We start from the raw sequence: 72,089 nt of genomic DNA, 5'->3' as shown, positions 1-72,089 counted from the left end.
GATGAAGCAGAACACGGTCACAGTTTCAACTAACTCTACATCTTCGATTCTCAGCCAGCATTGGTCAGCACGGTCGTTCCGATTGGGCAATTCGAAAGGCACTGGGAATATGTAAGGTTTGACCTGTTTCTCGTTCCCTTCACTGCACAGAACATCTGATAGAAATATCGCAGCGAACACAATTCCGAAATACATTTTAAATGTGCCGCTGCGGCGACGTCATGATGGAAACTAATCGAATGTCGTGACAGCTATGTCGCAGCTGCAAAAACTGTTGCAGAACGCCAGTTTCGCCTTCACAGGTGATTACAGGTTGAAAAAATATTATTAGGTTGTTATTTACAACTCATTGTTGCGAGTTTGCGGTGCGTAACACGTGACACGGAGCGGTCGTTATAGTAGCTACTGGAAGCGCAATAAATATTTGCTTCAATGTAATTGCAATTCTACATTTAAACTCGCGCTGTCACTGTCATTTCGAATGTGTATAGAGGTGGTCGTACACTTATAGCTGTAGTACTATTTCGCCTCGCGAACGAAACTGACTCTAGTGTTTGATACTTTTTCACTGTGCATCATAATGAATCTGAGTGCAGATTTGGAAATTAATTCACAATTGACTTAATAAATAAAATTGTGAGTCAAATGAACTACATGTACCTTTGGTGTGCAAAGGAATTAGAACTTATTACGATCTGGCAGTAGAGCAAGTGGACTTGAAGTTTGACTGATTAAATGAATGTCATCAAATATTTTTTACTCTTTATTTAATTTGGGGAAATTTCTCCAATTTGTATATGCCAGTACCGCTATAACTTAAGGTGGTAGCTCAAGGTCCATTTTCATACATTTTGTTTCGGCTTTAATCTGGGTAACTAAACAAGTATTGGCAAGTAAAGAATTTAAATTCACGTCTAGTTAGTGATTAGTTCTCGCAGTTGAAGAAAAACGTAAAAATAATTAATAATCATGGATATTTCTGCCTTTAAAATTTCGTCATATTAAATTTTAAAGGCCGAAATATCCATGATTATTAATTATTTTTACGTTTTTCTTTCNACTGCGAGAACTAATCACTAACTAGACGTGAATTTAAATTCTTTACTTGCCAATACTTGTTTAGTTACCCAGATTAAAGCCGAAACAAAATGTATGAAAATGGACCTTGAGCTACCACCTTAATCTAAAAGTACCTACATACTTAAATTTTTATTCGGAACATCGCAAAGAAGCCATTTGAAATAATAAGGAATGGAGTTTGAAATTACAATTTAACCGTTCCAAGACGGTTATCTAGGCAATGTCTAGACTCTAGATATAAATGGACCGCGTAGCTTCCGTTCATCGTGTAAGTTGTTGATGAAGGCTATGTACTTTGATTCTTATTCCGCTACATACAAGGCATATACCGGAATTATGCTTTATAGTTATCATGTTAAGATTTATACGCAATTAGACAGACAACATAGTTCTCTATTGCACATAACGTCAACTTGAATGAATGATTCATGCAATGATTTTCCTCTATCCGTACATACGAAGGTGGTAATTTTTATTGGCAGTCTGATGTATGAATTTTTGAATTTTCTTGTTATAATCCTACTTCTTACTAATATCTTAAATAAGTCCGTAAACATGTTTGGATATTTCTTAGAAATACAAAAACAGCTCAAAGGATAAAATAATGATTTTTGGCACGCGGATACAAAATGTCTTCGAATACATATAGGCTTCTTTTTCGGTAATTTGCTTTTATAGAAAATAATATAAATATTTAATCTTAATTTTTAAACAGATTGCGCTGGTATCCTATACGTCGTATGCATTATTACAATGATACAGGGACTTTTCTAGCGGGAAAGGCTTTACGCGGCGAAGTCATTTTTTTTACCTGACTATACGTTTGTTAGCCTGGCTGGGCCGGCTTATTCAAATACACCGGACTTTCTGGAGAGCGCTTGAGACACTCATAACCCTTGAAAAATTTCGACCGTACTGAGAGCAACCCACTAACGGGTTCCAAACCTCGGCTCAGGACGGTCACTGGGAGAGTGAGACATCAACGACTAGTGTCCAATCATGTATTAATTTAAATTATAAATAAATGTTGTCATAGATATGCCAATAGATGGTGTTGAATGAAAACTATAAACAATGGAATAGCGATGTCAAGATACGCTTACGAATATACTTCAGTTTACGATATTTCTCAGCGATATGTAAGTTTTATTATTATTATAATTAGTCCATTGAAATGTTACATTTTTAGGCCTTACCTTGCGTTTTTTAGAGGACGCAATTTTATTTTTTTAAAGTGTAGGGGGGGTCAGTCTAAAGCTAAAACCAAGTTTGTGGGGTCGCCACCCTTGTCCCACGGCCGCCATCTTAAGAATAGGGGTTGAAATGGTTTTTACGATGTATCTCTTAAACTATTTATCTAACAAAAAAAAATTATAAACATTTTTTGTTGCAAATTAAATTCTCTACAACTTTGGTGTAGTAACTTTTGTCGTAGAACTATAAATAAAAAAGTTATGAGCGAAAATGTTAAGAAATTCAATGTTAAGCAATGTCCATTGCAACGTCATCAAAACGTGTGTTTATAAGGTTCATAATACTTTTTTTGTACTCTCATTAATACCCAAATACCCAAGGGACCATTAGGGAACAAAAGAACATCTGCCTGCTATTATTATTATTTCTAACCTCTGTTATTGTAAGAATAGCTGATAATATTATGTTGAAGTTGTCGTTCAACTTATATCTTTTAGTTGTGCTACATATTTCTGTACGTGCGGATGTATTTTATTCTGTTTTTAATTGTGAAGACGATTTCGAATGATTTTAGACACGATTTTAACTTTAGTGAAAACTACTTTTTTTATTAGCATTTTGACTTTTAAAAGACTTTTAAAAGTCAAAATGCTAATAAATAACTTACTTAATACAACTTCAACACAATATTATCAGCTATTCTTACAATAAGAGAGGTTAGAAATAATAATAATTATAGCAGGCAGATGTTCTTTTGTTCCCTAATAGTCCCTTGGGTATTTGGGTATTAATGAGAGTACAAAAAAGTATTATGAACCTTATAAACACACGTTCTGATGACGTTGCAATGGACATTGCTTAACATTGAATTTCTTAACATTTTCGCTTATAACTTTTTATTTATAGTTCTACGACAAAAGTTACAAGACCAAAGTTGTAGAGAATTTAATTTGCAACAAAAATGTTTATACATTTTTTGTCAGATAAATAGTTTAAGAGATACATCGTAAAAACCATTTCAACCCTTATTTTCAAGATGGCGGCCGTGGGACAAGGGTGGCGACCCCACAAACTTGGTTTTAGCTTTAGACTGACCCCCTTTACACTTCAAAAAAATAAAATTGCATCCTCTAAAAAACGCAACCCCAAATGTAACTTTTCAATGGACTAAATACATTGCCGGATCTTTTGGGGATGTTGAACAACTAGTAACGTCTTGTTACGAGATAATAGACACGACGAACACTAGCACGTTTAAGAATTACGGCTATTGCTTGATGTCGTTAGCGGTAGGTACTAGGTACCCGCATTGTCTATTTATGTGCCAAACAACAGTGTGGTTTCAAAGTTGTTTCAGTTTTAAGGACATTGTAGCTAACGTCATTACAATATTCTGTTATTCGACCATTGCTAAGTATTATGAATCTTACCCCCTTATTCATAAACGTTTTTTATCTAACGACCGAGTAAGGCTGTGATAACAAGTCTGTTTCTCAGTGCTGACGGCATGACAGTCTTCGCAGTGAGTAGACGTAGGGCCGTTGTGATTGGCTAATATTGAAATACAACAATAATAACCAATCACAACGGCCCTATGTCTATTTCTCAGTGCCGTTGGGCACTGAGAAACAGGCTTGTTATCACAGCTTTACTCCGTCCTTAGATAAAAAACGTTTATGAATAAGGCGGTTAATGTTTTGTCATGAGATAACAAGCGCTGTACAATACCAGCCAGTACTTGGTAATTTAAAATTCTAAATGATATAATTAATGTTTGTGAGCAGACATGTCGATTACCGTCAGGTTGTTCATCGTGACATTCAGTAGACCAAAAAAATGGAAGTTGTGATGTAAGGTAATGGAACCATGGATGGGTCAGTTAATTTAAAAATCTTAATATAATCGTTTCATGAAGAAATATAAAGAAGAAGTTTTGAAAACTACAACAAAAAGAACTAACAAAAAATCGTAGAATGTTTTTGCATTACAAAACAAAAAATCTAAAAATGGCTGGTGGGCCATATTAGGAACCGGGCTATCTTCACAGAACCTTATTTATTTTTAACTAACTTGAATAAACTTATACGTCTGTGGTATTTATCGAGAAGTAAGTCTTGCTATACTGAATGAAATTTGCCGTCAGAGGAAACAAGAAAAACGTTATGTGTATTGCTATAATGGACGCACATTGTTCATGAGTGGCTTTTTACAATCGTTAATGAGTAATGCTCAGAATAAATGTAAATCAGGGAAATAGTTTTAAGAAACATTATTACGAAATTGTCTATCGCATCATTCAAATAAAGAAAAATGTTTTTTAATTGTTTATTTGTTTATTATCGGCACACATTTTTAATAATATTTCGTTAGGTACATTTATTTTTAACCGACTTCAAATAGGAGGAGGTTAAATTCTACGCGTATTTTGTTTTTAATGTTTATTATCTCACAACTCAATCATTTATGAATCCATTTGGAAAAATATTTTTTTATTTGAAAGAATATTTTCCAGATTGGTCCTATAGAAATATTATTAAAATCGGTTTAGTAGTTTGGTTTTTGAACCGAAATAACTGGAATAAGTAAGTACCTATGGCGTCAAACTAAATTGAAAATTTTGTTTTCCCATCACTATTTCACATTTTTTTAGAAATACTGTAATAAGAATAAGAGGTTAAAATAAAACTACTTATTTTGCGCATTTGATCGCGGATTGGCGATGTCTAATATTCGCGTAAACAAGAAATCATTAAGAATAAGAGGCATAATCTACGCTGCACTGTCAACGAATATTTACTTTGTAATAAAACATTGTGCTCTGGTACTAAGATTTGTGCTATACCAACCCTGCCCTCTCTGACTAGTGGAATAATCGGGGTTAGTAATGTGTGACGATGTTCACTAACCGAAACGACCTTGTGGTTTTGCGTTATAGACTTTGGCAAAAATGGGGGGTGTCCTAAATGCTCTAGCTAATGGTTAGTACAAGCGGAGGCGATGGGTCCATATGACCTGGCTTCCCTTTCCTAACTATGTAAAATCTATCATAAAAACGAATTGCAGGTCTAATTAATGCATATTAGTACCTATATTTGTTTATTTATATTATGTTATGTCGGGTTCCCATTCGAAAAACTTCATCATTCATCATTCGCCATTGGTTCATAGACTACAGGTAGCCAGTAATGGTCTAAATTTTACACTCTAAAAGAATGTTAGTGATAATGTGGAATACCTATTTAAAACACACAATTTTATTTCCCTAGAGCTACGGATTCTGTTATAGTATTTTTTTAATTTTAATCCAATATTAATGTATTATGTACACAAAATTGAAATTCTCTATGTACAGACTTCATATTTGGTATTTTTTATTGGTTATGGTTAACAGACGATATATCTGTTGGCAGCATAAATAAACATTGTAGTGGACAGGTAAGAGTAAAGTTTTGACGTTTAATCTATTATTTATTGAGGTTAATCAGCAATATCGAATGATTGAGCCCATGTTTAACACGTAAAAGGGTTAACCAAATGAAAAGGTTATAAAGAAAACCGGTTAACCTTTCAAATCGTTTAATAGGTCCTTGCTAGGCTCCGGTCTCCTCTACTACAAGGTTTAGGCTAAGCATAAACATATATAGAAGAGGAGCCGAGTGCTTCATATCTATTCCAGAATTGTTCAATGCCCACCCACAGAATTGTGAGGCCTTCTACTACTGTTATCTCTAAAACAACCAAATTTCGACTGACAGGCCTCCCCTTGTTACGCCTATAGGCTTAAGTTTACCATGCTGATCTAGTATGGAATGGCAGACTTCACAGATTGCTCACAATATTTTCCTTCATCGTCAAAACGAGCGATAAACGATAAAATGTCCTAACATAAAATTCATACCTTTTATATGCCAAAAAGTAAATTTGCTAATTATATTTTACAGGCGTATGCACTATGCACCTCACAAGATCTTTACTAGTATTTTTTTCTGAAAAGCCTTTTATAATATAATAATGTAGGTACTAGGTGCTGCTCTAGGCCCACGTGAAATACCTTTCTGGGCATAAAAATCAAATTGTTTACTTTTCCGGTACATGTAATAATATTTACAAAGTAACCTATAATATTGTCCCCGTTCAACTAAATCACTGTTGGCATCCATATCGCATTTTATATGACGCCAGTATAGGTTATTTGAAAAAATTGGATTAAAAATGAATATGAACTATAGGCTGCAGGTTTCGTTCCCGGCCAGACGATTTCTTATTTCGATATATAAGTATTTTGTAAATCCATGTTAGTAAAATTTACATATTTTAGCTGCTTAGCAAATAACTTATTGGTACACTTTTTTTATTATGTTATATCGTTGCGTAACTTTTACCTTTTATGCAGCCTCAGGAAACGGAAGCTCTAAAAATAATAAAATGTTCCCCGTTTCTGCAACATATTTTCTTGACGCACCGCTACTATTGGTCATAGCGTGCAATATTATATAGCTTAACAAATGTGTATGTGCCTTCTTCCCACAATAATAGATTTTTCTTTAATTCGAACCAGTAGTTCCCGAGATTAGAGCATTCAAAAAAGCAAACTTTTCAGCTTTATATATCTAATAGTATATTATTCACAAGGAAATAAATATATTTATTTCATTTAATACGTTCATGGTATCTATTTGACGTCATAAACGATCCAATACGTCAAATAACAAACGTAACTCAATTAATGATGACATCAGTGCATCCCAAGATATCAAATAGGCGTGATTACATTAATACAAAAATGTTACCGTTGATTGTTTTAGTAATCTTAATGATGAACTGTGCTAACATGTAATCGGTCGGTCAGTAGTAGACGACAAGTTTGAAGTTCAAAAGATAACATAATATTACCGATAATAATTTCATTGATAAAATTGTGCATATTTGATTTAATGTTTTCTTTTGCTCTACTAGTTTACGCGCTATCTACACCTATTTTTGTTTTTTTTTTATATAAGTTCTAAATGGGTTTACGATTTTTTTTAATTCTGCCGAAAAAAGCAGTTTAAAAGTACGTTTGTTTCAGATTGAAAAACATTGCGAGAGAATATATAGTTTCTGAGCATAGTAAAATGAATAACACCTCAGGGTAAAAAACGGAATGTGCTACAGAGGCGACGGGTGAAGTTTTCCGAAATAAAACCTTCGTTCGATTCGGTTCGATTATATGTTGGTATAAATACTAATAATGTAATATGCATAAATGCGGTCTGCAATCCTTCTAATAATAAGTATTTAGATTTTAATTAAATTACGAAAGTGATGCCGGCAGAAATTGGGTTATATGGACCCTCCGCCATTGACGTATTTGCATAACTTTATATTTTAATGTTTTATACGATATTGAAGCGGCGATAGCCTAGTTGGTTGTGGAACGGACTGCCGAGACGAATGTCCGCAGGTTCAAATCCCAAGGGCACACACCTCTAACTTTTCTAAAAAAATATGTGTGTATTCTTTGTGAATTATCGCTTGCTTTATCGGTGAAGGAAAACATCGTGAGGAAACCTATACACCTCAGAAATTCCATATTAGAAATTTTCGAGGGTGTGTGAAGTCTACCAACCCACACTTCGTGGTGGACTAAGGCCTAATCCCTCTCAGTAGTAGAGGAGGCCCGTGCCCAACAGTGGGACAGTATATAATACAGGGCTGATATTATTATACGATATTGGTATTACTTTAATATACTCTTTTTATCAGCGAGCGACGAGCGACGTGTCTGGTCATTATTTAGTTGCATAGAACAAAATAATAATAAAACTTTTTGAGCGCTCTATCGTTATGTTTGACAATAGACTATAATGTATTGTAGGTAATTTTAGGCTGCAAAGCAGTTATTTTTAGGCTTCAGTCAATAACTCTGCTGATCACTAAAGCTAGAAAGCTGTGCCAGCGTCAGCAGTTTTTACAAACTCCGGGGATCAGTCAAACCGGTTTCATTGTCCTAAAGACAAAGTCAGCCACAGCGCGGCGCATCTAAATCACTATGTGTTATTATATTTCAAGTGGACAAAATGGCCATTTATTATTGTGACTACTTAAAACTCAATGTCAAAATCATGAGGTTTAATCATTACGTGGTAGACTAATAAATATAACGCCTTCCGCTTTTCCACAAAATATTAGGCAGAGGGGGTAAATAACGTAAGCACTCACTCTCAAGGGACCTTTCGAGTCTCGACTTCAGACAAAAATTACACCGCAAGACGTTCTGATGACCCTATTATCACTCGTACTATCATAATAATAGAAATGCATGCTGAATACTGACATTTATAGACAGGCCATTGATTTAATTATTTACTGACATGGAAAACATATTGTGCCCGATTCTGAACAACTACAAAATACTGATAACGGCTGCTGTAATCGTAATTCCAATTATAATTAATTAAACAAACTTCATATTTTCCTCACCTCTAGCCTCAACTTATCTCAGACCCGTCGCGCTGGACATTGGGCAGAGCGAGACCGCTACACGTTATTCCCAGCTTGTGCGTGATCGTGTGATGACGCATTACACGCGCAGACACGTCGGTATAAATAAAATGAATTAAGGCGCATAGGATCAAACGAGTTTGCGCTTTCGTGTGTTAACGTCATACAAAATGGCCAACAGATCTCTGCTGTTGTGCCTCTTAATTATTGTGAGTGCGTGCGTGATTGATATAGAATGCCGTAGAGGCGGTAGTAGCAGCAGTCGAAGTTCCGGGAGAAGTTCATCTTCTAGAGGTTGGGGATCGAGCAGCCACGGATCGTCATGGGGAAGTCACCGTTCAAGCTCAAGTTCGCATAGTTACCCATCGTCATCGTCCAGTTGGTCCAGTTTTGGCTCCCACCGTTCCTCATCATCTGGATCAGGAATTAGCTCTCATAGTTACCCCTCCTCTTCATCTGGCCTCTCAGGATTTGGATCAAGTTCTTTCGGTCGCGGATCCAGTTCAAGCAGCTATCCATCATCAAGCTCAGGACTATCAGGATTTGGATCCAGTCATTCTTCATCATCAAGTTCCTTCGGTCGCGGATCCAGTTCAAGCAGTTATCCTTCATCAAGCTCAGGGCTTTCAGGATCTGGATCAAGTTATCCATCATATTCAAGTTCCTTTGGTCGCGGATCTAGTTCAAGCAGCTACCCTTCTTCTAGCTCAGGACTCTCAGGATCTGGAACAAGTTACCCGTCATCTTCAAGTTCCTTTGGTCGCGGATCCAGTTCAAGCAGCTACCCTTCTTCTAGCTCAGGACTCTCAGGATCTGGTACAAGTTACCCATCATCTTCAAGTTCCTTTGGTCGCGGATCCAGTTCAAGCAGCTACCCTTCTTCTAGCTCAGGACTCTCAGGATCTGGTACAAGTTACCCATCATCTTCAAGTTCCTTTGGTCGCGGATCTAGTTCAAGCAGCTATCCTTCATCAAGCTCAGGACTTTCAGGATCTGGATCAAGTTATCCATCATTTTCAAGTTCCTTTGGTCACGGATCCAGTTCAAGCAGCTATCCATCTTCAAATTCTGGATTATCAGGATTAGGAAGCAAACCAAGTTATCCTTCCTCTTCCACAGGTTTATCTGGAACTGGAAACTTGAATCCACCATCAACATGGGGGGTTTCTCAGGCAAATATAAATAGCCACAACTATCCAACATCTTCGTCGGGTATTTGGGGTACCTACTCCCGAAAACCTTCTTCGTCTGGCACTCACTCGTACCCTTCGTCCGCTACAGGAATATCTGGATCTGGGACGTCAAGACCACATACTCCATCTTCATCTTGGTCAAATGTAAATCAGAAGCCATCCTATGAGACACATTATCACCCGACTTATACGCATCATTCGTACAATCACGGGCCCAGCTACGTACCTATGTATTATAGTTCTCCTCAATACGTGTATGTTAACGAATATCGTCATTCAGATAGTCGTTATAGTGATGTTCTAAGTGGTTTAGCTTTGTACAATTTGGGTCGATCACACAATCACCATAATGAGTATTATTATCACGACGATTACTACAGGAGGAGGTATTACTCCCACAACTCAGGCACGGATTCTTCATCCATACCACAGAACGGGCAAAGTGAAGAAGCTGTTTGTTCTTTAAAGATTAAAGAAAACGGTCAAGCGACATCGTTAAAAGTACCTTGCGAGATTGTATCGACCTTCACCGAAGGAAGTCGCAAAACCGATATTGTCAATACAACTGTGTGCACGACAAACACAACTGTGATTAAAGTGCCTCTTAATAGTTCTTTATCCAGTCCCACTACCGAAACACCAAGAAACGCTACAGGAAACCTGAATTCCACTGTGTTAACGATAAACGCGACTAGAGCTAGTAATTTAACAGCGAATAGTACAGAAAGTTTGTCAATAAATTCGACGATAGCTCCAGTCAACCTAACAGTGACTGCAAATAATACATCACCTACAACAGAAGCGACAAGTGTGCCTACAACTAATGATTCAGTGTTAAATACAACACAGAAGCCAATATTAAGTTCATCAGAAAAACCAAATGTAAACTCATCGATAGGAAATACAACAGTCATTCCTACTGTCACCTTGAAACCGAATATTAGTGTCAATGGAACACAAAACACATCGAGCAACATAACAACCAAATATAACACCACTACAGTTAACATAACTGTGTGTAGTTCTACCTCTAAGGCAGTTGATCCCCTTGAAGAAAGAGGATCGAAAGTAAATTCCACAAAGATACGTTCTTGTGTAATAGAAATTCGTACCAAAGATTACCTATTGACGAATAACGTAGACTGTGAAGTTCTTATGTCATATGCAAAAATGCCGGAACCTAAGAAAGAGAGTGATAAGATACTGCCTCCTCGAGATAAGTTGAAAAAATGGTTGGCCAGTCCGCCATGGTGGATGTCAATGTTTATCGCTGTTTAAATATTATTATAACACTATTTTTTAAATATGTTAGTAATAACTGGGGTTGAAGGCCTGTGTAGGCCTGTGTAAAAATTATATGTATTGTAAGTTTTTTCAAGATTCGACGGCTGGAGCAGTCGGTGCTGCGTGATATTGATAGCATTTATTTGGTTTATTTTCATGTTTAAAGCCACTTCATACTGCCAATATAAATAAAACATAGTAAGATATGTAATAAGAGTTCAGTATGTAATAGGTCACAAAAATGATAACATCATTTTGTTTTTATGAAGCTTATCTTACGAGTATGGACTGATTTATTATACCTACTTCGACAATAATAATTGTGTTTGGTAAACAGTGAACCACAAGTCAGTGTAGAAATAAGTTAATAAGAACGTAATTAATTTTGTAATTTATGCTAATTTGTTTATTATGACAATGTATCTTAGTACTTATACCTAAGTACTTAGAATAAGTTATTCTAAATCTACCATGAGTACGGATAATATAACATTTCGGTACGTCGCAGATGGTTATTAATTTGACTTATTCAAAGAGTTATTTATGGCATAAATGTTATATTTATTGTATTTTGTAGTATACATTATATTACTTAATGCTAAACGATTGTATTTTTGTTACTAATTGTGAAGTGATAAAATTGAATGTATAATAACTAATGGGTCTATTAATTATACTATGATTAAGATATTAAATCACTTTTGTGATCGATCAATCGAGAGGACACGGCTTAGATATCATCACGAAATTACAAAAACGGGGAAAATGTATGTTTTGTGAACTTCCATTGCGTGTGCTGCGTAAACGGTTTAAGTTATGCAATAATTATGTATGCCAGAATTGTTCCTTTAAAAATATATAAATAAATAATATATTATAAAACAAAGACCCCAGCCATGTCTGTCTGCCTGATTGAACGCGATAAACTCAAAAATGTCCAACGGATTTCGATAAAATTTGATATGGTGATAGTTTGGGACCCTGGCAAGGACATAGGCTACTTTCTATCCCGGGAAAATATATAGCCGGATTTTTGTCCCGGAATCTATACTTTTATATAAAGCTAAGGAATTTGTTATTTGAACGCGTTAATCTCAGGAACTATACGTTTGAATTTAAAAAATATTTTAGTGTTGGATAACTAATTTACCGGGGAAGGCTATTAGGTGTATAACATCATGCTATGACCAATAGGAGCGTAGCAGTAAAGAAGAATGTGGCAAAAACTGGGTAAATTCATTCCTTTTGAAAGCTTCTGTTGCGTGCGCTGTGTAAACAGTTACAGTTATGCAAAAATGATGTAAGACGGAATTGTTTCTCTTAAAAAGATCTACAAAAATATATTATAAAACAAAGCCCCCGCTGCATCTGTCTGTCTGCCTGAACGCGTTAAACTCAAAAACTACCCAAAGGATTTAGATGAAATTTGGTATGGAGATAGTTGGAGGCCCTGGGAAGAACGGAAAACTTTAGCCCGAAAAACTTTATCACGCAGGCGGAGCTGCGGGTAAAGGCTAGTAAACTTCTATAAGGCAAAATTTGCGCAAAACAAATAACTTTAACAGAATTTAAACAATGCAATATGCCTGTCGGGTAAGGTAAAGTAGATTTTTTTACTATTAAGCTGCTATTAGTAGAAACCAACCAGAGTCCGCATCATAAAAAAAACTATTTAATGAAGACGAAGGCATCATAATATAGATCATATATGTACATTACTTTACTGGTAGGTAATCTATAGCAGTACCACAAACTGTTATAAAAAGAGTAATATTATATTTCTCTTTTATAACCTCTTTCGATGATCAAAAATGAAGGAAAAATATCTACGTAAAAATACTGTCTAAGTACACTAAATAATACATACTAAATGAAAAGATAGCACTGTATGGTGTGCAGTACACTGTATCTATGGGTAAGATCACTGATGTAAGGTAGGTATCATGCCAGCTTTCTTGTAAGCCTGTAGCTAGTTACGTTTCTTTCTTACTATTTCGATCGCCTCGATGACTAAGTACTAGGGCATGCGATCCGATAATTGATAATTTATCGGTTTTATTGGTCACTCAGTTATAATTAAAACCTTAAAAAAAGTTTAATTCTACTTTAAAGTATTATTCGTCCCCTTGCTTTGAGCAGTATATAACATAAATTACAGGTTTAGCTATAGAAAGCGAAAAAAAAAACAAGTTTATTATTTTATTTGAAAAACCGATAATTACCGGTTTTTATCGGAAAATAAAAACGATATTTTTTTTATCGATTATCGAAATATTCCGGTAATTGCTTGCCCTACTATGTACTCACTGCTCTGTGAAGTGATTAGTAGGTATACCGGTAGGTATATATACGGTAACACTTACAAACGCGTCACTGAGCGACGAGGGCTAGTCGAGATTGATTGCTGATTTCACTCACTCAGTTGAGTGCGCAAGAGTGCAGTCAGTGGTTGTGCTGTGGTCTGTGGATTATAATTTTTGTATATACAATGTTGTTCCGTTGGCATGTAGTGCTTTGTGCGTTAGTTTTACTTTCTATTCTTGATGTGAAATCAGTTAATGGTAAGAGAAGTTTTGGAGGCAGTCATAGCTATCCGAGATCGGGTGGTCTCTCAGGCGGGGGCAGTCATAGCAATCCGAGATCGGGTGGTCTCTCAGGCGGGGGCAGTCAAAGCAATCCGAGATCGGGTGGTCTCTCAGGCGGGGGCAGTCATAGCAATCCGAGATCGGGTGGTCTCTCAGGCGGGGGCAGTCATAGCAATGCGAGATCGGGTGGTCTCTCAGGCGGGGGCAGTCATAGCAATCCGACATCGGGTGGTCTCTCAGGCGGGGGCAGTCATAGCTATACGATATCGGGTGGTCTTTCAGGCGGGGGCAGTCATAGCTATCCGATATCGGGTGGTCTCTCAGGCGGGGTCAGTCATAGCTATCCAAAATCGGGAGGCAGTCACTCCCACCTTTCACCTGGTACAAATGATGGATATCCGGTATCTGGTGGATCATCTGGCAACGGTCATGGGTCGGCAAATAAGCATTCTTCAGGCGGTACTCATACCACAAATAATTATAACAATTATCACTACAGTCCACCGCAACAGATTAGATACACTCCAGTCGGGGGTGGAGCTCCTAGGACCTACCCTGTGTACCGAGGCACGCCGCCGACCTACGTGTATCAAATCAGGGACTCAGGAAGCAAATACGGTACATTATTAACTGGTCTCGCTCTGTTTAATCTCGGACGTCGTGCGTACGCGACCAGCCGCGGTGGTAGCCACAGAGGCAGCTCTGGACACTATCAACCGCAACTTGGTGAGGTATGCATGTTTGGCATCAAAAAAGGCAATGATTACGAAGAGACCAAAATAAATTGTCAATTGATATCTAGTTTTATATTGCAAGAGGAGGCAAAAGCACAGAATAACGCGACTAATACAAGCATCATCACAACAACAGTCACAAATATAACCACAGTTAACATGACAAATGGTGTGCCTAAATCAGCTGCAACAACACAAACCCCTGCAATTGGTAATCCTATTTACATGAAGTTGCCTAATGTTACATTGGTGCCTTTTAATGCTACTGTTGTAAATCCAACTGCAAATGTAACTGCCCCAGAAGCTAGTTCTAACAATATTATATCATCATCAGTAACTGTTACAACCACTACAACAAACACGACTGTAACAAATGCCTTGGATGTGAAAGGAAAGCCAGTAGTTGTAACGCCTGGCATGCAATGTTTTGTAATGAGAACCACACCTGTATCTCGAATGAAAAAATCCATACCTTGTGGTCTCCTACAGACTTATGCAGAGAAGTCAATAACAAAGAGTGCAGCTGGTCAAAATGCACCAGCATTTATGATGTTGGCAACTGCAGTCGCATTAAGTTTATTGTATTGAAGTACATAGCCTAACTTATAGTTTTGACGTCTTTTAAGCTCAGTCTTGAATTGTGTGTATAATGTGTTTACTGTTGGTATTAGCTAGTGGTGAATCCAGGATTTTGATTTTGCAAATTCTTGAATTAAAAATATTGTCATAATAAAAAATAGAATTGGAAAATGCTGTACTCCCTTAAAGGAAGAAAGTAGCATAAAATCAAGTTTCATTGAGATGTATCAGGAGTGAACCTACATGATTTTCGTGGGGAACTTGAGTCCCTTAGATAAACAACCATCCTCCACGTGGATCCGCCATGTTCATTAGCAGTTGAGTCAGATGTACTTATTAGTATTTATATAATATAAGACTTGATATAATTTTTAATAATTTTTTTTCCAAGAGTTTGCAGTTTTTTAGTTTAAACTCCTAATTGTCAATGTTATTTTAAATATAAAAGATAAAGAGTTCATGGTAAACAAAATATTTCCATCTGTGTTAAATATAAATAAATCAAGTGCAGCTTATGATAACCATATTATAAAAGATTTATATACATGTAATAAATTAACACATTTGTGTAATTCTTTATTAGTAATAGATAGTATGCCTGATTTTCCTGGTCACGATTCATTAAAACGATAACGCATAACTTTGCAAACTATTTGTTTTTTCAATAACAAAACATGAAAAACTGAGATTTGAGTCAAGTCTTCCCTCCCTCAGGAATGTTACGGTTTAAATAAAATGCAGTAAAAGGGGGTTTGGGGGGAGTTAACCATACTTTATTTTGGAAAGGAAAAAATTCAAAATATTACTTACCTTACATATACAGGATGGATTTTTAAGATGGGGCCGTAAGGGTAGTTACGTTAACTACGTAACTTCAAGAAAAAAATCATATGATACTTATCCATAATTTTTAAGACTTTCATGTATGAATCTGTATGTCATCAATGTCAATGTCATCTGTCACAGACAGTAAGAAAAGATAAAAAATATATATTTATATATTCAAAACTAAATATGTATGTTACTTATTGAACTATTTAATGATCCTGTTTAACGTTCCACGACTAGGCATCCCAGTGCCTACTTGCACTTAGTACTTTACAATAATTTATTGGAATTATAAACAGCTACCTATGGACGTCAGCCAATGTAGATCTAAAAAATATATATTTCTTGAGTTATATATGAAATGTATTCTTATGCAGTTACTTTTATTGTAAGCTGTACTTGATTTAGTCATTACTAAATTCTATATTAATAAATTTGTTATATTTATTAACAATTGCGGACGACGGATAATGTAGATGTACACAAAACTTAATCTAGTTTATGCAAATTTTAGGCAAATCTAGTTTATACTAATTGTTAATTTTTTTTTGATAATAATAATAATAAAAACAAGTACTTACTTATTTTTAAAAAATATTTATAATATTTGTATAAAAAGACATGATTGAAAAAGGAAAATATTTTTAGCTTTAAAAATATATTAAAACCGGAAGAATTATGACACTTCCATGTCTCTCTGTCTTGGTCTTACGAAATTGTTATGAAGCTTCCGCGCACTGATAAGCACTCAGAGTCAACGGCAGCATGAGGCCAACCACCAACTATGTCGTCGATGATGACCCATCCATAGGGGCCCTGTCATTTGCCTTTTACTAGAGGTAGATACTGTGGTGGAATACGTCCCTAATCTCCAGGCCGGTATTCAATCTAAACTATCTAACTGTAAACTGTTTCGAGCCACTCGTCGCCTTGTAGCAACAGCTGTTATTATGATGATGCTTGTACAGTGTGCAGTTCAAAGCAATTCGAAAGCTTTTTTTTTTTTTGAGAGAGACGAGCTTGCCATTCGCCTGGTGGAAAGTGATACGACCGCCCATAAACAGTAGAAACACCAACACCTTGAATTAGAAAATATTTTTTGGTAGGTATTCTTTTGCGCTCACCATCCTGAGATATGAGATGTTAAGTCGTTAATGTTCGCTTGATAGTAAGCTATAGGACCACCCATAAACAGTTGAAACACCATCCAACACCTTGTATCAAGTATTTCACTACGCTCGCCATCCTGAGACATGAGGGGTTAAGTCTTATTATGTCCAGTAGTTACACTGGCTACAATGTCCTTCAAAACGCTGCTGCTTGGCGGTAGAAATAGACATTGCGGTGGTACCTACCCAGGCGGACTCTTACATATGAGAGACCTACTACCAGTAATTAAACACAATAATAAATAAAGCGATTAGAGTGCGTTCGGCTAATTTCGGACGGTTTTTCGGTGTGTTGCGAGGAGTCTCGAAAATATTTTTTTTTCTCATAAAATATTTAAGCGATACCAACATTTTATACATGAAACTGGTTATTATTAATGCTACTTTATGTGATAATTTAATCATCTTCCAATTCTCTCTGTGTAAGCTTTAAAATAGATGATAATATCTGTATAGAAATTTAAAACCCTTAGAAAAGATCGGACCTTCGCGGGGTAAGTTCGGACTTCGTTCTAATAACGCTTCTAATGCTAGTATGATAACTAGCATTAGAAGCGTTCAAATCAAACAGAAGTCTCAAAAATGTTAAGAAGAGCGAAATCCACCTTTTTTGTTTCAATGCACATAGCGCACCCGTTCTTGGTCGTAGCATCAACTGTGGTATATAGGGTAGGGCAAAAAGAGAGCGTAGTCGCCTACATAGCTTAAACTAAAAAATAACCATAGATTCGTGGTATTTTTTCGTTATACGATCTTACCCCGTATCCGATTTTACCCGAACGCACCTTACATTATTATTCTCATTAGTCTATGTTCAGCAGTGATGTGATACTTTATGTGGCTGATGATGATGATGATGATATACTAGTTTTTTGCTTTATAGATCATACATTAAAAGTTCAGAATATATTTACCTTGAGTGGTTTTCCTTATCTTTATTGCTAGTGGAAATCCATCAAGGTGCTATTTTGCATTATATCGCATCTGTATGCATATCGTCGTTGCGTATTTAAATGTATGTTGAATTACTATGAAACAATAGGGTATTACACACCTTTTTGAAAAGTGTCTCAAATTAATGATAATAAATAAATTTGTCTATTTCGATAAATTAGAAATAGTGAACGCGTATTGAAATTTTTTTTTACGTAGGTAAATCGTCAGTTGACTATCTCCCGCCTTGGGATGGGCGGGAGGGCGTGTCAGACTTTTACTGACTAAAAACCTACGGTGTTCCCATCCTTTGCCTATGTGCCTAGGTCCAAGATCCGGTGGCATTGATTGACACTTCAAGTAGTTTACTGACTTAATGACGTCATGTCATGGCGGCACTCGTTTCGCATATTTGTAAAACAGATAAAAAAGTTAAAACTTTGAACGGAATTTAAAAATATATTTTATAATTTTATGAACTGAAACTACTCTTTTCCGAATGCTTTTTGATTGAACTATCTTATTTATGTATTTTTGGCTTTTTTCTCTTACACTAAAATACCTTATTACGTAGAATAATTAAGAATAAAATACTAAACAGTCTCTTCGATCTTCTAATATCACAGCATTTTAGACTTTGTGGCAATCAACACCAGATGCTTTTATTCGTGCTTCTGTTCATACTTCTTATTCAAACGTAGAAGTATTTATATTAAATCAACAATAAAAAAATAGTGTGTGTTAGCTCTTAAATTCTCTACTACAACGAATAATAATCACATCATTTAAGATCTCGGTTATTAGGAACATTATTTGTAAGGTAAATTATGATAAAACTTACTTACTCGGTACATTTCATAATTATGTCATACGTTTTTTTTTTTTATTTTTATGTGTTTTTGTTTTTCTCTTTTATTATGCACCTGCCTCCATCCTCTACACCGCCCAAGGTTGACTGGGAGAGAATGCCCATAGCATTAAGTCCGCCAATATGCCATGTATACAAAGTGTAAATATAGTTTTTGGGTATGACACTCTTCAGCTGCTGTAGGTGATCATACTTCATTCAAAAGTGAGATCATCTTTATGAGCAAAGTTTTTGAAAACTGTATGATCAGGAGTCCTGGTAAGGTTACTCGGTACTTTTTTTTGCCTCTTTCGTGATTGTTGCGTATTGTGAGGGTAGAAATATTGCTTGATTTTTTTATTTTCTTTCGGTCATCGAGTGCACTGAATCGACTTCCATCTGAGTGTGGCCTTTTTTCAAGTATTTTTATACTATGATTTTGACCATGGCTAAACACAACAACACATTCGACATAATACTATTGTTATATTGAGCTGTGCAGCCATTTATGAACAATGTGCTACATCCTTGGGATCATTTTACAGTAATTTATACGTACTTAAATAATCTACAAGAAATGATGCGCATGTAGTAGCTTTTAAGTTGTATGCTATCTCGTCGAACCAGTGACACGTTACTTCATAGGTTTCCAGATTGTAAATTGTAAAATTATGAACGGCAAGTTTTGTCTTACAATAAAGTGCACTAGCGCTTAGTGAAGAACATAATCTGACTGCCTGAAGATCTGCTGTTAATGCATATCCTGTACCTTTTTGTGCTGCTTCTTTGTCAAGGGCTTTTCAGTTCTAGTTAAGTCGTTTAGCTCAATATGTTTGATATATTGCTCATCTGGCAATATACCTGCTTTGTGAGCTCAGCACTGATCATCATCATGCGTCTTTCTTTGGTTGAAATAGGCCGATGTTCTTTTCGAAGAAAACACTATCAAATATCTCCCTAGAGGCTACAGGTTAATTTTGTGAATCTGAGTATTCTAGATATAGATGGTACTTGTGATTTTGTCTGTATGATGGGTTCTAAATATAACTTTGAATTAGATTGTCTACAGCAATGAGATGGTAGTTTCGGCGGCGCCGTCAAATATTTTCTGACTGATTCTTTTTTGTTTTTGTGGTTACTATAGCACTTGGTTCAGATTCCTTGCTACTAGTAGTCTTCTCGCCTAGCTCATATCGCACTGTCCATTCTTTTATGCCAAATGTTTGCTTAAAACTATTTCTTTTATCATTTACATTTAAATAGTAAACTTTGGTGTCACTGCGTCTCGAATTTGAGTTCTTAGTTTTTCTAGTTGTAGGTATCTTATACAAGATTGCATATCACTGAAACATCTTTTCATACATATTGGACCAGTTATTCTTCCGGGTTTAGGACCATTTTGAACAAATTAAATACCATCTTTTTAAATCCAACGTATTCCTTGGCTATCATCCTTTGCAGCTTATTTATCTTTCTTTTCCAGTTATTAGGATTCCCTTTACGCTTTCTACTATTTTTCATCACCTTGTCTTCTATTTGCCTTCCGAGAAACCAAAAGAGAAATAAAAGGATTTTGCTCTAATTCCCCTGACAAAGGAACAGAATCTATTTCTTGTTGCTGGTTTCGTGAAGAACGTATATTTTCATAATATGGTTTATAAAATATTTTCTTATTTTTTGTATAAAATTTAGTAAAATGCAACACCGCGTAAATGATATACGTAACAATTATAATGTAATATTAATACTGCACGTATTACAGGTTATTATTACTTACAATCTTAAAAATCCTAAAGAATTAAACTTAATTATTGTATTCAAGCATAAAAATATTACTGAAGCACAATACACTATAAAAACGAACTTACATGGTTGCTATTCATTCAAAAATTATTTAGGAGTACGCCCCAACGCGGTATTTACAAACTGCTCTTCCGCGGTATTGCAACCACAACGACCATATCATGTCTGGCTGAATGCAATAAGTTTCTATGTCGTATTGTTATTTCCTATGATATTAATATGATGTGTTTTGAAAATTTTAAACGATGCAGAATGATGATCGATAAAATTTTTATTTTGATCAAAAACATCTTACACTCCCTCGTAACATTAGGTTACTCATGCGCTAATTATAATTTAATGATATTATGATTACTTTTAATATAGCGGCTTTATATTTTTAGTTGACTTAAAAACAGGTTTTGTGGTCTATGTTTGTAAACGTGTGAATTTCTCAGCGAATGTAACATGTGCAATTTCTGTTGTAACATAGCCTTTCTTATATTCCAGTGATAATATCGGTGTGCTGGGTGGCCGGGGCTGGCGTGGGCCTTCTCCCTCTCTTCGGATGGTACGCCAACGTGGACTCCACTCGCGGCTGCTACTTCGTCGAAGTCATGGACTACAACTACCTCTTGTTCTTGTATTTTGCCACCATCGTGACCCCGAGCGTGTTGCTGGCTGCGTTCTATGCTCACATTTACCGTGTCGTTGTGAAACAGGTAAATGATATCGGCTTACTCAATTGCCTTCAATTGACACTGTTTCCTTTTTAGTAGGCGAAACCTACGGGAATTTCGCTTTATTATAAAGTATTGCTTGGATTACACTTGACACTAAATAAAATACTTTATTTATCACGTAGGCGAACAAAGTTGCACTTATGATACGTCAAAACAAAGAATAAGAATAATTATTATTTCTAAACAACTATTAAAATTACTTATATAACTATGGAACTTTTTAAATTAGGGATAAAATTTATACAAAAGACAAGGTACAAACCGAAGTAACCAGCTCGGGCTAATAGTAAATATATTATACAAGAATAATGATTGCGGATAATTTTAATCCCCAAGAAAGTTTTTAATTATTATAACAATAATCTAGCAATGGTTCTGATCCAATGCTACTTACGCATATGCAGGTATTATTTATTTATTTTTATTTTATTTTTTACATCAGACTGCTATTATAATTCTCCATATCACATTATTATATTTGTTAATAATTTCATAAAACTAAGTTAAGTTATTATTGGTCAATTCATATAAACTAGATATCATTTTACTATTGACGTAAGTACCTACTAGCTAGATATCTAATAATCTGTTTTCTTACATAACAAAGATTTTTTTTATCTATCACGTTAGAATCCATCCACGTACCTACAGTCCAGATACCTAATATACAAAAATTTTCTTCATATAATCATGAAAATACGATACTACTAAAATTAAATCAATCCGGTTCGTCCCAATATGCCTTAATTTAACCTGGATAGGGCTTGAATATTGCCATATTCATATATTATGTTCATCTATTACAGTTAAGCGAAGTGATGACAGTTGGAGGCAGTCGTGGACGGCTGACGGGCGGCGGTACCATGCTGCGCGTGCTAGGAGCTGCTCAGAAACGGGAGGTCAAAGCGACGCAGAACCTCGCCATCATAGTCTTCTTCTTCATTTTATGCTGGATGCCGCTCTACACCATCAACGCCATCAAGGCATTTATGCCTGAACTAGATATCCCTAATCCACTCACTTACTTCTGCATCATTTTCTCACATTTAAATTCGGCTATCAATCCATTACTGTACGCTTACCACTTAAAAGACTTTAGAGCAGCCTTGAAAGGATTGTTGTGCTCGTTAATAGGCAGAGGTGTTCCCATGCCAGCAGCGTATAGACCTCCAGCTCCCATCAGAAGACCGGCTTTAGAAAGATGTAATGCTTTGAGGGAACGGCCGAAAGTGTACGTAAACTCGCCAGTTTGGCTACGACAGAGGGAAGCGGAGAGTTTAACAGAGGAGAACACGGTTGTAGCAGCAACCACGCCAGTAGCGCCTGACGTGGAACCGTTCTTGAATATAGTCAACAGTTCCAGCGGGTGCCAAACTCCTGAGGCGAGGGAGAATGAGGCTGGTCCCTACCTCATAGACTCAGGCGTGGAGCGATGCCAAAGTCCTTACAAGAAAGTAGAGGAACTGATCAGGAGAGTGCGCAGCGCCAGCGGCGAGAGCTGACATGAGCCTAGCCGAGGGTTCTCGGCTTACAGTGTGTCCTAAGCTTTAATTAGATAACATTCCTTAGAGGACTATTCGTTTGACTAATTTAAAATAGATGTAACGTCCGTTCCTGATAGGAATTAATACCACGACTATTTATGTAATTTAGTATTAAATTATAATATTTATTATAGATGTTACCGATTTATAATGAGATTATTATGGTTAAAGGCAAGTGATGAACGGACAAGTTTCCTGAGAGAGTATTTAATACATGTGTAGAATGTTGTTTTGTGTCGAACAATTGGTCAATTGTTGCTTTAAAATACAAATAAACGTGCAAATAATATGGCTATGTTTTATTCTTGTAATATTGCCAGGTGCTGCTCCCGCATGAAGACCTTTCCCGAGATAACGAGTCCGATGGGGTATTTTTCCGGGATAAAATACAATACCGACAATACTAGTTCGTAGTACATGAAACTTTTATTCCGGAATACATCAATAAAATAAACTTATTACAAAAAAACTATATATACCGCTTTCAAAAATCAAAATATAAATTAACTTTGCCTAAGTAAATACTGGTTACCAATTTTGAAGGCTAAAAATATATATTTTTATTCTATTTATTTGAAATTAAACTATTTTTCGGATTCTATCGCGGTTTTTTATATTTTAGTTTTCTCCCGACGTTTATTTATTTATTAAATTAAGACGCAAAACAGATTACAATCTAAACTATAAAAAAAAATTTAATATACAAACATAAAATTAGATTGTATTCCTAAACTTTGTGGCCCTTATACAGAAACATATAAAAAGTTATTACTTAGCGATTTGAAATCCGCATTTGATATTCACGTAATTTTCTTCCCTTGAATTCCACTGAGAACACATATGACTGTATATTGGCTAGCAGTCATCAATATGGGGGCGCATGCTACTATCTTAATTTTGCCTTAGACTTGTTTCTGTGTTTTTCTAAATATTATGTTAGGTAATGACCGCATCTATCATCATGAGGCGTCTATACCAGAATTCTTATAGTTGTTAACGTTTATGTATTTCGTTGTGAGATATAAATTCGCGGCCATTTTTTAATTGCGGCTATTTTAAGTCACAGAGGTTATTTAATTATAATTTATGACAAGTAATATCTAACAATATGTAATTTGAAGTGGCAAAGGATATTAATAAAAATACGTTTATAGCGCCATCTTAAATATCATTTAAAAACTAATTGTTGTTGGGAGCTAGCGCCATCTTACAACAGCAATGAGGAATATTATATGCATTGACACACAGATGCAGAGAGAAGTATTTTAACGCATACAACCATAGATGTCAGGCAACTTGCTTAGAACTTTATATAGAAGATCGATAACATCCCTTTAGCTCCTTAGTACTCACTAGATCCAAAGAGAATTATTGCACTAGATCACTTACTGTTGTACATGGTGGTAGGTTTCCACTATGGATTTTCCATATATATTGTAATTCTCTGTGTAGTACCTAGGTATTAAAATAATGTCAATTTTTTATATCTTTAATCGCAAAATGAAAACTTTGCTAAAAATTGTGCCAAGTAACAATTTATAATTATTATATATCAAAATTGGGCCCAATGACTAAATATAAAGAGGACAGGCCTCAAAAGTTAGCTATATGAATAAATTATATTTATGTTAGGGAAATCGACGTAGAATTGTCAATATATATGTCTATCTCTTTTACTCAAAGGTTATTTGGAACGTAACAAAAAAAGACAAAAATAATTGCTTTCTTCGAATATGGCACTATTTCGTTTACTTCAACACACTGGGACCGCCTTGCGGCAGAAACGCCATTTATTGCAGCCCAGTCAGCAAGTACATGTAGTGTCAGACGATGTAAACAAATCTTCATAAATATTGAATTTAATGTAATATAATCATATTCTCAATTGTTCAGTGTGTTTATTAGTGTATTTGTTAAGTTTCGAAAATGACTCAGTGTTGTGTGAAAGGATGCAAATCGAATTCACGCAAGAAAGACCCCGAAATATCTTTTCATAGGTTAGTAACTGTTTTACCGAAAATTAGTAAATATCTTTGTATATTTACTTTTTGGATGTGTTTTTATCAATTAAAATTATATGTGGATCTTGTTTGATAAGCTTTGAACCCTTTTAGGCGTGATTTATATCCATTAAAATCATTAGGTTTGTTTACACACGAGCTTAGGGATGGGTGGATTTGTTTAGAAATTATTGATATCGATATTTTAACAGACGCCCGTTTATCAGTTACGGTTTTTGTCGTTGAAAGAATGTTAGAGCACACATCAATATTGTATTATCCAGAACGACAAACTAAGTGAAATTAGAATATTTTTTTAGAGTACCAAAAAAATTAAAAACCAAGGCAAAATGAATTTAGAATATTGGGCGACGTGATTGGAATCCTACACCAAATACATATATTCGTTCTTTACATTTTAAGAAGAAATGCATAAACCACACGTTTAATTAACGCGAGTAAAAGATAACTGTTTTCCAACAATATTCCCGATAAGTAAAATAGTAATGATTATTATACTTCACCTAAGAGTAATATTACTTTAATATATATGAATAAAATTAGAATTGTTACATAAAAGAATAGATAAACATAAAAGAAACAACATAAAGATGAAATGTAAGATATATTTTTACAATTGGCGGTCTTATGTTTCGAGCAACCTTTGCATGCACGTAAATAGATATATAATCATATTGTTGTTATTGCAAATAATTATTATAATTGATTATCTTAACCACCATCTTAACGCTCATTGATTTTAGTTTGCTGAAACATAGTTATGTTTCTCGATTAAAGAGCATAATAATAAAATAAAATAAAACCAACCAAATAATTGCTGGCTACGCTATCTTATTCCATTCATCATGTATTAAGTAAATATCTTAATCTGTACCTTAAATTTTTAGCAAGGAATAGTGTAACATACAAATATAGATCAAACACAACTGGATGTTTGTCACAACAGTTACTGCTTTCTTTAACAATTGTTACATATAAATCAGTTTCAGTTTGTTTGTTTATATTATGGTTTGTTATATTTATATTATAGTAGAACCTAACCCCTTTCGTATTTGATCTTTTTTGGGCTTGTTTGTCTCTCTTTTAATTCTTCGATGTCGATAAAAAATTTTCGGTACTAGCATATGCTAGTACCGAAAAATACTCACAATAGTGATATCACTATTGTAAGGGGCGGAGTCGGCGCCATTTTATGCATTAAATGTGCCGCATGTCACGTGACCATATCACTTATCCTCTATACTCTTTTATCATTGATTGGGCCGTACTAAATTTTAAAAACTGTTTCTACGTCTGTATTTTGAGGTGACCATCATTGGCAACGCAACATTTTATATGACAAGATCATTTCGAGTCAAAATTTTTGATGCCGTGTTAAATTTACAAAATCTATTTATTTATCTTCTTGAATAACACTTTACAATAAATGACTTGAACCGTAGATTTAAAATAAAAAAGAATAAGTTTCGAACAAAATAAATATCAAACCATCTCCCCTGTGTGCTCCCCTGTAAGCCACAGGCTTACTAGTTAGCTATGTAGTTACGTTTCTTTCTTACTAAAATTTTCGATTGCCTCGGTGACTCAGAACTCACTGCTCGGTAAAGTGACTAGTGTAGGTATGTAACCGGTAACCCCGACAACCGCGTCATCGAGCGACGAGCGCTATGCGCGACTCATTGCTGACTTCATTCAGTTGAGTGCGCAAGAGTGCAATCAGTGGTTGTGTTGTGGTCTGTGGATTAAAATTTTTGCATATACAATGTTGTTCCGTTGGCATGTAATGCTTTGTGCGTTAGTTTTACTTTCTATTCTCGATGTGAAATCAGTTAATGGCAAGAGAGGTTTTGGAGGCAGTCATAGCTATCCGAGATCGGGTGGACTCTCAGGCGGGGGCAGTCATAGCTATCCAAAATCAGGCGGACTGTCGGGCGGCGGTCACGGATACTCGTCATCCGGTTCACACGGATATCCTAGTTCAGGAGGATTGTCTGGTGGCAGTCATGGCTACCCTTCATCGGGAGGTAATCAGCGGTATCCTTCATCGGGAGGTAGTCACGCTTACCCTTCGCCTGGCGGCAGTCATGGATATCCCGCATCTGGTGGATTATCCGGCAACAGTCATGGGTCGGCAAATAAACATCCTTCAGGCGGTACTCATACTACACATATTTATAACAATTATCACTACAGTCCACCGCAACAGATTAGATACACTCCAGTCGGGGGTGGAGCTCCTATGACTTACCCTGTGTACCGAGGCACGCCGCCGACCTACGTGTATCAAATCAAGGACTCAGGAAGCAAATACGGCACATTATTAACTGGTCTCGCTCTGTTGAATCTCGGAACTCTTGCGGGCACTGCATACGCGATCAGCCACAGCGGCAGTGGCAGCCACGGAGGCAGCTCTGGACAATATAAACCGCAAGCCGGCGAGGTATGCAAGTTTGGCATCAAAAAAGACAATGGTGATTATGAAGAGACCAAAATAAATTGCGAATTAATATCTAGTTTTATATTGCAAGAGGAGGCAAAAGCACAGAATAACGCGACTAATACAAGCATCATTACAACAACAGTCACAAATGTAACCACAGTAAATATGACAAATGGTGTGCCGGAATCAGCTGCTACAACACAAGCCCCTGCAATTGGTAATCCTATTTACATGATGTTGCCTAATGGTACATTGGTGCCTATTAATGCTACTGTTGTAAATCCAACTGCAAATGTAACTGCCCCAGAAGCTAGTCCTAACAATACTATGTCATCATCAGTAACTGTTACAACAACTACAACAAACACAACTGTAACAAATGCTTTGGATGTGAAAGGAAAGCCAGTAGATGTAACGCCTGGCATGCAATGTTTTGTAATGAGAACCACACCTGTATCTCGAATGAAGAAATCCATACCTTGTGGTCTCCTACAGACTTATGCAGAGAAGTCAATAACAAAGAGTGCAGCTGGTCAAAATGCACCAGCATTTATGATGTTGGCAACTGTAGTCGCACTAAGTTTATTATATTGAAGTACATAGCCTAACTTATAGTTTTGATATCTTTTAAGCTGTCTTGGATTGTGTGTATAATGTGTTAATAATGTAGTGGTGAATCCAGGATTTTGATTTTGCAAATTCTTGAATTAAAAATATTGTCATAATAAAAAATAGAATTGGAAAATGCTGTACTCCCTTAAAGGAAGAAAGTAGTATAAAATCAAGTTTCATTGAGATGTATCAGGAGTGAACCTACATGATTTTGGTGGGGAACTTGAGTCCCTTAGATAAACAACCATCCTCCACCTGGATCTACCATGTTCATTAGCAGTTGAGTCAGATGTACTTATTGGTATTTATATAATATGAGACTGGATATAATTTTTAATATTTTTTTCCAAGAGTTTGCAGTTTTTTAGTTTAAACTCCTAATTGTCAATGTCATTTTAAATATAAAACAATAAGAGTCCATGGTAAACAAAATATTTCTATCAGTGTTAAATACATCAAGTGCAGCTTTTGATAACCATATTATAAAAGATTTATACACATGTAACAAATGAATTCATTTGTGTAATTGGTTATTAGTAATAGTTAGTCCCTACAATGTGATACTATGTGTCTAAAAATTTGTTTATTAATTTTATATCTGTGATTAGCGAATCTATATAATGTATAGGGCTACTGAAAGGCTATTTTGAAATTGTACTGTGTTTGTCAAATAAATTTTTCTGTAAGATTCTCTATTTAATTGAACACATGAAAGTGGATTTAATGTAACAAACATTTAAATTAAAATACATGCAGGTATATGATTAAAAACATGTGCTGATAACATGTTTTAATAGAGCTTATTTTCTACTCTTTTAAGCAAAACATTGACTAGTTATGATGTTTTAAGTATTTATTAGGTACTAGTTTTATAAGGTTGTTCTTAGAATGTGTTTATTAAGTCACTGTTTGTCTGGCTGATTTTCCTGGTCACATGATTCTTTACACAATAGGTAGGCAGTGTTGGAACTCAAATGGCCATATAATATCAATGTTAAAGGAACTTGTTAATTTGCAATGAATTTTGTACTTATGTTAAACGCTAAGGAAAACATTAAAAATAAATTGATGGAAATTTAACACAATATTCCCACAAAGAACAGTAGGCGCGGTCGTAGTATTAGTATCTGGGAGGTTAAAAAAAGTAAAACAACAAAAATGTGTATTGAATGATATTCATATTGATTTTAGCGCGGTTTTTTTATATTATAATTTTCTTTCGACGTTTCAAGACTGCAGCCTTTATGGTGGCTGTGACAGCCCGCGATAAAAACCAAAAACTGGTTATATTTCGATTTATTACGTACGCGTAAATAAATTGTAGATGCTACGATCTCGAGCGAAGGCTCCGACAGTTTGGTATCCCTAAGCTAACATACTTTATACGTGTTTACTGTTCAGATACTTACGACTTACCAATGCGGGTGGTCATAGGGCCATGAAGGGGTGCGGTTGCGTGACGTCCAGTGAACTTGTTGCGTTGGTGAAGCTCTAACGATCTTGAATCATGTTTCCAATGCAGTCGTCCGTGTGCGTCATTTAACTGTAATGCACACTGCAATTACACCTATTATGTTATAGTGAACAGTAAAATAGCTGTGTGGGGAATGTTAGCAATGTTACGGTACAAGTAAAATGCAGTAAAAGGCAAGTATAGATCGTTGAAAATTAAGAATGTTGTGGTCAATCTATTTTTAATCTTTAATCGTGTTATCGAACGATGACCATAAAAATGTTGGGAATAGTATTACTTTTGAAAGATTTAAGTATAAAACTTTTTCATTATAAACGTACAGTCACCCACTAAATAGCTGGACAAGTTCAAATCTTTAAATCGCCTATACACTTTTGTGTTATTACCAACTTTTTTTTCTTCACAAAAGTAAAATAGGCGTTTAATTAACTTCTACCTTATTACGTTGACAATATATTATTATTAAAACAGAATATAGAAACTTGTCAACAATTGAAAACATTGGGTTCGTTGAAGATTATCGCAGCTAATTGATAAGGTCGTGGTGTTAAACTAAATAAGCAATCATCAAGCGTAACTAGTTCATCGTGAACAACGGCGTATAAAAATAGAATTGACATACATGATTTATTTGACATGTAATATGTTTGTTAACCCTGTTAATCCTGGGTTATTTAACGTTGTTCGATCGAAAAACTAAAATATTTCTTCAATGTACCAAGTCATTCCTTTTCTCACCGTTTTTTTTTTCATGAGTAAATCAGCCTTAAACGTATCACACTTGAACTGTGTGAACAAGGACCAAAAATTTAAATGTTCCTCTAAACTAGTTTATTACCCGCATAGGTATTTTTTAACAGATAGGTCTATCACACATAATAAAAAGAACTAGTTATATTACTGCATGTGGACTGTAGAAAAAAGTCAACGAGGATAGTAGATTCAAGTTGCGTCTCTGCTTACATCTTTCCGACAGATTTGTGAACATAGTGTCTAGTTAAAAGTGGTTGGTGCTAGTTATTTTTTGTTATCAGTTAAACAGACGCTTATTGTTTAACGACTTACTCATCGTCTCATTGGTAGAACGAACTGTGAACTCATATTTGGATTGTGGAATAGAATTGTTTTACGCCAATTATTTAGCACCGACTGTTTTACGTTGTCCTCGACGATGTACTATCATAATAGACGATTTTTCATACACTACTGCGTAGTTAGTTTTCTGAATACTTCCATTCCATTTGAATTTCTAAGCGCATTTGCGGACTTGGGAATAGTTATTGAATAGAGTCCTGACATTTGGTACTTAAATATCTATGCTGTCAAATTTTACCCAACTTACAATCATAATTTGACTGATGGTATTACTATTTTTACCTAATTGAAGTTGGTCAATTTTACATGAGGAAATTTTAAAAATAGTTGAGATTTTTATTCTTGCCTACATTGCAATTTATATTAGCGAAATTAAATAGCTAAGTACTGTATTTTCGTCTGCAGATTTTTTCGGCTACAGACAGCAGCACATAATACTTATTGAACGAGATAAACCTCGGCCGATGCCAAGTTTTGAAATGTTTGATTTTAATCTATTATTAAACATGTTTTCAGATGGAATGGTTTATTTCTTTTTACGAAACTGCTATTATTTTCCCTCCCATTTTATGCCAGCCCATACTGATCCTAAAGCCGTTAGTTGTAATTCATGGAAAGGATTGAGTCATTGGTATCTGAGTTCTGGTCATTAGTTCCCACTGGATAATATACAATCAAGTTGACGTATTCAGCGCTTTTGATAATATATTTATTCGGTAAAATTGCGTATCCACATCCTATTTAATACGCGATAATCTATCACGAGTTCACACTGGGCGAATTTATTTTTTTCTTTTAAATCGTACTTTATCTGTACCTAGAATATATATTTCGGTAAACAAAACATCGCCAAATGACAGGGAAGTTAATTAAGTTAAGGAGAGTCCAGGAGATTTAACTGCTTTTTTAAAAGTAACATTTTTTTACAATAAGTGTTAAGATTCTTTTATAACATTAAACCATAACTATGTCATGCGTGCATACTTTTGCATACTATTTGTTTTTTTTCAATAACAGAACGGGAAAAATGGGATATGAGTCAAGTTTTCCTTCCTTCCTGATGTCACGGTTCAAGTAAAATGCAGTAAAAAGGGATGTGGGGAGAGCACAAGATACTTTTTTTTGGGAATAGAAAAAGTTCAAACTAAAAAAGTATTACCAATCTTATTTTTACAGGTGGATTTTTGAGATGGGACAGTAAGGGCAGTTACGTTAATTACGTAGTTACAAGAAAAAAAATATACGATACTGTCCATCATTTTTAATACATTCAGGATTGTATCATAGAGTTTGATAAATATGTACTCAGAGACAGTAAGAAAATAAGCAAATTATGCAAAGAAATGTTTGATGCCAATGTATCTTGAAAATCTCATAATACTGTAGCATCATTTTTTAAAACATTTAGGTCTGGATCATAGATTTTGATAAATATGTACTTATGGACAGTAAGAAAATGGGTAGATAATTAGTGAAAAAAAAAAAAAAATTGTGCTCATCGATCCTATTGTATGTAATAAGGATCAAAGGCTTATATGGGACCATTAGAGGTTCGAGTAGGTCTTACTTTTGAGGTTAGAAATTTCATAAAAAAATCATCATTTATTTTTTTAAGAAATGAGACGCCAATTCGCTTTGTATAAAATGTTGTATTTAGAGTCGATTAATCTACAAAAAATATAGAATATTCAGGACATTAAAAATGCACCAATAAAACTAATTTGTACATACTTAAATTATTTATAAAATTAAAATTTAGGAGTTCTATAAAAGGACATGATTAAAAAGTTGTTGAAGCAGGAAATTTGTGCTTCCCAAATATTAAAACCGGAAACATTGTGACACTTCCATGTCTCTGTCTTGGTCATACGAATTCCATTGTTCCTAATTGCTCCTGCACTGATGAGCACTCAGGGTCAACGGCAGCATGAAGCCAACCTCCAACTATGCCGTTGATGATTCATCCATAGGGGCTCTGTTATTCGCCTCTTACTAGAGGTAGATACTGTGGCGGAACACGTCCCTAATCCAAAGGCCGCTATCTAATCTAAACAATCTAACTGTGTAATTAAAATACTTACATATTATTTATTATATTATATTTACTTAATAAAATGTATTGTACTTTTAATAGGAACTGACGTTTCAGGGTTATACATACCAACACTAAAAATGACAATTAAGTAATTACTCTTTTTTTGGTGGTTTGAAATATAAACTGCCCTTTCGACTATTAGAGATCGCCTCGAGCGAAAAGACCGACATTTGTACCTATTGCCGATGTACAAATTATTTCCATTATATGTACCTATTATTAGATTAGTTTTTTTAATACTTATGGTGTACTATAAAGTTTTAAATAAATAAAATATTTTTCCATCTAATTAGAGACCGACCAGAGTTCACATTGTGATAAATGTCGAATACGGAAACCACGTCCGACGTAGTGTAAAATCATTGTATCTAATACTTCCCTGTTGGTTACCGTTGTAGTTATCGCAGCGTGGCCTAATGTGCATCCTCTGCATCCATTCTTAGTTTTACGTTATTATAGTGTGGGTATGCGCGTATTATAAAAGTGTGCGTAAAAACTTTCACTGTCCACATGACTTGAGAAACGTGTTTGGATTTACCTGAACGGTCATTCATTCAACAATATTAGTTTCGCTATACAAGCAAAGAGAAAACTGCGGTACCTTTTTTTGAGCTACCGACTGAAATAGCCATGTTGAATGGAAACCCGTGAAGCAGAATACCTTAGATAGCCTTCGGGTCAAATCTTAGGCTAATCGAATTTTAAAAGATTAGAACACCATACCTAAGTCGCGCTCAGTGCAATTTGCATAAGACGAAGATAACGTAAAATATAGGTACCTATATTGTAATCATACTTAGTCACAGCCCCTTGTTTGCACTGTAATTACGCACTATATCTCGTTTGTGATCGTAACACTTCAATGTCCATACACACCAAGATACACATTGTAGTAATACGTATCTCCACATTGCCGCCTCAGAAGACTTACGAAAATTTTGTAATAAGTATTCTTTCTCCCTTTTCTTTTCCTTCCATCTTGAGAACAAAGTAAGAAAGCCGGAGTCGCCAGTATCCAATTACCAGGGGTATAGGGGTAGGGTATAGGGGTATAGTATCCAATTAACACATAAAAATTTTACGGCATTCGCTTGAGAGTTATTTTGGTTTCCAATACCTGCTGCTATTATTAAAAGCAAGTTGATTGGTATTATCGGAATTGTTTTTGCAACAAGGGCGTCTTAACACGTACGGCAAAGATAAATATTATGTCGACGATATTTTAGAAGCTACTCACTTTAATTAGGCTTGTTATCTTAGATATTTGTATAAGCAGGCTGGCCCATTTGTAAGTCAGCACAAGCGTTCCATAATTTTTTGTCCTCACAACAGTAACATAATAATTATCTACTGTTGTATTTTTTTTAATGGAGAGGATCAGCTAGTTCTTGTCAATGAGTATAGTATCAGAAATATAATTTATGCCGTTTGTGAGACGAGAGTTTAATACAATATGATAGGTGTATACTGATAATAATCATCGATTTAACTAATCTCTGTTCTATTTTAAAGGACAAAACATTGATCAAGATATCTGAAAAATATTTAATCGAAATTAAAATGTTTTTCAGGCATATGTTTATTTTCATAGCTGCTGAACAGCGCTACACTTATCGTCACCTTCGATTAGTCATATCTTATTTTGAAAATATGCATTACAATATTCCATTTAATGTAATGCGTGACTAATACGCTATAACCACCTGTTAAAATGGCAATTGAAGAGTGCAAAGCCGAGTATTCGCGCATGATTGTACCATAAACTGGGTATCGTATGACGTAGTACATACATCATCGACGTCACGTGCTGTTGTGCAACGTTAAAAAATAATGTATTAGAACAAACAGGTTTTGTTTCAAAACGTGTTTTCAAGTATACAATTTGTTTATTGTTTAAATTCACCTGTATCTGCAAATTACAATCTAATTCATATCTGATCAGATATGTTAACGTCCTAGAAAGCGCATCTACACATACTCCTTTTACGTATAATATCGGCATCCAAATTTATTGTAGTTGTATTCTTTGCACTATTATATAACGATTTGAGTGCGTTGCTCGCCAGCTTGATTTATTGCGCTTCTTATTACCTTTTTTTCTAAACCGACTTCAAAAAAAGGAGGAGGTTATCAATTCGACGTGAATGTTTTTATATTTTGTCATTGGCTATAGCGTTGTTCAATTTGATACTTAATATGCGTCATGCGCCGGCCTAACTGTCAGTTCTTAGTATTTCCATATTACTTGGCGGCAGAAATACCTAAGTATATGAAACAGCAGTGGCGACCCATATGTACTTTTGTTTACGAGAGACGTATGAAATTATACTGTAAACTATCTAGGGAATTGTACAATAATATGTTATTTTTCTCAAATTTGGTAGCAAATATCAAATACTTACCATTACTGCGTAACACTAATGAATACAACCGTACACAAAAAATAAAGATGTTACCTAACAGTGGTGAAGGATGAAATTTTCTGAACCCGACACAACTTGTAGATACTATTAATAATATGCAAATATGCGGTCTGGAAATAGTACTAATGATAATAATTTTTTACATAAATTACGGAGGGGAAGTCGGCAGGAATGTCATATGGGCCCTTCGCCACTATTTCCTAACCATTTTGAAGCAAAACAATATAGCCAAGATATAGGCTACAAATCGTCGTGAAAACATTCATTGAGGCCTTGTGAGTATTGTCATACTCATTTATAGATCTATCTTTAAAACATTGTGTGATGTGCATCTCTACTGCAATGTGATGTAGGTGTCGTATGTATCTTCATTATTGCCACCTACGATTATCGCCGATGTCTTGTAATAGGTACCTATTCGACGACACAGAAACATGGTCTATACCTGATAAATTACTGGAACTAAATAACAGATCCTTGAATATGCAAGCCTCCAATCTCAATGTCGTACCTTGAGAATAGATAAGACCAAATTAATGTCTTATACAAATTCTGCTCCATATCTATTGAAATACAGAACGCTGTATAGGTACTGCTGCGCTAAACACAAAATCGGTATCTCAAAAAAAAAACTTTATTTTTATGTCGTCAGAAAGCTTGAAGAAATACCCATTCAATAAACTTACCTAAATAACGGTATCTTGTACAGAACTTGTTAAAAGAACCTTAAAAGAGTTTCTCTATCTCAGTTTTACATACAAAACTATAAAACTATATTTACCAAACTTCGATTATCTCGAAATAAGGTTTCGCTGACACACCGCTTTTGCGCTTAGCACGGCAGTATAGGTACTAATTTGTATTTTCGAAAACAAAATACCCGTTACGCCTAAAGGCCCCCAGATCGAATAAAACAATTCCACCTTAATTGTGAAGCAAATACGTGAAAAGGACAGATGATTTGTTTACAATGTTTGTCTTCTTCTCACATCGGTGCGTGGCTAACGCTACTCGGTTACCTTGGACACTATTTACGTATAGTATGTAGGTATTACTATAACAATAATATGTAGAAAGATTATCTATATATGTACATTTCTCAATTTTATACTTTTGAACGATGAAGCGGTATTTTTATGACGGTTCCGAGTCACTTGTCGCGTTCTAGCGATTATTTCCACAGGGTTTACCTTAGCAACAGCTGTTCTGATGATGCTTGTACAATTTGTAGTTTAAAGCAATTTATCTTTTAGTTCAATAAGAACTTAAAAGGCCGTTTACGCGTATATCTATCCAGCTGGCAGCTAGATATATTTATAATTAAATCTCATAGCAAAAAACTTCCGATGTCGACTTTTTATTCTTGTTTTTAGAGCCTTGGTTTGGTTCTAAACTGGTTTACAATATGATGTAGATATGTGCATATTATGTATTGAAGTATAGGTACAGCTCTGTGCCAAGGACAAATGTACGAATTGTCTCACTTAAATACTGCGCAAAATATCGGTTGACTGTTGATGTAAATTATCAGTTTGGTGCTGACATTTATGTTCTCTTTACATAAGTATTCAATCATAATATTTTAGTAGCGTGCGGAAAACGTGTGTCGCGTTCCGGGATCAGCCTTTGTATATCCGGTTCCAACAGGCCGGCATAATTGTGTCGGCTGTCGAGGGTAGTCATCTCTCGTCAATCGATATTTTATTGGACTCCTACTCCACTTACCATCAGGTGCAGTGGGGTCACTATGTCGTCCCAAATTAAAAAAATATGTATTTGGTTAAAAAAATATGAGATATGATTAAGTAATACTTATTATTAAGTATGTTTCAAAATGGCATAGAGGTCTTTAGTAATTAGTTAACCGTGATTAAGATTTCGATAATGTTTTCTCAACATATCGGCAATACACCTTGCTGTTCTCAAAATAATCATTAGAGCAAGGAGACAACAAATACCACTTGAATAGATATTTAAAAAACGATTCCCGTTTAATTGAAAAAAGGTTTTAAAAATGTAACAAATACGTACATATATGTACTAAATGAAATAAGTATTATGTTTGTACCCATGGATTATTTACTTTAAAGCAACTGTTTCTTTAGTGTGCATAACATGATGAATACACAAGTACTTATGTATTGTGAAGAATTCACAACTTTCTCTTGGCTCATATCAATATTTTCTTGGTATTGCGGTGTCTATCTTATTAAGGAAGATGGAGCACAAAACACATGGTGCATTGTAATTAAACACAATCATAGACAAAGGAATTTGTTTAAACGGAGAAACCGCCATTTTAGCCTAACTAGGAAAAAAAATCTTTGGAAACGCCACTTGCGTTAAAGTTATCGTAATTCGCAACATAATGTATAAGAAATTAGTTCCTTAAATTACTTCAACATGTCGAGAATTTTTTTCTAGTCGAGGTAGTATAAGTTGGAAATTAAAAATAATTTTCTAATTTATTGAGGTCCATCTTACCCCATCTCCCATTTAAGTAGAATGTAGGAAGCAGGATGAAGTTACGTATATATAATATTTATATATATTTTAAACCAATATTTTATAGATAACTCGGAATTCGATTCGAACTTGATATATAAACTGGTTTCTCCGCATATCTGAACAGGTTTTTACTTTATACGTCATATATTTCAGAATATATTTTCTCCGAGTGGTTTTCCTTGTATTTATAGCAGGGGAAACCCAGCAAGACGTTTGACGTATTTTTGCATCATATCGCATCTATGTACATATATCATATCTGGCTGAATGCAATAGGTTCCTATTTTGTATATTTATTTCCCATGATAATATTATGAATAAAATAATGAAACGATGTAGAAGAAGGGTCAATATTTTTTTTATTATAACCAAAAACGTCTTACATTCCGTCGTAAAATGAGGTTACTCATGCGCTAATTATAATTAAATGATATTATTGTGATGTATATACATAAGGTCAGGTGGGGCAAGTGCGCCGACGGGGTAAGTGCACCTGCCCTAAAAAAATCTAAAACTATTGATGTTATACAATTACTGCAATCTTATATCTATGCTACTAACTGAAATACAGTTCCACTAAAAAACACAAATGGCTCTGTTCATTTTAATACGATTTATTCGCCATTTTATTTTAAGTGTCATTTAGACCTGTAAACAGAGATGACCTCGTGAAAGATAACATGAAATATTTCAAGATATATAACAAATTTCTGTAAACCAGTAAGGTGAATACATAGTTTAAATCTTTTATTTTAACTTCCTGTCTGAATTTTATTTATATACACTAAAATAAAGGATTTTTTAGCAATGAGAAAAAATGTACCTCAAAATTGTCGAGTAGGGCAAGTGCGCCGCAGTTAGTAGTCGTATGGCGCACTTGCCCCTGATCCATATATAACCAACCTTTTTTGAGAATATGTTTTACTAATATGAATTATTATTAAAATGTTATACTTAACAGCATAATTTTTTGTACTCAAGGTATTTTGTTTTGAGCCGACTTAAATAAAAGGGCGTATTAGTTAATTCGTCGTATATTTGTTGTTTTAGATGGTTCGTTTTTACAAAAGAAAAACTGATAACCTTGGTCTAGACCAACTTTACATGAAGAGGTTGCAAATGTTCGATCAGGCACGTTATCTGGGTATAATGCACCTAAAACGTATCAAATATCATAAAGTCAAATTCTAAGTAATTGAGTTATAACGCATTCAAAATCGTTAATTCCTTCATTTTTGTATGTATTTTTTAGTTTTTAGAAATAAAATGGATTTCGTATTAGGGCTACCATTTTTTTATTACAACATATCCGCACACAAAACTCTAATATTAATACCTAAATATAGCAAAAGAAATTGTAAAATGTTTTGAAGCCCTGATTTACAAATATATGGCGCACTTACCCCGAATTTGATTTGACAGCCATAATTTGTTATAATATTGAGTGATTAAAAATTATCCAAGAGCAATGCGAGTAAAACCTATTTCTCTATGGACTAAAATGAGTGTTTTCTTCATAATGTTTCATATTGGCGTTTTTTTTTTTTTTTTTTTTTTTTTGTACACAGGCGCACTTACCCCATTTCCGGAGGCAAGTGCGCCTACTTCCATTTTTTTTACTTTGAGCAATATATTATTAATTTATGATCCGATTTCCTTGAACGGCTATAGGTTGTTATCACAAAATACCAAATATCCTTAAAGTAATAAAATTACATTCTTAAGTCAGCACAAAAAGAAATTATTTTGCATTGAATCCAGCTATGAAAATTTTATGGCGCACTTCCCCCGACTGACCTTATTACATACGTACTTTTAATATTGCGGCTTTATATTTTTAGTTCATTTAAAAACAGGTTCTTTTAACCAATTATGTTTGTAAACATGTGAGTTTCTCAGCGAATGAGACATGCGCAACAACATTCCTGTTGTAACATAGCCTTTCTTATATTCTAGTGATAATATCGGTGTGCTGGGTGGCCGGGGCTGGCGTGGGCCTTCTCCCTCTCTTCGGATGGTACGCCAACGTGGACTCCACTCGCGGCTGCTACTTCGTCGAAGTCATGGACTACAACTACCTCTTGTTCTTGTATTTTGCCACCATCGTGACCCCGAGCGTGTTGCTGGCTGCGTTCTATGCTCACATTTACCGTGTCGTTGTGAAACAGGTAAATGATATCTGCTTACTCAATTGCCTTCAATTGACACTGTTTCCTTTTTAGTAGGCGAAACCTACGGGAATTTCGCTTTATTATAAAATATTGCTTGGATTACAATTTATGTATTATGAACATTTACAATCTCTTGTAATAAGAACAGTGCATTATTTTATTGCATTTTTATCTTCTGCAGTCTATTATTTATATTCACACACAAGAAACTCATTTAGTACGAGCTTAATCAAAGTAATAAATTTCTTAGCCTTTTAAAATGTTTGTGAGAGAGAACTATTTCTGTTCAACGGTTTTGTGAAACATAAATAGTTCTGCAACTGGTTTTCCAGGTGGTTGCCTTTTACAACGTGAAGCTAGGTGCGATTCGATAAACAAGGTTGTAGCATTGTGATAGAACTGTGAAATCAATTGTTTCATTCTTTTGTATTTCTATTCAGTTATTATACTACGTACATTTTTATACGAGAGCTTGTAGGTTATTTTATTTTTCCACAGCCATTTGATACTTACTTAAAATTCCTACCTACCTTAGAACTAAACAGTATTATACAAGAATACTCAGAAGTGATAATTGTAATCCCCAAGAAAGTTTTTAATTATCATTTATATGCTAGACAGCAACGAATCTGATCCAAAGCTAATTACCCATATGTAGGTATTAAGTATTGGTTAATTCTCATAAACAAAATACAATTTAACTATTGATGTAAGTACCTACTAGCTAAATATCGAATAATCTTTATTCTTAGATAACAAAAGACTTATTTTATTCTATCACGTTAGAATCCCATATACATGTAGTTATATGGATCGTGATTGGCTTACAGCGTGTCCTAAGCTTTAATTAGATAACATTCTTAGAGGACTATACGTTTGACTAATGTATAATAGATGTAACGTCCGTTCCTGATAGGAATTAATATCACGACTATTTATGTAATTTATTATTAAATTATAATATTTATTATAGATGTTACCAATTTATAATAAGATTATTATGGTTAAAGGCAAGTGATGAACGGACAAGTTTCCTGAGAGAGTATTTAATACATGTGTAGAATGTTGTTTTGTGTCGAACAATTGGTCAATTGTTGCTTTAAAATACAAATTAACGTGCGAATAATTTGCCTTTGTTTTATTCATTCTAAGTTAATAATATCTTATGTAGGTAGGTTTTATATACTACGGGTTGCCCAGTGCTGCTTCCGCATGAAGACCTTTCCCAACATAATGGTCCGATAGGATATTTTTCTGGGATAAAATACAATACCGACAATACTGCCGTGCTAAGCGCAAAAGCATTATGTCAGGGAAACCTAATTTCGATATAATTGAAGTTTTATAAATATAGTTTTATATGTAAAACTGAGATAAACTTTTTTAAGGTTTTTTTAACAAGTTATAACAAGATACCGTTATTTAGGTAAGTTCATTGGATGGGTATAGCACGGCTGAATACAGCTTACAAGCCTTTACGTGAAGCCCCCCTGAGAGCAAACGGCCTTGGGCATTCGGTCCATAAATTTTATTCATGGCGCGCGACTTACGAGCGGGAATGTGCAGAGTTTTAGGTCTTTTTGTAAATTTGAAACTATTAAATTGTTCATTGTAATATGTGTTGGTTACAATAAATTAAAAAGTATGTGTAGATGCTTCATGACATGCACGAAATCAATAAAAAACTTAGGTACTCAATAAAGTTCAAAGTTTATAAAGATAACATATTGTAAAAATATGTTTATTTTCCTTTCTATAGGTAATACTTATTATAAATGATGCATCGATGGGTTCTAATAATACGGTTATTCACGTAAAGAGCGTATTTCCACCTTAAAGGACGCCAAAGCATCTCTATGTCTTCTGGTATTGCTGATGTTCATGGTCGACGGTAATCACTTACCAGCAGGTGAACCGTATACTCGTTTGCCCCTTATAACATAAAAAACGCCACTTTACTGGGGTAGCGCCTTAATTCTCGTCATGGGGAGTTTCCCAAATTCCATCCAAATCCGTCCAGCGGTTATAGACTACTTTTGCCGAAAAAGAATTAGGTACTTGAAATTTCTATTCATTAACACATTCAATTGTATATTCAGAGAGTGGTTGGACGACCTTCTGTTTAGTCATATGACACTCGTGATTTTCTATTTGTGAGAAGTTTCTTGAATGTACGATTCAATTCAGTTTTTTTACACTATAGAGCCATCTGTGAATTTATTGTCCAAAACTCGATAGTGCTACTAATGAAGTCGTTTAAAGTAACGACATCTGTTGTTAAGTTAAAGTAACTATAGTTAAATCACTTAAAAATAGATGGCAGCACAAGTAGAATACATCCACACATCTTATTTTTTTTTCCGTTGTTAGTGTAACTTAAACCTTGTATTTTAAATAAGACTTCATACGATATTGGATTATGCAACACTATTCTCGCCGATCCACTGTCCGATAGAGCTAAAGCAATATATAGTTTATATAAGCTAGTTTTAAGTTGAAGTCATGGTATGTATCCATAGTTCTTTTATTAGGCGATATAGTCGCTGAGCGACAAAGCCTTTAAATAAATTAAAAAAAATAAAAAAAAAATAAGACCTCTGTCGTTACGTTGATATTAATTTAATTTTGGTTCGTTTGATTGTGTATCACTCTAGACGTGTTTTTAAATAGGTTCCAATGAGCATAATTAATTTGTACACACTGGATCCTATGAAACTGGTCACGGTTTTTCATTGATGCACATATCAATATCATGGTGAGGTAAATATCACACCAAAGGCTTAAGAGTTGCGATGTTACTTCCTCAATGAATTATTTAGTTTTATGGAACACTATTCAATTTTACATATAAACGTTTTTAGTACATACTTAACTTAAAATCTATTTTTTTTAACCCCGGTAATCAAGTATATCAAGGGTCCAGAAAAGAAATCGGCTATAGCTGCTAGACGGGTCCATATCCATTCGAGATAGTCCAATTGAGTTAGGAAAAATTCGATAATTGTTAGCCGTCAATCCGTACGTCCCTCAATCAATAAGTTGACATAAAATTAATATCAAATGTGCATATTTTTTTATTGCTTTGCTAGGCAAACAAGTAAGCGGTTCGCCTGATAGTAAGCGGAATCGGCCGCTCATGGAGCGTAGTCAATTTAGAGTCAACATAAACTCGCCCATTTTTATGTAACAAGTTCCAAGGCTTTAAGAAAAATCACGGATACAAATGTAAAACTAACTTGTATTATAAGTGATATAGTTTGTAATTACACATGTTATTTGATATACGCATTTTTGTAAAATGCCCTAATTTATAAGAGAAAATGTTTGTAATAAATACTAAGCTTGTGACGTTTAATAACCAGGGTCCTGATTGCCCCTCTGCCTACCCCTTCCGGGATAAAAGGTGATATGTATTTGTTTTTATTGCAACTATATTCATCTTCAAAATTATTGAACATAATATTGTGTTTTTAATTATAAGAAAATAATTACAAAATTTATTTTAACTTTTCCTATCCTTGTGTGTAACTTTTTCTTATCCCGGAATAAAGATTCCGTATGCATGTGAAAATAATCAATCTAATACTTTATTTATAACGGCTGGTTCTATCTTACCATTTGAACGTATAATTGTTTAATCAACGTCTAATGGTTGTAAATTGCAATTTGTATTATACAATGGTAATGACTAATTTCGGCCGTATGACGTTCTACTAGCTATTGAAGAGGAAAATTGTATTGTTAATGTTTAAATTATTTACTACTAGCTGACCCGACAGACGTTGTTCCGTCTTAACTATGAATTTGCAGCGCGCATTCTGTCAATCGCTGGCAGTAATTTTCAACAATTGACAGTTATATAAAATTTATACTGTCGTTAAGTTTTCTTAAATTTTCTCATTTTCCGCGCAATTTTTTGATTTTTTATTTCACAAGAACCATCTCCTGACAATAACAAACACAACAAAAAAAATAGTGAAATCGGTACAGCCGTTCACGCGTGATGACGTGACCAAGGGAAATAGGGATTCATTTTTATATATATAGATTATATTTGTTTTATTTTAGCTAGGAATTAGCACCTATATGATATCTCAAATATAATGTTAAACACATTTGAGTGACTAATGAGGCGTTTTTCGTCACTCAGTAACTTATTTATTGAGCAGTGAAGAAAGTAATGAGTACTACATCGCGCAGAGGTAGATAAATCTTTGTTTTGCGCAATAATTCGGGTAATCGTAAGTCGAATTCATTTATTAAACATTCCATATCTAACAGCCACAGGATGTCAACTGAACCTGTGTTCAGCCTATGGTAAGCCTATGCTTACCCCAAAAATTTTCAGACTGACCTGTCGCGTCGGAAGTGATTTGTATACAGCGAGTTCTTGTGATCTTTATCAGATCGTCTAGTCACGTTGTAGATGGACAACCAACGCTGCGTATGACGTTAAAAGGTCTATATTCGATAATTTTTCTGCTCTATCGGTTATCAGTATAATAAAAAAAATATGACGTATCTATAAAATTTTTGTTAGACGTCTCCTGCAAGATGGACAGACAACTTGATCGATTGCAGGAACATGCTAAATGCACGTCGCTTACTTACGATAAGTTTATATGAAAGCCATTAAAGTTTTAGTTTTATCCCGACGTTTCGAAGACCTTGCAGTCTTCGTGGTCACGGGGTCGAAACGTCGGGAGAAACCTAAAACATTAAACCCGCGATAAACCGAAAAATACTTTGATTTAATGTCTAACATTCGCGTAAACATAAAAAATCATTACATGAAAGCCTTCAGCGGAGTCTGTATGTACTTCATCTGATGATATTCATGATGAAAGATATAAATTTTTAGTTATTGCAAAATAATTTAAATTTCCAATGAGTGAAGACAAAGTCGTAGCATATCGTTATTATAATTTCGACTCAAACTACACAATAAGCTAATGAAAGGGTTTGCAATACTAGCTCGTTAGTTATGTAAATTATGATGTATTGACACCTTACGAAGTCTAGATTAATAATAAATTAACTTACGTAGAGACTGCATAATGAATTTTTAAGTTTTAACATTTTCGAGTTAGTATTATAAGTGAAAACATCTTCATATCAAAAGCTAACACGATGCAAATTATTAAGATAATCAAGATGTGTAGGGACCGTCTTTTTGAAAATTCTTGTGTGAATTTGCTTCGGATAATTGATTTTCTACCGTCACTTGCCGGTTTTTCTTTACGGAGAAGCAAATTTAGTGGTATGTTTTATTTAATTTCGGGCTATTTGGGATCTCAATAAATAGTTTATAATATTAAGAGGTCTTGGAAGTGGATGCACGTAACATACTATAAAATAAATAATATAATATTATCCCTGTATTACATACTGTCCCACTGTTGGGCACGGGCCTCCTCTACTACTGAGAGGGATCTAAATCTCCTCTACTATAAAATAGATTACTAAAATTCATAAATTTGAGGGAAAATACTATGAAGGAACGTAATATTTTGCCACGAGACAGACACAATTCTTAAAAAAGGACAAATAGGTATTGCAATAGCAAATGCCAGGGCATAGATAAGCTATCTATAATATATATTTTGTATTGCATAAATCGGCAAACTTATATCTCGCGGAGTAATTGACAAATTACGAGAACATAACCCTGTACTAAGAGTGAATTTATATTGCAATTTGAAAGTAAGCTGGCTCACACTTACTGGTGTATCACTAGTGGTGGTGGCTCACTGGCGGTAAGTCTTTCATATGTGAGAGTCCGCCTGGGTAGATACCATCGCAATGTTAATTTCTGCCGCCAAGCAGCAATGTCACGTAATTCGATTTGAAGAATATTATAGCCAGTCTAACTAGTAGACATTTAAGACTTAGCATCTCATGTCTCAGGATGGCGTGCGCAGTGGAACACCAAACAATACTTTGTAATTCAAGGTATTTCTACTGTTTATGGGCGGTCGTATCAAACAAACTGGCAAACTTGTCTTGTCATTCAAAGTAAAAACAAAAAGCACAAATAATATTTTGATTATTCTTTCAGTAACATTCTGGATAATCCATACAGTTCTGTTGTTTTACGTATACGTTTCTGGAACAATCATATACCAGAAGTATTACGCAAAAGAATTCGTCGATTTGATCAATAGTTTCTTCAATATATCTATTTTTATTTTGATATTTGTTAATAGCTGGTGGCTATTGTCTAGAAGGTAAGTCTATTGCAAAATTTGAATGCAGTCAATAATTTATGGTACAAGTCCTAAGAATGACTAGGGAAATTAAAAACTTCGCCATGTTTTGGTATATGGAACTAATTTCTTGCATTGACTACTTTAACTTTAAAAAGTTTAATATATTTTTTGTGTATATAATTTTTTACCAATTTCTTTAATTTTCTTATAGATCTACTCTAAAGGAGCTGTTAGATCTCGTGATAATAAATGACGATCATATAACAGAATCCGGAAGACTTTCATCTCAACATTTGCAACTGTTAAATAAAATTAAGAAAATACTATTTGCGTGTTACGTATTTCATTTCGTTAATGATGTTTGCATATTCATACCATCTAGAACAGTTATTATAGACGACTTTGTGATGGCTTCTTGTGTTGGTAAGTGATTTTTTTTAATAAACATGTAAAATTTCGATCTCGTTTCATCTCGATTTTTGCATTATATGTTACAGTTAGCATGGTTATATCATTATGTTTTGTATTTTTTTTTTGCTGGAGGTTTCACTGATATCTGTAACACAGGTTCTCCTAGCATAGGTATCAGCAGATCATTTTCTTATTGTGACAAATGTAATGCAATTAACTACTCTGTAACATTTGTACACCAATTGAATTTTGTAACATTTGTCTGTTTTTAATACAAATAAATTTATTATTATTATTATTATGTTGTATCTTTCTTGCGGGAAATCACGGCATAAAAGCCGGTCCTTTTGGAAGGCTTGCGTGGGGACATGGATCCAACACGTAGAGGCCCCTTTAAGATACATTACTCTAGTTGGGGTTTATACACCTTGCGAGTACTCTCTCTGTCTGTACTTATGGAGGAAATACAACCAAAGACAGAGCTTGTAAGGTGCAGGGACTATTGCAGAAAAGATGGGAATTATACTGGGTCTATGGATGGTATCTAGCTGGACTGGTGGCTGGGCTATTGATTGAGACAACGGGACGCCTGCCAAGTAAAATGTCTCAATCTTATGTATTCAAGGCAGACGGTGACTTGCCTCCCACTAGATGGGCATCCCATAAGTGGCGTAAGCCAAGGACGCAACACCGGTGTGGGTGGCTTAAGGGTGTCGAGAGGTGTGCACCGATTTCACCATCGCGGGTCGCTGTCGCGTCCCGGAGCGGGTTTCCTCGCTATTACGCAGATTGAGCACTTCCACCCTGGAGCTGAGGGTTCTTAGCTCTTGCGACTTCCACCCCTAGCCGGCCAGTTAAGGCAAGCCAAGGGTCAGGGGGTCTCATTTAGCCTCCACGGAATCAGGGAACGCGGTGTCGCCACTCACCGTCGGCTCGCCACAAAGCCGCCCCTGCGGGCTTATTATTATTATTATTATTAAAATGTTATGCTACTAAAGCAAACTTGTAAGTCAGGAAATGTATTATATTTTATTTGGTAAAATTTTATGTTTCTCATTCTTATATCGTTTATTATTATCAGTCCAGAAAAAAAGGTAAATAAATGCGAAGATATCAATTTGTTTATTATTGTTTTTAGGTCTGAAGCCGCAAGATTCGAGCTTGGATCGCATTATCTGCATGGGAATATTAACTGTCCAAGAAATTACCTCCATAATGGTCGTCGCCAGCTACGACATGACTTTACTATTCCTCTTCTCTCACACCACAGCAATGTTTCAAATCCTCTACGAAGATGTAACAAATTTCAGAGAATTAGCAGAAAACTACTACGACTCCTCGGAAATGAAGTCTGCAGTGTTCGAACGTTTGAAAAATTTGTTGATACGTCATTCATCTATTCTACGAACAGTTCAAAAGATGCAAGACGTATATAGTGTTGTTGTAGGGATTGGATTTGGATTGAACGCGATCTCGATGTGTTTGTTCTTTGTTTTACCCATAGATGTTTGCCTGAACTTTGCTCCGTTGATATTTCACAGTCTTTTTGTATTCTTTCTGTATTGCTATCAAGGACAGAGGCTGACTACTGCCTCGGAGAAGTTTGAAATAGCTGTTTATTCTTGTGGATGGGAGCATTTAGGAGTGAGAGATCAGAAGACAATCCTTCTAATGTTAATTCAAGCTCAGAAGCCAGTAATAATGATGGCAGCGGGTGTGATACCGATACGCATCCGCACCTTCGCTTACACTTTGCAAAATATTTACAAATTTGTTACTCTGTTCAAAATATAGAATCACGAGTATTAATCTTTATATTATAATCTTTAGGTGCTACAAGAAATGGGTTTTAAATCCTGTGTTAAACTATGATTTACTTATTTTCTTTTCATATTAGAAAGATTTAATTTGACACAATATGGTGGTAATAAATCTATGTTCTTTTATGATGAAGACAAAATTATTAGAAGTATAATATGTAACGCTTTGTATAAGTGATTTTGAATAAATTCTTACAATAACAAATTATGAGTGATTTTATTTGGTGTTGTGTATTTTTTTAGGCTACTCAAAAGCTGCAATAGTACATAATCCACAGAATATAGAATATGCTTTGAATCCCTAAATTTAATCAAATTACCTTTTCGACAGTTGCAATTAACACTACGCTAACTTGAATAGTCAACTTTACAGGAGAGACGTTTAAAGTAAAAAATATTAAAAAAATTGTAACACTAAAGCTTTCTTAATGAGCATTTTATGTCAAGAATTCTTCATTTTGCAAAAAAAGGAGATTTTGTAAGCTTATAAAAGATAAAGAAATAATATTTTTGCTTTCTTACGGAAATTAGCCAAAAATCGACTTAGCGTACTTAATTGCAGCTGTCGCTTTATGTAATTGATTTCATAGTCGAGCTCAGCAGCATGCTTGTCAGATGCAAGCTGAATGGTGCAGTGGCGAACGGTGAAATTTTTCAAAAGGTAATCCGAGGCAGTAGTAGAGGAGGCCCGTGCTCAGCAGTGGGCAAGTATATAATGCAGGGCTGATATTATTATATATTATTAATCCGAGGCAAAGAAAAAATTACTTAGAGTTAAGATATCGGGGCTAATTTAACCGAAAACAAAAACTAAATCTAACGTAATTACACGTTAAAGGAGAGCCGGTAGGAATCCGGTTGAATGGAGGCTTCGCCACTGGAATAAAATATTAGTTATGCATATGATATGGTGCTGATGAGTAAGTCTGCCAGAGGACTGAGGAGATATTTTCAAATTTTGTGTCGAAGATGTTTTATTATGAAAACATAATTATTAGAAGAATAATATTCGCGTGTGTCGCTTTCCGGGATCAGTTTGTGTATTTTCGGGTCAACAGGCCGGCATAATCGTATCGACTGCCGAGGGGTAATCATCCCTCGTCAGTCGACATTTTATTGGACCCCACTCCATTTACCATCACGTCAAGCGGAGTCATTTTTCCGTGTCTGTATAAAAAAAATCTTTACCAACACTACTAACAAAGAGTTATATGAAATAAAGACTTATTATTACGTGGTTGTGTTTTTTTGACGTGCCGCATAAATTTTCTAGTCCGTATAATAAATAATGCCTTACAATATATTCTAACAAAACATGTATATTTTTTATAGTGTTAATTCGCGTAATTATTAAGTATTTTTAATGAATGGTGTTAGATGGGCGGAGCTTAATGAAAGGTGGTGCGGTTGATAATAAAAGGTTCAGAACCTATAATAATACAGTGGAAAAAGAATATGGAAACATATTTTCGCATTAACTAACTTTGTGTTGCATTAAATGAATAAATTTTAGTTAGCTAATTAAAGGACACAAAATAAATCACCTATGTTATAATTTTTGAAAATATTAGAAAATTTGCAGATAATTCATGAATTCAAGTCAACTCTATAGGTAAGATCCAGGTATAGTTTAAATCCGTATTCACAAACGTTACTTACCTAAGTACAGAGCTGGTGATAATAAGTCTCTTTCTCAGTGGTTTTGGCATGCATTTGGCATATGCAGTGACTCAGCGTAGAGGCATTGTGATTGACTACTATTGAAATGCAATTTTACTTCAGTTGGCTGTCAGATAAACAAAGCTAAACAAAGCCGAAGAAAACTACGATATCTGATACTATGCGTTCGAGTGCACGGTGTGTCCTCGTCGTTGTTTGTGAATGCAGGTTTGAAATAAGTGATTTCATATTAAGGTTTAACGTCAAGCCCTACTTGCCATACATCTTGTTTCCCGGTTACTCTGAGTACTTAGACAAGTATTAGCAAGTAAAGAATTAAAAATTCACGTTTAGATAGTTATTGATTTTAGCAATTAAAAGTAAAATGAAAAATAATTAACATACAAAGATATTTCGGCGTTTAAAATTTCATCAAATTTGGCAAGATGTTGTTAGTGTGACTGACCGCCGCATAAATGAGAACTATATATTAATAAAAAAAAGGATTTGAAAATGGTAAGTAAAACCTATTTTGACTATAATATTTTAGATTTATTTATCTTTTAAACTTTTATAAATATAATAGTTACAATGGCGCACGAGCGATAGCAAATTAACGAGTACTTTCCTTTTTTAATTATAAGTAATTAAACACACGCAGTATTCTTTAATAATAGAGGTTTATAGCATTTGAAGTTTCTACCTCGGAAGTTGAACACCTTAAGATAGTAAAAATGCTGTCTAAGCTAAAGGCTCGCTTGAATAACATAAACGAACGCTTTCGGGATGTTAGTTTTGATAGCTTGATGTGGATTGTTAATATTGCACCTAATTTGGTCGGATTTTCTGTCCGAGGAGACAAAGCCGGGGGTGCGTTACTCGATTTATCATAGTATCTCTGTTAATTCAGTTGATAAAAAATATTGAATTTATATTAGGTTAACTTCCATTTGGTATTTACATAAAATACATATTGACGCCAAGCTGGTGGGAGAACGCCAGTTTTGTATTGATATTATTTAGACTTGTCTTCTTACAGATGGAATTAGATTTGTACCTTATTTACTTGTACCTTAATTTGACAATCCTCAACTGTGATTAACTTTATGAGTAGAACCATTCATTCAGCATGACCTTACGCTTCATTTAAAAGGATCATTTAATGCTCCTTTTCTCGGCCTATTTCCTATCAATAGTAATATTTTCTCATCATCTTAATAATTTATTTCAGCTGCATTTTGGTTTATTCATTTATTCCTGTTGACCTACGTATATGGTGTTGGCAGTGTTGTGTACCAATGGAAATTCGCTCATACCATCGGCGACTACATCAAAAGCTACATAAACGTGTCGCTCGTCATATTCATCGCTAATAATAGCTGGTGGTTTATTAGCAAGAGGTAGGTTGCAATATCCTACTAATATTATAAAGAAGAAAGTTTGTGAGGATGTATGTTTGTTCCTCTTTCACGAAAAAACTACTGAACGGATTTGGATGAAACTTTACAGTAATATTGGTTATACATCAGAATATAAGCTACAATTTATAATGATTTTGTGTAATTTGGTCATAATATAAAGATACATATCAAGTAAGGCGGAAAAAAATCCGAAAATCTCCTTTATGCGGGCGAAGCCGCGAGCAAAAGCTAGTTAACTATAAATAAATATCACCGCCTGAGTAAATGCTATTCGCCAATACTTATTATATTTGTTAAATAAGACTCTATATTAATGATTTTCTGAAATAAAGTTCACTAGAAAAATTTACATTATATCATAACCTTTTAAACTCAGTGATTTTATATCTGCGACACAGTTATTTAACTAATGCAGATATTATTGAATATTGTATTTAAAAAATGTATTACTATTCTAAATTAAAGATTTATTATTATTATTTATAATATTTTAGCAACATAAGAAGATTATAATAGTAGTTATAAATACATTAATTACGCAATAGAATAAATGTAAATTTAGACCATACTTAGTTTTCGATTAATTTCAATTAACAATTTGTTAAACCAGGGTACAGGTAAAAGATGTTTTGGAAAAAATTGCGTTGAGCGATCAACTGGCATGCCAGACAGACGCATCGCAGAAGAAATACAAAAAAATGTTGAAGATCATCAAACACATAATAATAGGATTTTATGCCGTCAACTATATTGACGAGTTATTCATCTATCTGCCTCATCGAGTTGATGTTAGTAATGACTACTCTTTGACTCCTTGTGTTGGTAAGGAATCCTGATAATATAATAAGTACGTGTATATAATATATAAGTAGGTACGAAATTTTGTGATCATAATTGAATGTTATCAGAATATTTGGTTATAATTTGGCACTGGTAAGCTCAGCTACGTTTTATTTCAGAAGAGTAGAAAAGATTTTTATTTCGAAAAAGATCTTATTGTGAAAAGAGACGCTACTAAAATCAGCTAGGTTAGTTTAATATAATAATTAATAATTATTGAGAGTTGCAAAACATTGTTTTTGTTTATTTTAGGTCTGGAGCCGCTGACGCAATCCCCCAATAAAGAAATATGCTCGTTCATCCTATGTCTGCAAGAATGTACCATCGCCACAGCAGTATTGAATTATCAGGCTCTACTCTTACTACTAATAGCCCATACTGCAGCTATGTACAGGATTTTATCAGCAGAGATGATATCCTTTAATGATTACGACAATCTAGAAGAGCATCAGGCACGTGCGAAGAAGATTCTGCCGTCTTTGATCGAGCGTCATGTTTTAATCCTCTGTGTTATTGACAAGCTGAAGTCCTTGTACAGCGTATCGTTAGGAGTTAATTTTGGATCGCATGCTGTTTGCCTTTTGCTTCTTCTTTATTTGCCTATACGTGAATCGTTTATGTTCATACCAATCTTCGCTTATTGTTTCTCGGTGTTTTTTCTCTATTGTTTCCTTTGTCAGAAGTTAGTTAATGCTTCAGAAGATTTTGAGAGATCTGTTTATTGTTGTGGTTGGGAGAATTTTTGTTTGAAGGAAAGAAGGATGGTTTATTTCATGCTGTGTGAGGCGCAAAGACCAGTAGAGATACTCGCGGCGGATATTGTACCAGTCAATATTTATACATTTGCTACCACATTGCAAGCTATGTATAAGTTTGTGACGGTTGTAAAATTCTAATTTCATTTTGGTATTGTAGTTATCACGAATAAATCCTGATCATTAAAGAATGTTGCACGTAAATTTTATTGTTAGGTATTCTTATAAAAGTTATATAATCAGGAGGCCCTGTTCTGTCGTCGGGGTCGAAATCGTCTTTTGCAATTATGGGTGTTTTAACCGATGGAAAGAAACTAGGGGATGTTTTATAATATATACAGTAATATCATCCCTGTATATACTGTCCCATTGCTGGGCACGGGCCTCCTCTACTACTGAGAGGGATTAGACTTTAGTCCACCACGCTGGCCTAGTGCGGATTGGTAGAGTTCACACACCTTTGAAATTCCCATAGAGAACTTCTCATGTGTGCAGGTTTGCAGGGCGATGTTTTCCTTCACCATTAGGGGATATTTGACTCTCTGCAAAAGGATGGATATGCCTTCGTATATGGAATAGGGCCTTCAACTACACGTGTCTGTAACAACATGTAAAAATTTCAATTACAATAAAAATAAACGATCACTTCAATTGTGTTTCTTATTGTATTCAAATCATCGTATTATAATTTAGTTGCTGTACGTAATGTATTGTGCTGTTTGTTGATTTCAACAAGGTTTCGTTATTTCGACGGAAATGTTTAAATCAATGTTGCTTCTTAACCACGATTGTAAGAGTTGCGTACTGGCTAACTCGGCCTATAATAATTCGAAATGGGTTTATGTATCGTTCGTATTTTAATTTTATTATAGTGATATGAAAGAATTGTTATTTACTCATTATCAGTTAGAGTTGGGCAGTTTTTTTTTATTTCCAACGCTTTTTCCTGTAGATAATATCTATGTTTTGATGTTAATAGCTCTGTGCTCGCAGTGGCGTTGTGTGCGGGGTTGGCGCCTTCCCTGCAACATAATTCAGGAGGCCGATGGTTGGCACATGCTTCATGCTCGTGAACGGGTGCTGCTCGTGTGAACTAGGAATTGCATTTTTTATTTACAAGTAAAGTAAATAGAAAACTAAATGTAATTTTTTTGGATTGTATTCTGTACCTATTTATCTCCTCTTCTTCTTCTTCTACTCTGCGAAAACTGCTTTCCGAACTAGTGGTACAGTAAAACTTGACTGAATCTAAATGTACAAAATTGTTCAGGTTCAAATAAATTATTCCACTTCATTTCAATATGACATTTATCTTTTTAATATATAATGATAATTTGGAGGAGTAAAGTTGATTGAAATTATTTTATATAATTTATGGATTATACATTCCTACATACCTAATACCTATATTCACCTAAATGTTACCAGAAAAACGACCACACGTGGCCATGGTTTTGAAATTGGCGTGTTTATTCGAAGGCCAACTATGTTGAGACATATTGCAGCATAAACTAATGTTTATTTAGATAAGCGGTCTAAGTTCGCATTGTAACATGATCAAATGGTCAGTACCGAGTTGCATTAAGAAATATGTGTAGATCTAATAGAATTACATTAGATTCTACTAATACATCAAGAATCATAAATATATTTCGTCCGGTGAATTTTTCTCTATTAGGATTTTATCAAGCGATATTGGAATTACTTAAGTCAAAGAATCCCGTCCATGCTACAGGAGAATTTTTACAACGGGGTTCTGCGATTATTATGCTTTACTAGGTGTTGCTTGCGGTTTCGCTCACGTAAAGTTCCCTTTCCGCTACAAAAGTGCTCAAATCATAAATATAATTAACTAGTAGTGTCTGTGTAGACATGGTCTACCCGTGTGTCAAACTTTATCTAAATTCGTTCAGCTGTTTCTGCGTTTACCTTTAACCAAAGACAGCATAGTTAGTTATAGACTGAACATCAGGACCAAATTGTGCTTCAAAAGTTGTTGTCAATTGATAATAAGTCGTTGTCTTATTTGAAATGTGTGACAAGATGCCACAGCGTCCTTAGATATTAATACAAAAATAACATATTTATAGAAAATATACTAATAAAAACGTGCTGATCACGATAATATGGAAAACTTATGAAGTATTCTACATTGGTGTTTTGCTATTTCACGTTCGATTGAGTAACCATCGCATGAGCGCAAAATTTTAGTATGACAATCTTGCCGATGTCCGCTCTATACTATCTTAGAACTCTTTTTATATTTTTTTATATATTTTCGCAAAAATAATATTAGTAAAATAGAAGTAAGATTGGTGGCATCATGAAGATTAAATCGTATCTTCTAGTCTGTGCCGCTGTAGATTGATCGCCATATTTGATTTTGTGCCAAAAGAGCTGTGTTTCGAGGTTACTGCAGTAACATTGAAAAAAATATTATAATTAATATATAATCCTGCTGTTATGCTCCACTTCGTTAATTATACGAAAAGAATATTCTAATTTGAGATTACCTTACTGTATATAAGTTTTCCTTTTTTTATTTATTCTGCCGGCAACCAGCAGTGTGTAGTCACTGTTGTGTTCCGGTTTGAAGAACATTGTATCCAGTGTAACTACTGGAACTCCATTTCATGTCTCAGGATGACGAGCGCAGTGGAATACCAATCAATACTTTGTTATTCAAGGTGTTTCTCATGTTTATGGGCGGTCGTATCGCTTACCATAAAGCGAATGGCAAATTCGTCGCGTTATTTAAAGCAATAAAAAAATACTTCTCAGATACCGTACCCAAGATGCCTTTCTGCAATCGTTAATTCTAATGCAATGTATGAGAATGACATATGTTAGCGATACATTTATCGATTGGATAATATGTCTTTCCCATACATATTTCTGTTTTCCACTGGCGTTAATGATTGTAGGAATGCATCTGGGCTACGGCATGAAGTCTTGATTAGATAAGTGATCATTGCTGGTTGCTTCCAAGGTGTCATGTCAGTCTGGAAATCTTTGTTCAGCAGTGGACTACTTTTGGCGCATAATTATGTTAATAAAGACTATTACTGAACGTAGTTATACAACACTTAAAAAATGCAAAAGATATTTTGTCTGTAATGAAGTCAGCGCTTACGAGGTTATGTTAATTTTACTTTCATTACTCTTGTTCTTTAAAAAATAGTAACATAAGCATCAAAGGCGCATGCAGACTTGATGTCTATTTAAAAAAAAATATTGAGTCTTTTTAGTATTAACAATAATTGCTTTCTAATTATTTTCTCGATATTTGTCAATTTTTAAATGATAAATTGATTTAAATGTATAGATTATGATAACTTCACTCAGTACACATACATGTTCTTTGTTATAATACATACATATTATAATCAATTTATGAGTAATTAAGTAGCAAAATCTGATTTTGGCGGTCGATTTATAACCTTTATTTTACCGCGCGTGCGAACGAACAAATAATTCGACTATGCTCAAATCTTTGTTTCACTCGCAAACAAGTCTGTAAGACCTTTTACAAGTTTAGATTTTTGCCCACACGCTACAAAATAGACGGACTGGCCTCGGCAGTTGTAAACTAAACACTCTAGGGACCGGTTGTGCAACGTGATATCACTTTACTTAGAAATAGTATAAGGTTGTGATAAATGAAAATGAAAGTGTTCATTTGTTGCTTGTTCGTGATTGCAAATATAAGTAATAATGGGAAGGCATCGGTAGACAGTCCTGTGTCATATACTGCAAATGTACTTGAGGATACCTTAAAGAATTCAGGTTGGTTTACATTAATATTAATGAGTTATATTGATGATATTTTTTTGTAGATAAAATCTAAGAACAAAACAATCATTGACTAGGTTAATATCTCAATGAAAATTATGAAAGAACAAAATCGAAGATGTGTCGATCATATTTTCAACAAATACATATTTGATGTTAATTTCTTTGTTAGAAATAGTATTATAATAGGTACCTCATACATAAGTAACAAATTGTAGTTCCTTCAAATCCCCATCAGAATGTAGAGATTTAATTATCATATCTGTTACGCTAGAGCGTTTATATATAACAATATCTACTACTTAAAAAAGATTCACGTATTTAGTGGCTACTACATTGCTTACTTCCATAATTGCATTATAAAGTAAAATATTGATTCGGCGTCCATGTAGAGCTTCAGTGCCAACATTTTCGAAGCGACGGACGATGTTTTTTTATACGAAAAATCCAATATTTTTGTTCTATGTTATGCTTATCTACCTTGCAAGATATGATTTGCCGTTCCAGACACAAAGGAATACCCCTATATATTACTCATACAACTGGCTCTTATTTGGGTCCATATTATTTTCTAGAGAAATGTTATCGGCCGTGCAAATTTAACGTGAAACCGAAAAGATGTCATTACAAATTCAACATTGAGCCTTCTATTGGAGATAATAAGTTCCCGATTTCTATAAACGGGATAGCGCCAGGACCACCAATATATGCTTGCGTCAATGACGTCATTGTGGTGGAAGTGACGAACAGAATCCCTGGTCAAAGTATCGCTGTGCATTGGCATGGGGTGGAGCAAAGAGGAACGCCTTTCATGGACGGAGTTCCTATGGTGACGCAGTGTCCTGTAGAGTATGGGACGACATATAAGTATTTATTTGTGGCATCATCTCCCGGGACGTTCTTCTATCATGCTGATTCTGGTATGTATTTAATTTTAGCTCGTAAAGAAAAGTCGTAGGATTTTTTCGACGATCACCATAATACTACGTAATGTTTTATTGTAGATCATAATAAGATTTACTCACCTGTAAATAATATATTAGGTCAATAACACTATAAGTGATCTAAGATTAATTCCTCCTGCAATGTAAAATTAACTGTAATTTATTGTAATTCTTTGAAGGATCCAATAACACTGCAATGTAAAATGTTAGAGGATTAACCATTTGGGTTCACTCCGACCAGTATAGTGGAAGGAAACATTGTATAATAAACCGTAGTCATTTTGAAATAATTTTCCTTTACGTGTATATAGCGTTCATGGTATCTTTTCAGATCTTTTGTAGATCTTGAAGGTTATGATTATAGGTACATAATATATGTATCTATAATCATAACCTTTGGTTAGTTAATGTAAAATTTCGTTGTTGTAAAGGTTGTTGATTCCGATTCTGTAACAGACAATTTATAGACGCCGAATGACTATAACTTTGAATGTGATGTCGAATGTCCAATAATCTAACTACAAATAGATTTGTTGCAAATGTATTATTATAAAATAACGATTAGCTTTGCAGTTGTCAATAAATAAAAAATTATAAAGTATTTAATTGCGATAAAAAATTATGTGGGACGTTGCATATAAACTCGTCATCACGTAACAAAATATTTTTGTTTTTGAGGATCTTCTATTTTTACAATCTACTTTCCAGTTGCCCATCAAAGCGACGGTGTATACGGACTGCTCGTTGTAAACCAGCCACAGCCTCTGGAGCCACATGCTTCTATATATGACTTTGATAGGGGCAACGAGAATTCGCTACTTATAGGTGCCAAGTTTCCAGTGCCACTTACAGGCAGTCTTGAAGATACAAGCCAGATTCAGCCAAATGCTCTTGTTATTAACAGCGATGAAGAGACTACGAAGTGGGTGCTAATTTCTGAATCAAAGAGCTACAAGCTCGCAATAAAACCCTGAGTTTTAAAGTATTATTGTAGCTTTTGCGGCTACATAGCTGTTTTTTTAATCATTAGAGATTATACATTAAAAAGTATTTTTTAGAGCTTGCTTAAAACTTGTTCAGACCGTTGAAAGAACAAGCGATTTCAACATTTATATCTTAGTACATAATTTAGTACCCGTAATTTAGTAATTCCATTTGGGAAAATGTAGATAGTGTTGTGTTTACGTTTTCTTTATGAACACAAAACTATCCTAGGTTGTATAAAATGACACATGAATTCTTTCCAAATAACAAAAATATGTTCAATGGTTTCAGGTTATTCGTTCTGCCTGGATACGCGTACAGATTACGGCTCATTAATGCTGTAGCAATAGAATGTCCTGTTACTATAAACATAGATAGTCATGACTTGATGATCATTGCAACCGATGGGAAACCTGTCAAACCAGTGATGACGCACAATGTGCAACTATATCCAGGTAAGGACGAAGTTATATTGAACTCTATGATAATGGCTATAAATTAGGAATTCCAAATTACAATACAATCTGATTAGAGTAATTATAGCGTATAGTGTGGTAATGAGAAGTAACATAAGATGAAAGTTGAGAAAGTTTATTATCACTTTTTTATAATTATAAAAAAATCTTTGATATTAGATATGTTGTAAATTATGTGTACCTGAATATTGCATGTTTTTTATGTAGGTATGTAGCCATAGCGAATATATTTAAAAGAAACCGTTAAGGATATTGGGAAAACAGTTTGAATATTAAATTTTTACATATATTAAGTCGTAATGCGTTTTTGTATGTTTTGTATAATGATATAATACTATGTGATAATATTTTTAATTTCTGGTTCTAATTTATCCATATTTAGCAGTTTGATTAATAATAAATCCTTTTAATGGTTTGAGTTATTTACTCATAGAACATTATTACCTGTTCTTGACAGTTAATTGTGGAAAACGTACAGATTAGTTAAAAGTTGATTTAACTAAATTGCTAAAGTGGTAAATTGAATTGAACAAATTGTCAAGGCACTATTTGAACCAAATATTAGTCATAATATTTATTTCATGACAACAAAATATTGACATATTTCCGCCAGTTTGTGTCGCGTGCCTTGCAACACTTACGTCTGCGCAGCGACTTAATGTCAAAAAGCCGTAATTTAAAAATGAAAGTACGACACTTATATCGGTATATAGGCGCCGCATAGTTATAGCTATATCATATAACTAGGTAGGTTAAGGTGTGTTTCTATATTATTATGTATAATATTTGTACACACAAGTGCATTTGATGCATCTTCACCTCAATACGAAGCGACAATTTGAAGGCCTTTAGTATTTACACATCTCTTGTCGTTTCAGTACTTGTCAGATAATGTCAATGACCATATTTAGCTGTGTAACGCCTATCTTCTTTTTTTGTTTGTTAACACCTATTTTGTATTGTGTAAAATTTAGGATGAGCCATGTGACAGCTGTCAAAGTAACGTGTCTGAAATTAGGAGCATGTTAAAAGTAATTAATGTTTGTTAAATTTTTTATTGAGTTAACACACATAGTTGATAATTGACACAACATAAATAATAATATTTTAACATAATATGTTTTATGTTTTTAAAGGTGTTTTAAGGCGATTAACATGATTATTTTATTTAAAATAATAATTTCTATTCGATTTATATTGTCTGATAAATTAATAACTTTATAATCAGTAGTATGTAGCGGCTATTATCACTGCAGTGGCATCGATAAAGTATGGTATTTTTTCACAGTACCGCTCAAAAATATAAAATTTATAAGCATGTATTCAATGATAGCTGTTATAAGGCTCATATTAGACTTTACAAAGTATAGAGACGGGATTTATTTTTTTATGCATATTAGGACAATTTTGATTAATTATTTAAACTCTAGCAGAATGATAGGGTGTATAGAGTACACATTAGACATCTCGTTTTGAGGATCTTGCGCCCGTAGAATTCATATATATAAGTTGGTATAAGATTAACGGCGATTTTTGAAATGTTTAAATTCAAATTTAAATTATTTTGCTAAATTTATAAGTTTAAAAAATTTTACAAAACTATCTTAACTTTCTCAAACTTATAAATTAGCGAAAGTATATCAAAGATTAAACACCACGTAAAAATAATTCGTAAGTAAATGTAATTCTATGAAACGGATTGAGTAACTGCGCTATCGTTGGTAGTTGTAATTTATATTTTTACTATTATTGCGGCAAGTGAGAGGAGAAAGGCGATTAACTCAGCCATCTAACTTTTGCCGGCTCTAAGTTTAAGGTCACTGTGAAACCGGTTTCCTTTTATAATTTCACTTTCTTTCTGTACTTGTTTTGCATTTCATCTTTCTAGTTGTTTATGTTTAACTAGCTTTTGTTTTCGGCTTCGCTCGTGTGAAATAGATTTTCTGAGATAAAAGCCCTGCTATAAATGTATACGGTACGGTACAGCAGTGCTCAAAGGTCCTGGGTTCGAATCCCGGGTCGGGCAAAGTGGTATTTGGATTTTTCGACTCAGTATCAGCCCGGGGTCTGGAATTTGTGCCCGATATGGCGATAGGCTCGCTCCCTATTACATCATGGAACGGAACACACTTGGCGGAAAGTGGGTACCCTGGTTTCGCTTCTGTATTCCTTCAGGGATAAATGCGTGATGTGTGTATATGTATAAGTAGGTATATATTCTCGAAATAAAAATTAGCCTGTGCCTTATCTAGGGTAACTTTCTCCATATCGCGTTCAGACAGACGTGGAGGGGGCTTTGTTTTATATATTATCTTTGCTTTAGTAATAAGTTCTGTTTTGTTTATATTGTTGGGTTATGACTATATTTATATAAAATTGAGTAAGATTTCTTTGATTCACATTTATGAATTTGATTTGAACAAACTCAATACATTTTGACACAGCAAAACAACAACGCCACCTGGCGGAGATTAAAAGAAACAAAAACGTTTACAAGGACACCTTTACATTTATAATATATTATATTAAATGCGTTTATAAAGACAATATGCAAACCTTTCAATTTATCTTTATTTAACATATATATCTTGAGGCTAAGCGTTATAAATAGCATCATTAACTACCATTGTAGCAATATTACAAATCAATATATATTGAACTTATTTTAATGTAATCTGCAAGTGTGTGAGTCCTACTTTGGCTTTAAATTTAAGTACTATATATTGACTAACGAGTACTAGTCCAAAATGATTTATGCAATACCCAATACTTGACCAAATAATCGAGTGTTGGCAACATTAGTACATTCTAAAGCGTACTTTTTTATAGTTTCGTCACAAGTCATAACTGACAACACTAGGAAATCATTGAATACTGCAATTAAGAACATCACGTATTTTCTAACGCAATAAGAATCATAAACGAAACAAAGAACTGACGGATGTCGAATTAATGATCGAAGGAGTCATTATTTAATATTTTAGGTCATAAACCTTTTATATCATAAATAGATTTTAAAAAGATTGTATTGAAATACACGTCGAATTTATAAACTTCTCCTTTTTTGCAATCGGTTAAAATAATATCTTCTCTTGTGCTGGGGATAATTATTATTTTAAAGATATAATGATGGAATCAGGTACTACATTATTCGATTTAGAAATTTATTACATGCCTACTTTCTTCATAAGTGACTAGCTTTTGCCCGCGGCTCCGCCCGCGTTATAAAGTTTTTCAGGCTAAAGTTTTCCGTTATAAAAGTAGTAGTTTACCAGGAGCCCTTGTTCTTCCCAGGGTCTCAAACTGTCTCCATACCAAATTTCATCTTAATACGGTGGGTAGTTTTTGAGTTTAACACGTTCAGGCAGACAGATGCAGCGGGGGACTTTGTTTTGTAATATATTTTTTAGAACTTTTTAAGAGGAACAATCCCATCATACATCATTGTTGCATAACTTTAACCGTTTACGCAGCGCAGGCAACGGAAGCTCTCAAAACTAATAATTTTCCCCGTATTTGCAACATGTTTCATTGCTGCTCCGCTCCTATTGGTCATAGCGTGCTGATATATAGCCTATAGCACTCCAGGAATAAAGGGCTATCCAACTCAAAAAGATTTTTTCAGTTCAAACCGGTAGTTCCTGAGATTAGCCATTACTGCTCCGCTCCTATTGGGTATAGCGTGATGATATATAGCCTATAGCACTCCACGAACAAAGGGCTATCCAACGCAAAAAGAATTTTTCGGTTTGGACCGGTAGTTTCTGAGATTAGCGCGTTCAAACAAACAAACAAACAAACAAACTCTTCAGCTTTATATAATAGTATAGATATGGAAGCTTTCATACTATTAGCTACCTATAGGTATTATCCGACTGCCTTATAAGTATGTTTAAGAGTAAGTAATATGTAATATATATTAAAATTATCAAACACAAATCTTATTTAGAGACGCAGTTGTAACAGCTTTAATAAAACCATTTTTTTTATATTTTCTTGTTTCACTGAAGTTATTTAGCTAATTTGTACAGCAAAAAACTTGCTAGGTCATTGAACTATTGGCTCACTCAGTCGAGAGGCGTAAGTAGCATTTCAAAGTTCAACTGTAAAGATTAAAATAAAAAGTCTTAAGTTATTTTATATTTGTCTGTTTAGATTCGTAAAGAAAAATGTTATGTAAGAATGCTAGATCGAAAGAGAATGTTTTTAAAATAAGTTAGTGTTAAAATTGCATAGACGTGCGTGCGATATAGTTGCACGACATAGTGCGATTGTTAGCAACTTATGTAATTTTCAGCACCTTTTCAATGTTGGTCAATCGTTTTTACAACACTAGTACGGATGTGACCATTATTTCAATAAACTACGAACTAAATATCATAAATAACATAACTACGATAATTTAGATCATATTATCTTTTTATTTTATACTAGCTTTTACTGGCGGCTTCGCCCGCGTGATATAGTTTTCCCGGGATTAGAGTACCGCTTTATATTTTCCCCGGATAAAATGGAGCCTATATTTTAAGTTACAGCTCTAGGTAAAGGCTGTGTTTTGCGTGATGCGTGTACAAACATGCAAATAGATAGATAACAATTCTAAAAACTGTTATTTGGACTTTTGTTGCAGTATATACTCGTATATCCCTCATATTAATTTTTATTTAATATTCATAATTTATAGGCATCGGACTGTTTAAATTTTATTACTTTATATAAAGATTACTTTTATGTTGAAGTTTGTCAAGTTTTATCTATTGTCGGTATAATGTTCAATTTGTTTTTAGTTTTAGAATAAACAACTGAATATAAAATATGATTTTCTTATGGAATTCGAAAGTCAATCTAAATATCCTTATATTTTCAGGTGAACGTATGGACGTAGTAGTGCGAATGTCGCAGAGTAGTGGCGGATATTGGGTGAGAGCGCGTGGTGCCGACTCCTGCGCAGGTTTAACTGCAACTGCTATGCTCTTGTACTCCGGTTTTAACTACACATCCATGCTGTTAGATAAACAGGTAAATTATTTATGGCAATTGCTTTTTTATGGTGGTACCATCTTTTTTAAGAGTATACGTATTTTCATTATAAATTTTCAAATTAGATACGTTGTTTGTTATTTAAAAATGCAATTTTAAAAGAATGGTTGTAAATTATGGTATTACAAGCTATAATCGTTATTTTCAGAATGATCCAAGACAACATCAAGATACTGACATAGATTTAACAATAAACGGACAAATGTTGGAATCCTCGAAAAATACAAAGGATGCATCACACAGTCCTGAAGTAAAGTCTGTGTATTTGTCCATTGATAAAAACGTTGTCAATGTAAAAGATAATGATTTTCGATACATCAGCGATGCTATACCAAAGAAACCTTACTATCCTGCACCAATGTGTGAGTATACATCAGTATTAATTGTTGTAATCCCCTCCTTTAAAATAGCAGTTTTTAATAAGTGAAATATATGGGCCACCGCCGATGGAGCGAATCTTCCTTCTTGATTACGATTTTAACGTCAGGCATATTATGTGTGATTTAAAATTACCTAAAATTGTATACTGTGGAATGGTTATATTCAGACAGCATAGACGGTAAGACTCAATAAAACCTAGAAAGTATTATACTATGCTCTTGAATTAAGTTCTGTAACTCCTCAAAAAGATTGCTTATGCGCTGTTGTAAGACAAAAAAAAACGATGGAACCCAACCCTGTTCATATCGCTTAGTAGCCGTTGAAAGAAACAATTTTGATAACATGTTTTATATACAAAAATATAATTCCAGTTTTGAAAGATAATGGCGTCGTTCAAATCAATGGAAAGAGCTTCTTGTATCCGAATGCGCCAATTTTGTTGCAACCGAAGGATGTTCGGGAGGATTTGATATGCAACGTCGGTGAAGAAGGAAGTCAGTTAGAGGCTCAATGCATACAAATATTAAACGCTGTCCAAGGAGAAACAATGGAACTGGTGTTGGTTAATGAAGGTAATATTTTATTTCTTTATATATTCAAGGGGTTACAGATTGGATGTGGTTTACTTTTTACAAAGGCTGCCAAACAATATGTTCAGTCAAGTAATTATAATAACATATTCGATTATTTATTGTAAATATTTTGTAATAATAGATTGGAATTTGGGTCACTTTATATAGTTTTCAACATACAAAATGCTGAATAGAACATTTCTTATACATTGCTTCAAATTGCAAAATAAGTAAGTACGTAATACTATGTTCTAAATGCTATGTTTAATCTATAAAAGATTTCTGCCAGATAGGTTTTTTAGATATTATTATGGACGACGTTGCAGAACAAGGACTATGCTAAATTAGTTTGAGTTAGTTCGCATGGCCGAAAATAAAACACGGAAAGCATAGTCTATATATTTGCGGTCATGCATAAAATTGTAAAGATCATCATTATTATACCCAAAGATGTACTTTTGCCTTCTCCACGTAGTAGGCGCCGAACCTATAGTTGTAACATTTAGTGATAACTCTATGCAATTGAGCATAATTGCTATTAGCTAAGTCAATAAATATTTCGTGCTGTCTCCAGGCTTATGTAAAACGTTCTTCATTATAATAGATTTCTCGTCGACACCTCAACAAAAAGCATGGAATCAAAACAATGGTTCATTTCCGTAAAACTTTTTATTGTAATGCGGATTTTATGTTGGCAAAGTGATTATATTTTGCAATTAAATGTCCAGCATGTTGCTTGGTATATATAGCTATGACATAATATATACTACAAATTAATAAGAATCTTAATGATAATGCTCAATTTCTGCCGCTGTTCAATTGATTGCTTACTGTCTTCTCATAGAAGAAGCGCGTCTATTAAAAATGTAATAAATTTTTGTTTTATAATGATTTGTGTATACTGTATGAATGGTCCTTAAATGAAAAAAGTAAACCAGAACTTTGCATTATAGAATATAGTGAATTATAATTCACGGCGTCTTGAGACACTAAATTTCTAACCGACATAATATATTTCTAAATAGTAAAAAAATATGCAATTTGATATTCACTTAAAGGGAATTCTACATTAGGGGTCGTACCCAACATACCTTTCTTCAATCTTTAACGCTAGTTATGTAAAAAATTACACATCTTAGCGATAGACTTATCGATCATATATATCATTTACATACATTTTTATTGTTTTCTATTAGAGTCAAAGATAGCAGTAGTAAGGCATATTAGTAATAGCTACAGATATCGATTATAATTAAAGAAGGTAATGTACATAAATAATATTCAAGTCTTTTTTAGGTTTTGGTGGTAACGACTCGTATACCTTCCATATGCATGGATTCAGTATGCAAGTAGTTTCTACGTGGCGACATCCTCACCACCATCCCTTAACGAGAGAAGAAGTTATGCGAATGGACGAAGAAGGTAGAATTGTCAGGTAATCATTAACAGTTTCGTAGTATTAATTGTTTTTTTTTGTACAGACTGGCCAGTAAGAAAGCGTATCAGCTGATATTATGTGATTGAAATAAACACGCATTTACGGTTATAAGCGAAAAAAAGACTAGGGAAGGATAGTGGGTTTGGGTCTTACTCGCCAGATATTATCCAAGACATTGAAAGTAAAAGTTACTAGTTAACAAATTCTAATATTCCATTTTTAAATTTTATACAACCATTCACGTCTTTTATCGCGAAGTGGTAGGTGCAATGGGTGTTCGCACTTTCCGCCATGTGTATTCCATCCCATTATTAGATAGGTGACGAGCCAATCGCCATATTGGGGAAAATTTACAGACTCGGTCTGATACTGAGTAGAAGATCCAATATCACTTTGTCCGACCTGGGTATAGAACCCAAATCCTCAGCACTGGAGTCGTACCGTAATACAACTATGCCACCGAGGCGAGCAGTTTTAATTTTATGTATTCAGAAAAGGATCTTAAATGGCTATCGCAAAATTTCTCCGAACAGAGTTGTTTGTCTTTAACAGTCCAGCGCCTTTAAAAGGCTCAAGTTATTGAAATATTATCATAGCTCTCTTTTAAATAAATTTAATAGATATATTTGTAATTTTTCAGAAATCTAAAAAATCCTGTCAACAAGGATACAATAACGATACCTAACAAAGGATTCATGATAGTCAGAATAGCACTCGACCGTGGAGGAAGTTGGTTACTGGAATGCAGGTCTTGTGGACTATCGTTACCTGCTGCCGTCATAATACAAGTACCACTGACGATACCCAAGGATGTCTCAGAATCATTACACAAATGTGGCAGTTACCGCCCGCCGGACGTGTTACTTAATTAAAGACTGAAAAGTGTTCTTATGTAGTTGTAAATAGAATTGTAATTTATAAATACCGCTACTGACTATAGGCATTGTAATCGCATGCACGATTTATGAAGCATATTCTGTTGTCTTTGGTATTTATAAAATGTTAACAGGATTTTTCTTAAATTCTGCTCTGCTCGGCATAATGATAAAGATATTAAATCAAATCATTTGTTAAATAGCAGTATTGTTTGTTTTTATATTATAGACTAATTTATTTATTAAAATGTTACAATTAAAAATGTTATTATTTCTAATCATAAAGGTACTTATTGATAAAGTTCATATAACTCGATACATTTGTGTAGATAGTTGGTGCGCCTTTCACTCCGCAAGGCGATATGCCCCAAGAAACAACACCTATTACAATTGGAATTCTATTATCTATTACATTAGTGTTTAAAATCTTATTTGGTTCATCCGTTTTGAAATCATTTTCTTCAACATTGATTTCGTTGGCAATAGGATTCTCTGTTGCGTTAGTATCTTCGAAACTAGGAGAGATGTATTGAATCAAAGGTCCACCAGAGTCGCCAGAACACGCTGCTATGCCCCCGCTAAGAGGCCCGGTGCATAAATGAGCGACTCTGTCTAACGGATTCTCTTCATCTCCTTCTGATGAAACTTCGTCAATTGCGTCGTAACATTCTAGAATTTAAAGGTTTATTATATTATTATGTTTATTACGTTATCTAATCAAGAATGGCCTTAGTGTGAAACATGAAAATGTATGTTAAATATGAATAGTGTACTATAGTATTCGGCAGTAAATATTACGTAAAAAGCTGTAGAAACTATAGTACAGAAAGAATTGGCAAGTCACGGATTAAATGTCACACAGGTACAAGATACATAGACGTTGCTCTACAAAGTCTAAGCTAACTTTTTTACGCAAGTCGCAGACCGAAATTATGCAAAGTTAGTTTAGCCTAGCTCGTATATCTGAGATATTTTTTCATACTTATTTGCAACCAAACTTTGTCAACAAAGTTATATTTTATGGGAATTTACTTATGCAAGCGAAGCTAAACTAAGTTGCCTTAGTTCTTGAACTGCAAACTGCCTTAAGCCAATGTACTGTGATATTGCTGATGTCTTTATAATTCAATGTGTAATATTTATTGCTATATCCTTACCATCAAATGGTATATATGTCACTTCCACTTCTTGCAGTCTACTCGGCAGGTCGGGTATAAATGCAGTTGTTTTTAATGATCCCCATCCAGCTACAGTTAAATGTTGATATTGTGACCTCAAGTTATTGTTGATTGGCAGATTAATTGGTTGTACTTCTTTCGTCAATCGGAATGGTGCTTTCATCTGAATCATTGCTATGTCATAAGGTCCGATATCTCTGTAATTAAAAGGAGTATTAATCGTTATGTATAATGAAAATCTGTCGATTAGACGAAGGAATGCAGAACTTCGAATTACAAAGCATTGTACGGTATTTCATTGCATCATTTAGACTTTAGATGGTCTCAGAAACCCCAGTGATTTTAGTGTCTAAAATGTTTCAAATTGGTACACAACAGAAGATAATATGAACAAAAGCACAAAAGTAGTAGAATAAATTTAAAATTTCATATCATCTATATAAGTTCAGTTTATGTTTTTGTCTATATGTTAAGTGTGCAAATATTTTATATTTTATTTTTCCGAAGAAATAAATATTTTTGTAAGAATACGAAAGTGTACAAATGATTTGAAATTTTTTATTTGTTTAGATACTTTTGTTGCTGACTGTATAATGCTTGTCAATTCGCAGCAGAAATCTACATTGGACTGTACATTTCTATCCAGCCAGCCTTTCCAATAACAATAGAAAAATACTAACCCTCCATACAACGGATGTGGTATTTTCTGAGCGATGGTACCAATTTGAGCCGTCGGACCGAAATTGTCTACATCGTCTATTCCAGCAATCAAGTCAACTGGTATCCATCGGATGTACCACGGCTGGTCTACACAGTGGCCCGCTGACAACACCTTAAATAGAACATATTTCGAGTAAGAATGGAGAGTTTATACTATAAACACCTTAAAAAATCCGGACTAGGTGAAGTTGGAGTTGCGCACCGGGCGTCAAATACAGACTTCATAAGTAGGTGTCAGGAAAGCATGTAGTACATACATATCTGGGTAGAATAATCAGAAAGATTGTATAAATATGAAGGGGAGGGATGAAGTTTAAATTGTTAGAAAAATTAACAGCATAAAAATTAAATAATTGCGAACTTACAATTAGGTATAAATAAAATTATGTGAGTTGATTTACTAAGTCGGCCAGTTCACAATTTTGTGGTGCTATCGACATTTACCTGGCTTCGTATTATGCTAATTGTATTTATTTATTTATTTAAGAATCCAACAAACAGTTTCTCTTTAGGCATTACGAATTAGTATTTCTTACAGTTATACAAATAAGCAACTTAAGACGTTATCCACGGCTTATATTATTTAGTAATGAGGGATTACAAGTGTGAACGATAGGAAATATCATTTAAAATATATACATATAAATCAAAGTTACTTATTAAAAATTTAAAGAAATATTATTCGGACAAAAGTTATGCTATATTTACTAGTAGATATAGCAAACAAATCTAATATAAAACTGTATTTGTGTATTTATAATTAAAATTTAAAACAACCAGAGAACGACGCTATTCGTTCACTATGCTTCAGTTTGATTTATTGGGTATTTAATGGTCTGCCATTTCTGTAATGATTTTGTTTATCATATCGCATGTGTTGAAATTGCAAGACTCCTTACATTTCAAGCGTGGCAAAGTAATTGAATTATCTGCAGTTTTCAAGTTACTTACCCAATTTTCATTAAGAAGCGCGCCGCCGCAGAAATGTGCCCGGATCCATAGTAATCGATATTGTAGGGAAACCAAGTACGGATGACTATGCGGCTTGGCTGTTGTACCACCCACAATCCGACCTTTCTTTTCCGTAGGCGCAGATTGTGCTAATTTAAAAAAATATATATTGTATTTTCATATTATATTGTATTATACGACGCTGAAGTCATTACAGTACACAATTTATTGAAAGTTTATTGTTGGAGATGTGCAATTTATGTTTTTTTTAATTTTAGGGCCTTAAAGTGCCCGATATGGCAATAGGCTTGCTACTTATCATATCATGAGACAGAATACACGAGTCAAAACCTGTGTACACTAGTTGCATTTCTGCTTCCCTATTTAAGTATTAATGGCATGAATATGTGTGTGAACAGCACAGAACCAACTAGAGTATTATCTTTTCACCTGTGTTTTACATCCCCTCGTGTGATTCGGGCAAACCTATCGTCATATCGGGTATATAATATATCCCAGAATCCTGGCTGATACTAATATTAGTTAGCCCCACCCGGGATTCGAACCCAGGACCTCAGCAATGTCGTACCTCAACGTAATACAACTACGCCAGCAACGCATACCTGAAGTACAATAAATTGTTGTTATAGAGATATTTTATAATCATTACCTGCCCATAAAACACAGCAATACACCAATACAATAAGTAAATTCTCACGGAAGTTCATGGCAAAATACATGAGTTGTTACATTGTGACTTCGTCTTTATATAACATGCTTTGAGAAGAATTTCATGGGGCCGCATTTTTGCAGAAGTTATAAACAAATACATCTTTCAGTAACAACTTTTATCTTGTAAATGAATATAAAAAAACGAATAATCAAGTTGTAGCAGAGTTATCAGTGTTTTTTTATGATCTATATTATTCTAAATTGTGTATTAAGATTTTGATGGACTGGTTTATATAAAAGTTCAAATTATTTATTACATAATGTTACATATTTTCTCAGTTAGTCTATTATTTTTTCTTCTTAAAAAAATTTGAGCACTGACTAATAACCCACAGCTTAGTTCAGTTTCAAAATTGTGCTTTCTTATATAACGTAGGTCCTAAGGAAGGATTTTAGCAACTATATCTCTAGGGGCTTTAAATTGAGTGATGAAATTTTTATTGTAAGCTCGTCTTATTGAAGTATACTTCTGTATGGAGTTTTGCAATTCAAAGATTTCGACGGTATTGCTACTGTGCCTTAGTGGCGTAGTTGTAATGCGTACGCGTACAACTAGCGTGCTGAGGCCTTGGATTCGAATCCCTAGTCGGGCAACAAAGGTGACTGGATTTTTCCATTTTTAAAATTACCTAGTCGCAGCTCGGAGTCAGGAAGATGGCGATGTGATATTCTCGTGCCACGTAAAGTCGTTGGACCCGCGCCTGATCTACCTCCGGTCATGTTGGATTGCCGGCTCACTGGGCTATAAGAGTCAAGGAACAGAGAGTACACCCGCTTATTGCGCATACTCTTGTGCACTATAACATTTTCTGCTTACCTGGCTGATTTACATTGAGGTTTGACGCGGTCGAAATTCACATAAAAGGGATTAAGATAAAATAGGTATATCACTAGTCCGTTCAGTCCTTTTTATACAGTTTTTATTTGTTCAGCCAAAATACTTTTGCTGGTGGTAGGATATATTTTATATCCGCCCGGATAGCGAAAACCGTACACAAGGTGTTAAAACCCGCCATAGTGACCCTCGTGTGTTGCGTTCCAAGATCAGCCTGTGTATATCCGGTTTCAATAGGC

At 34.4% G+C, this 72,089-nt stretch overlaps 7 protein-coding genes across 7 annotated transcripts in view; 6 read left to right on the top strand and 1 right to left on the bottom strand.

Moving 5' to 3' along the window:
* Positions 1-23,267, top strand: part of LOC115442352 (adenosine receptor A3) — a 71,323-nt gene extending 48,056 nt beyond the window's left edge. The window contains exons 2-3 of the mRNA XM_030167361.2: positions 21,202-21,413; positions 22,241-23,267. Of these exons, the coding sequence (XP_030023221.1) occupies positions 21,202-21,413; positions 22,241-22,936 (908 nt within the window). The 3' untranslated portion in view covers positions 22,937-23,267. The remainder of the gene's footprint in view (positions 1-21,201; positions 21,414-22,240) is intronic.
* LOC115442349 (hornerin) lies at positions 8,798-11,893 on the top strand. The gene has a single exon (XM_030167359.2). It carries the CDS (start codon positions 8,928-8,930, stop codon positions 11,226-11,228), a length of 2,301 nt encoding a protein of 766 aa, XP_030023219.2. The 5' UTR covers positions 8,798-8,927; the 3' UTR covers positions 11,229-11,893.
* On the top strand, positions 13,451-16,121 carry LOC115442351. The gene has a single exon (XM_037439634.1). The coding sequence runs from the start codon at positions 13,723-13,725 to the stop codon at positions 15,139-15,141; it is 1,419 nt and encodes a 472-aa protein (XP_037295531.1). The 5' UTR covers positions 13,451-13,722; the 3' UTR covers positions 15,142-16,121.
* Positions 23,268-26,629: 3,362 nt separating the features above from the next.
* Positions 26,630-28,739, top strand: LOC115442348 (the record flags this gene model as incomplete). The annotated part of the gene is made up of 1 exon (XM_030167358.2): positions 26,630-28,739. A coding segment is annotated over one exon (1,404 nt), but the record flags the coding sequence as incomplete, so codon positions are not given.
* A 15,159-nt stretch (positions 28,740-43,898) lies between these two features.
* LOC115442355 lies at positions 43,899-53,073 on the top strand. Its single transcript, XM_037439578.1, has 9 exons — positions 43,899-45,077; positions 45,876-46,044; positions 46,238-46,449; positions 47,576-48,218; positions 48,268-48,283; positions 50,594-50,786; positions 51,148-51,316; positions 51,948-52,159; positions 52,430-53,073. The coding sequence occupies exons 1-9, from the start codon at positions 44,948-44,950 to the stop codon at positions 53,071-53,073; spliced, it is 2,388 nt and encodes a 795-aa protein (XP_037295475.1). The 5' UTR covers positions 43,899-44,947.
* Positions 53,074-56,487: 3,414 nt separating this feature from the next.
* On the top strand, positions 56,488-67,636 carry LOC115442366 (L-ascorbate oxidase). The gene is made up of 9 exons (XM_030167388.2): positions 56,488-56,718; positions 57,300-57,644; positions 58,377-58,590; positions 58,944-59,107; positions 63,996-64,147; positions 64,317-64,530; positions 64,921-65,121; positions 66,418-66,556; positions 67,200-67,636. Exons 1-9 carry the CDS (start codon positions 56,592-56,594, stop codon positions 67,429-67,431), a joined length of 1,788 nt encoding a protein of 595 aa, XP_030023248.1. The 5' UTR covers positions 56,488-56,591; the 3' UTR covers positions 67,432-67,636.
* LOC115442367 (granzyme-like protein 1) lies at positions 67,630-71,040 on the bottom strand. Its single transcript, XM_030167389.1, has 5 exons — positions 70,954-71,040; positions 70,284-70,432; positions 69,293-69,444; positions 68,592-68,809; positions 67,630-68,103 (listed from the first exon to the last, which is right to left on the bottom strand). Exons 1-5 carry the CDS (start codon positions 71,021-71,023, stop codon positions 67,709-67,711), a joined length of 984 nt encoding a protein of 327 aa, XP_030023249.1. The 5' UTR covers positions 71,024-71,040; the 3' UTR covers positions 67,630-67,708.
* Positions 71,041-72,089: the final 1,049 nt, after the last annotated feature.

Source organism: Manduca sexta, chromosome 17 (assembly GCF_014839805.1).
Source record: "Manduca sexta isolate Smith_Timp_Sample1 chromosome 17, JHU_Msex_v1.0, whole genome shotgun sequence".
In the NCBI taxonomy this organism is placed as follows: domain Eukaryota; kingdom Metazoa; phylum Arthropoda; class Insecta; order Lepidoptera; family Sphingidae; genus Manduca; species Manduca sexta.
The sequence above is the reverse complement of the archived record's forward strand: the minus strand, read 5'-3'. Positions and strand labels throughout refer to the sequence as shown.

Bases quoted from the DNA above. Each gene is read 5' to 3' on its own strand.
- LOC115442349 (XM_030167359.2), top strand. From the start codon at position 8,928: ATGGCCAACAGATCTCTGCTGTTGTGCCTCTTAATTATTGTGAGTGCG.
- LOC115442351 (XM_037439634.1), top strand. From the start codon at position 13,723: ATGTTGTTCCGTTGGCATGTAGTGCTTTGTGCGTTAGTTTTACTTTCT.
- LOC115442355 (XM_037439578.1), top strand. From the start codon at position 44,948: ATGCAAATTATTAAGATAATCAAGATGTGTAGGGACCGTCTTTTTGAA. The intron at 50,787-51,147 runs GTGCGTTACTCG...AATTTATTTCAG, and splicing joins CCGAGGAGACAAAGCCGGGG to CTGCATTTTGGTTTATTCAT. The intron at 51,317-51,947 runs GTAGGTTGCAAT...TTGTTAAACCAG, and splicing joins TGGTGGTTTATTAGCAAGAG to GGTACAGGTAAAAGATGTTT.
- LOC115442366 (XM_030167388.2), top strand. From the start codon at position 56,592: ATGAAAATGAAAGTGTTCATTTGTTGCTTGTTCGTGATTGCAAATATA. The intron at 57,645-58,376 runs GTATGTATTTAA...TCTACTTTCCAG, and splicing joins CTTCTATCATGCTGATTCTG to TTGCCCATCAAAGCGACGGT. The intron at 66,557-67,199 runs GTAATCATTAAC...GTAATTTTTCAG, and splicing joins GAAGAAGGTAGAATTGTCAG to AAATCTAAAAAATCCTGTCA.
- LOC115442367 (XM_030167389.1), bottom strand. From the start codon at position 71,023: ATGTATTTTGCCATGAACTTCCGTGAGAATTTACTTATTGTATTGGTG. The intron at 69,445-70,283 runs GTAAGTAACTTG...GTTCTATTTAAG, and splicing joins CGCTTCTTAATGAAAATTGG to GTGTTGTCAGCGGGCCACTG. The intron at 68,810-69,292 runs GTTAGTATTTTT...TTTTAATTACAG, and splicing joins CCACATCCGTTGTATGGAGG to AGATATCGGACCTTATGACA.